The sequence below is a fragment of the Eublepharis macularius genome, chromosome 15 (assembly GCF_028583425.1).
Source record: "Eublepharis macularius isolate TG4126 chromosome 15, MPM_Emac_v1.0, whole genome shotgun sequence".
Classification (NCBI taxonomy): Eukaryota; Metazoa; Chordata; class Lepidosauria; order Squamata; family Eublepharidae; genus Eublepharis; species Eublepharis macularius.
The window spans coordinates 47776976-47837923 of record NC_072804.1 but is presented as its reverse complement, the minus strand read 5'-3'; the positions used below and the strand labels follow the sequence as shown (position 1 = coordinate 47837923).

Below are 60948 nucleotides of genomic sequence, written 5' to 3'. Positions count from 1 at the left end.
AGTTTGAGCACACAGACATTGCAGAAAGTGGATATGCCAATGTATCTCTTCAAGGATCCCCCCCTCCATGCTGCAAACAGTATACTTCCCCGTATGCTTTGCAAGGAGGGAACAGGATTCACGTTTCTGCAGCTGCCGATTTCAGCATCACTGGAATGTACACTTTTGACAGCGAGGATAAGGAGGAAAACGTGAAGCTGTGAGGACTGCCCTGTGTGGTTGTTGAGGCTGAGAGGGGTCCATTACTGGAACCAGCTCCCAAACTGGAAGTTCAATGGGAAAGTAGTGGGGAGAGGGGCCCCATGGACTTCTCTCGTTTTCTGGCTCACTCTCAGTCACACAAGCTCTGCCGATCGCCAGAACCCCCTTAGCCATATTCAGGCATCATGAACCACCTGGTGCTTGGTGGTGGGGCGAATCTTGTTACACTGGGCTCACACCCACCACTGTCCCCCTCCTTCTCCCTCCAAAAGTCAGAAATCTTCAAGGTTTGAGTTGCAGAAGCTGAAAAAGACCCTCGACCTCCTTCTAAAATGTTGCTGGGATCTTACATATGACTGGTCAGCTAAACTCTTCGGATGTTTTTGTCACTTATTGCATCTCCAATGTTAGTTTCTTCTAGCACACTGTTATGTGCAATTATTATATTGCATTGATATTCTTCTAAATTGAATTATCTATTGCAATCTCTGTATTATGAACTTTTTAATAAACTCTCGCCATGGGCCCTTCTAGGATACACAAAACTTTCCTTTGTCAGAAAACCTTTGGAATCAGATTGGGGCAGCATTTGTCGAGGTTAGCTCTCTTGGGTTGTTCTGTATTGATTTTATCATGCGACTGCAAACCGCCTTGAGGACTTCTGAGAAGGTGATAAAAATGCAAAAGTAACTCCGATGAGGTGTGACCTCACCAAGGGTAGTCCCCCCCTCTTCCCTGGGATTCTTACCCAGGATTAATCCACAGTTAAGAATGTCACTTACTGGCAAATCAACAAGCTTCAGTGAGGGAAGCTCATTCTCCATTCAGACGTCATGGATAACTGAGTTGGAAGGGACCTCCAGGGTCATCTAGTCCAACCCCCTGCACAATGCAGGAAATTTACAACTACCTTCCCCCTCCACACCCTCAGTGACCCCTGCTCCATGCCCAGAAGATGGCAAAACACCGTCAGGATCCCTAGCTGAACTGGCCTGGGGAAAATTGCTACCTGACCCCAAGGTGCCGATTGGCATTACCCTGGGTATGTAAGAAGGGCCATGAGAACTAAGCACTGATGTAACCCTTCCTGCCCTCCCTCTCATGATCTGCCTAGGTTCTCAGAATCAGCATTGCTGTCAGATGGCCATCTAGCCTCTGCTTAAAAACCTCCAAGGAAGGAAAAATAACCACCTCCTGAGGAAGCCTGTTCCACTGAGGGACAGCTCTAACTGAAGTCAGTTTGAGGATGTATGGACTCCCATCTTTGTGTGCAGTGTGTGGGAGACAGCAAGAAGGCCAATAACTGACAGTTTGTACCCGTCACGAACAAACTCTGGTTTAATTGTGACGCCCTGTAGATTGCTACACTGTGGCTCACCTTGCACCACGTCAGCAAGGGCACAGGACAATTCTATCCTTTCCAATCCCCATCTCTGGCCAAACACTGTCAAATCTCTCTCTCTCTCTCTCTCACATACACACACACACACAAAAGGTCACAGATACAATATTATTTCTGTGCAGGTTTTTTTTCTCTTTTATATATAAACAGAATTATTTCCTACTTCCAACAATCAAAACTCTTCAAGCCAACTCAATCCGCATTTTTGACAAAACCATTTTGCTTTGCTTTCCCTTGATCTGAAGTCTCTTCCTTCCTCCCCACTATTCACTGGGGTTGGAGCGGGACTGAACGATACAAATATTTTCACAATTCCAGCTGCAGGACTGGATTTTTTTTCTGGGGGGGGGTCTGATATATAGATTTATGCATATATATATAAAAAAACAAACCTAAGAAACTCGCTATTTTACAATATTTGTCTAGGAGCCATTCATTCCTTTTTTTTCCTTTAAAAAAAAACTGCTTGGAAGGGGAAGGGGAACCACCTCACCCTCAAATATAGGCAATTACTTCTTTTAAAAATTTGTCTCTGGATTTTTTTTTTAAACCTGAAGTCCTAAAACACTGCTGAAGTTTAATTAAAAAAATTATATAATATCAAAAACACAACAACGAAAAAAAGCAACCCGGTTGTCAATTCAGTCCACCACTAAAAAATTCTCTAATTTGCCTGGGTTTCAGCTATCATACAAACAAACGTACCTCTATACAAAACGTGCCCCGAAACTAAACAAAACAGAGAGAGGAGACAGAAACAGACTTTGGGTTGCTTTCCACTGTGCTAAACAAAATTACAAAGGTATGATATAACAGAGTGGTTTGCATTCAGGAAAAAGACACAATTAAGGACTCACTTAGACTGTTCAGTTTTTCTTTTGCAAATGCAGAGTCCAGGGTTGCTTTATTAAGCAGGAGGGGAAAGGGTGACATTTTAACCCTTTCTCTCCCTTCTTTCTCCCTAGAAAAGGTGCCCTTGAGCTGTATTTACCCCCACTGGGGAGAAAAACTTTCCCCCCAGATGGAGCAAGAGCAAATGTATAGGTACCTGTTTTTTTTCCCCCCACTAGCAGGGGAGAAAGTAGCTCAGCAGTTTATTCTAGTGAAAAATAAAAGGAGAGGGAAGGGTTAACCTCCCTCCCAGCCATTTTTCATTTCAATAAAGCATCTCTGGCCCCTACTTTTGCAAAAGTCAACAAACAAAAGGACGTTTAACATGGAAGAAACTCAATCCAGCGAAATCTATTTGTGAATGGAATCTTGCTGAAAAGCGACAGAACGAGACATTCACACAGGCAGGAGAATAAGGTGGAAATGAGGCAGCAGAATGGAGGGTGCCACTTTAGACAGCAGGGGAGAATTCCAGCTCTGAATCTGGCATTTGCTTAAAACATTCCCCGCAAGCAGAAAACAAGCACAGCAGGGACCCTCTTTGTTTACTGTGCTTCTTTTCTCCTTGCAGGGAGCAGTTTTCCAAAAAAGGGATCCTTCATAGGCAGTCCCAAGTCTGGCAAGCCTAGTGTACTGCAGTATTCTTTGGCTTTCGGCCTAGTTCATACATGCCCTAGTTTTCATATGCAAAAGAATGAGGTGGGCATGATACAAAAGGAATGGGCGACATCATCAAGTGGACAATCACCTGTTGCAGTCTTACCCTGTGTCAACAAGTCTCTGCAATTTGAAAGCCAGCACAACAAGCAAAGAGGAGGAAGTTTTCACACTGTGCTGTTAGCTTTCTACTTGCAGAGTTTTTATGAGAAGACTGGAATCCGCCACCTGCTGCGCTGTCTTGCTGCACTGCTGTCCAGTCGGCCATCTCAGCATTCTACTGCTTTGTTCTCCTGCTGGCATGAATAAGGTCTTGGTTCCAACTAACTGGTCTTGATAACTTGAGCAATCTGTCTGCAATTAACAGTAGCTGGATTTTGCAAAGAGGTCACACCGAAGGCTGCTTGCGTGTTAGCACACAGGACGGACAGAAAAGCGCCCCCGTGTTCTTCGTACAAGCAGTGCTCATTTTACTCATGTGCGCCTCGAACAAGGGGAGTGAGCCACAGATTGTGTCTAAGCCATTTTCTTGCAAATTCGTCCACAGGCGCGGGCCAAACAGCTGCCAAAGCCCCTGTCTGCTTGGTTCGGCAGCCGAACCTGAGAGGGCGAAATTCATGCCTTATCTGGCAACAGGCAAGACGTTCCGCCCAATTTCCCGCCTGGTGGAGAGAATCCAAAAAGTCCAGGGAGGAAGAGAAGATGCAACTGGAGAGCTTGAATGGCCGAATTTAACCACGGCACGTCATTGCCCCAGAGATCCGGCAGAGTAGGAAAGGAAGTTGGCTAACCTGTGTTAAAAATCTACTATTAAAAAATGCAGCTTTTTTTCCTGTTTAATCTTAACATATCCTAAGTGAAGGGAAGAGAGTGGGGAGAGATTAAGAAGGGGAAAAGGACAAAGATATTTGGAGGACCCTTTCAGAATAAGAGGAAGGGCTGGCTGGCCTGGCGAAGAAGTCACATGGTCAGACTTTTTCTTCCCCTCTCCCCCAATTCCCCCCTCCCCTCTAACATCCCCACAGCGAGAGGGCCGAGGCAAGGTTCACACAGAGGAGGCGGAAAAGGGTCTCTCTCTTTGCACTATACAAAAGGACAGTCGAAGTGGAGGTTGAGATCTTGCTTGGAGAGGCAGTATGTGGGCGGGCAGGGAGGGCTACTGCCCCGGGGCATCTCCCACGATCTCGATCCCATGCTGTTGCAGCTGGGCTCTCAGAAGTGCATTTTCGTTCTTCAGTTCTTCAATCTTGGGGTGGGGAGAGAAAAGACATTAGGAGAGAAGCTAGCTATCGCTGTGGACTCAAAGACCTCATTTCCCGTAAACCCCTGGCGGGGCTTTACTACCAGTTTGGTGCCGTGGTTAAGAGCGCGGGACTCTAATCTGGAGAGTTGGGTTTGATTCCCCACTCCTCTGCTTGAAGCCAGCTGGGTGACCTTGGATCAGTCACAGCTCTCTCAGAGCTCTCTCAGCCCCACCTACCTCACAGGGTGTTTGTTGTGGGGATAATAATGGCATACTTTGTAAACTGCTCTGAGTGGGCATTAAGTTGTCCTGAAGGGCGGTATATAAATCGAACGTTAATGTTACTTCGCAGGCCGCAAAAGGGGGGTGGGTGGCGGGTGGCTGCATGTCAGCAAAGCTTAGCTGGATGAGGTTAACAGTCCACCTAGTCTGGCATCTCCTTTCCCCATAATTGCCAGCCAGATACCCCCGGAAGACCTACGAGTGGGATACAGAGGCAAACGTCTTTCCTGCATTGCAGTTCTCCAGTAGCGATCATGCAGCAGCACACTGCTCCTGAACGTGGAGGTTCCACTGAGTCACCAGGGTTATGGATGGGCCTCTTTCCTCTACCCACTCGGTCCGTTCTTCCCCCAGCAAAAAGAGGCCGTGGCACAGGAACGCTCAGCCTACCTGCTGCCGTAACAAGTCGTTATCCATCTGCAGCCTTTCGGCTTCTTTGAAGGTCTCTTGCATGCGCTGGTTCGTCTGGCGCAGCTCCCGGATGTAGTCGCAGGCTTTGGAGAGGATGCCTCCTTTACTCTGTGGGACGTGCAAAGTTGTCCTAAATCCTACACTGTTCGACCGCTGAGCCAAAGCCCCCTCCCCAGGGAAGAAGCTAGAGCTGGGCTTTCCCCTTCCCCAAGAGGAGATCGAGGAGGCACAAATGTAAACACCCCCCCCCCCCCCCGGGTCCCTAGATCAAGATAGGCAGCCGTGTTAGTCTGTCTGTAGAAATAGAAAAGAGCACGAGTCCGGTAGCACCTATAAGACTAACAAAATTTGTGGTAGGGTAGGAGATATCGTAAGTCACAGCTCACTTCTACAGATAGAAGAAGTGAGCTGTGACTCACGAAAGCTCCTACCCTACCACAAATTTTGTTAGTCTTGTAAGCGCTAATGGACTCTTGCTCTTTTCTACTGTCCCAGGGTCCCTGCCAGTCTACACGTCACGCAGCTACAGGGTTGTCCCCTACTGCTCCCTGCTAAGTGGCCCACCGGACTCCCAAGGCCCTCCAATCTGGTTTTTCCTTCTGCCTCAAAATTTTTCTTTTTCGCACTACGTAGAGGTTATAACAAAGTTTGGCATCCAGGAATGCAGCCAGGGCACAGACATGGGGAAAAGCAGTGGCCAGAAACTCATTGGAGAGGTGGAAGGGGATAAGAGCCTGGCCCACCCCACAGCTGAATTTAAGAACTTCCCTACAATGAAGCCATCAAAAGGAGCAACGTAATTCTCCGCCTTCCTTTGGGTTCCAGAAGAAAAGTCCCATGGGACTGCAATCTCCAACGCTTCCTCCCGAGCAACCGGCCCGCCCCTCACAACGACCCTCACCGCCCCAGTCTTGCTGTTGTCTGTATTGCAGTCTGGAATGATTTTCGACAGCTGGACGATCCAATTGTTGATCTTGTCCCGCCTCCTCCGTTCCACTAGGGCAAAGAGATGAGAAGGCACTGATGAGGCAGAGCCCACCCCCTTGCAGTCACTCCGCCCACCCTCATGGAAGAGACCAGTGTAACATGGCAATTAGGAACATCAGGCTTGGACCCAGGTTCGAATCCCAGCTCTGCCATGCACTCCCCGGGTGACCGTGGACCGGTCGCTCGCTCTCAGCCCAATCCACCTCACAGGGATGTTGCGAGGATAAAAGGGAAGGAGCAAAGGAAAGAACCCTGTACATCTGAGCTCTATGGAGGAAGGGAGGGGCAACAAAATAATAAAGATCACCTGTAGCCATGGGTAGCGGCAAATAGCATCTGTAATCTATTATTTGGAAGGGTGCTTACATCACCTTTCAAAATTGAGAGCCAGTTTGCAGTAGTGGTTAAGAGCGGCAGGACTCTAATCTGGAGAGCCGGGTTTGATTCCCCACTCCTCCACTTGAAGCCAGCTGGGTGTCCTTGGGTCAGTCACAGCTCTTTCAGAGCTCTCTCAGCACCCCCACCTCATAGGGTGATTGCCATGAGAACAATAACACACTTTGTAAACTGCTCTGAGTGTGGCATTAAGTTGTCCTGAAGGGCATTATATAAACTGAATGTTGTTGTTGTTATCATTATTATAAAATTATCTCCATAAGCATCAGAAGCAGCAATATAAAATATATACCAGACGGCACTGAACATCGGACAGAATCCACTCTTGTTGGAGAAAACGCAGGTGAAACAAGCTCTTACCGACAACTTTGGTATTCTTGTCCCAAAACGCAAAAGTTCTGGGACAGGATCATTACAGTGCAATCCTAAGCAGAGTTATAACCCTTCCAAGTCCACTGAAGGCAATGGACTTTGAACGGTGAAACTCTGCTTAGGACAGCACTATCAGTTTTGCAGCAAACATGCAAACGGCTGAACGTCGGAATATCAGACTGACACCTGCCATTGATACTGGCTGTATGATCCGATAGTTTCACAATTGACAAAATAACTGTGCACCTTAAAGCCACACAACCTTTCGTGGATATACATAACCATATCGAAAAATAGAGTCCTGGGACTGCTTGCATACCTTCATTGTGCTGGGCTCTTCTCCTCTCGTCTCGCGGCGTCCGCGTCCCGTCCATTTTCCTAGGTTTTTGAGGAAAAGGGTCACCAAACGAACAAACAAACAAAAAATCAACCACCCCATTCACCTCCAGAAGCAGAAACTTTAGATGCTTTTAATTTTTTTGAAAAGTGAAAGACAAAATGTGAAGATCTCAATTCTATTTTACTGCCATTCTGGAATAGAGCAATAGAGACAGCATGTCTTTTTTTCTGCCATAAAATGTGAGGATGAAAAGGGGTATTAATAGTGTTGCCAGATGCTTGTGGAAGGTGAGGGAACTCCTGCCCCCACCCTCCATTGTTCACCCTTGCTCCAGGGAGCAGCTGGAGGAAAATATTTTCGTGTGAGAACAACGTCTCTGATGTTTTGACATCATTTCCCCCCACCCGGTGACATTCCAGGAACTCATCAAATCTCTATGATATTTACCATGAAGTATTCAGAATTCCTAGAGTGTGTGTCTGTGTGTGTGGTGGGGAGGGGAGCGACCTCCAAGTGAAGACCTGGAAGTGACATCAATGTGTCCATGAGGCTCCAGCCCTCCTGTTCCCTCTACTCTGGCAGCTATACGTACGGAGAATAAGGGTGAGTACGGGGGGCGATGGTACGCTGTGTTCCCGTCTGCAATACGTCTTGTGGGGTCATCATTACGTAGAACTGGCCTAACGGGAACAAGACGGAGGAAGGATTAGTCTTAAACCAGAGAACAGAAACAGCAAGGGTGTTCTATGGAACACAGAGAAATCCATGTCCATGGTAACTAGAAATTTTATCTGGAGTACTGCCAGGTTCCTTCAAGGTACAGATCTGTACACATGTCATAGGACAACAGCAAAAGCACACAACACAGGTTTATACTTCCTGAGAAACTCTCTGCTTTAGCTTTTAAGCCAAACCCCAAGCGAGTTTCTAGTCCTTAGAGCCACTGAGAACTTCTTGAGAAGCAGCTTATGAGACTCAGCAGGCAAAGAATAATATTTATTGGTGATGGGTAACAGGGCACAGACTGTCCCTTGACTGTGGCCAACAACCAGAGTAAGGCAAAGTTGCCAAATTACACAAAGTAAGATAAAAAAATATAAATACATTGTAGAATTCAGCGATCGTGACTCAAGCCCTGGGACACCTCTCCAGAGGAAATGACGGAAGATACGCTTGATGAGTCGGTTCCTACCTCCGGCTTGGGCCAGCGACTGATCCGTCGTCTGCACCGACACTGCTGTGGCATCCCCCACTGTGGAGGCTGGGAAATACGCAAAGCGAGCCTCTCCGCTGACGGCGTCTGTTGCTGGGCTTCCGCCATTGCTGAAAGGGTTCTGGATCACGGCCTATAAAACAGCACAAGCAGACTTGAGCATTCTGTGTTGAGGTTCTGTAGCCGAGGCTGGGAGAGGAATGGAAGCTGCCGTGGTGACAAACAGAGGCTGCCGGGAGACAGGAGTCTGGATTCTAATCTTGTGCCCTTTACATGGTGGCTGAACGTGGCCACCCTTCAAAATGTGCAAGCCGCCTGTTTGTGGAACACAGGGCCATTTTGCGGTGTTTCGAAATACGATGCAAATTTCATGCATTCCCTGTACTGTTTTATGGATTATGTACCGGCAATGGTGTGTGTGGCGAAAAAACATTTCTTGCTTGGGTAGGAGGCACCTGATCTCATAAGCTCGCCTCCCTTCCTTCAGTCACACCCATTTAACATCCTACCTCTAAGTAAGCTTTTAAAGCAACTGATATTTTAACACTGATGCAAACTCGGAGAGAGAAAACAGTGTGCAAATGAAACTGCTGGAGAGAGAATGCCTTGACCTAGCCTCAGTTCTAGAATCAACTAGATCTGAGCCCTGACCAGTATTAAGCCAAGTACCTCTGAGCACATGCAGAATGCCTCGATATTATCTGTAGGCAATTATTCCATGTATCCCCACCCCCTCAGGTCTAGGTCATAACAGGGCCTTTGCACAGGTGGCACCAAGGTAACAGAACTATGAAATATGAGAGGGTTTTTTTCCTCCCCAGAAGATATTTAAGTGGCTGGGGGGGGGGGTGTAGATCGGTGTTGATGGTTGTGTTAAGATTATAAACATATGAAACTACCCTCTTCTGAGTCTGATAACTAGTATTTATTCAGTTAGTACATTTTTGTCCTGCCCTTCTACCAAGGAGCTCAGCGTAGCATATGTTGCTTCTCTACTTTATCCTATCCTTTGAAGTAGGATAGACCGAGTGTGTACAACTGACCTAAGATCACCAGCAAGCTTCCAACGCAAAACGGTAAAGAGTCTAGTAGCACCTTTAAGACTAACCAACTTTACTGTAGCATAAGCTTTCGAGAACCATCTAACGAAGAGAACTGTGGTTACTACTACAGACTAACACAGCTGACTCCTCTGGATCTAAGGCAAAATGGGGATTTGAGCCTGGCTCCCCAGACTGAAAGACTAGTCTAGACTAGGTTCTAATCACTACACCAAACCAGCTCTCTAAACAGAAAACAATAACATTGTTTCTTTTGACCGGCTGCAACTTTCCAAGGACTGAGATGGAGAAGAGTCTTTGCCAAAATCTGCTGCCCAGATTGAACCGTAAATGCTGGAGACTGAACCTGGCACCTTCTGTGTGCAAAATGGCTGCTGTACTACAATCTCATACATAGTCAGTTGTGCTTTCGCTTGCTCTGTGGACACTTGTGAATATTTTGCTTGTACTGCACACTGCTTGCTTGCACGATCGATGTTATAAACTGTTTGCAACAACCATTTAGCAACTGCTCAGGACATTCGAGTGTTCAAAAAACTTCACATATAACCTCCACTGGAATCCATACAACTCTGCCAGGTAGGTTAGTATTACTATTCCTATATTTAAGAGGACGAACTGAGACAGAGCGAGCACCTTGCTCAAGGACCCCAAAGTAAGTTCATGGGGCAAAATTCAGACCGAATTTCCCAATTCGAAGTTCTCAATCTTAGCTACTCCATTATCCCTTTTAGGGCTTTTAAAAAATTAAAACAGTGGGATTAACAATTTAATTGTAAAAAGTAAAACAAAACACTGTATGATTTAAACCCTATAGAGGGGGTCCCCAAGCTTTTCTGGGCCCGTGGCCACCTTGGGAATTCTGGCATAGGGTGGTGGGTGCAAACACAAAATGGCTGCCATGGAAGGCAGAGCCAATTCCAAAATGGCTGCCAGGGGAGGTGGAGTCACACACATGCAGTTAGGAAATCCAAGTGCAGAGAAGAGGGGTATTTTTTTTTAAAGGGAGCAAGAATAAAAGCCAGCACTTTGTTAGCAGCTGCCACTGAAACAATGCTTTTTTAACAATCTGTACAATCAGAAGATTTGTTGGGCAAAAGCCCCACCTACTCCTCCGTACTTTTTAAAAACACTCAACAGGCACCAGGAAAGATGCTGGTGGGCACCATGTCGGGGACCCCTGCTCTACAAATTATGACAGCATTCCCACATTGCTGTACTATTTTAACTGATCTCCTTTTAAAAAGCCATGAACAGTGGCCGATTTACATTTTTCAGATCTACAAGGGTTCCCACATACTCCGAAACCACTGCCAATGCTGTCTGTAAATGACAAGCAGGGATGACGTATTGAAACCGGCTGATCTTTAAAACTGCATGGAATACAAACACGGTTTGAATCCCCGAGACTGGGACGAATGTTTCTGTTTTTAGCATTTTTTGGAAAATCCTGGGGCAGATACGTTAAGCCCACCACTGCAATTACCCTCTTGCTGTACTGAGTTTGAAGGGGACGCTGCAAATAACAGATTCTGGAACAGATTTTCCAAAAGTGCTGATGGGAAGAAGCTAATTCAACGGCACACTGCTCCCTTGTGGTGAAAAGTGGGAATACAAGGTGAGCACCTGCAGGAAACACAATCATTCATCTGTTATTTTCTTCCCTTCACTGATTCCCCGCTTTCTCTCTCCAATGGGGACCTGAAGCAACTTATATCCGTCTCCTCTCCTCAATTTTATCCTCACAACCCACCCTGAGTCCGCTCGCAGGGCGGGCGGGCTATAAACCGAATCAATCAATCAACAATAGCCCTGCGAGGTAGGTTAAACTGAGAGCATGTGGCTGGCCCCAGGCCACACAGAAAGCTTCCATGATAGAGCGGCGACTTGAACATGGGTATCCTAGATCCTAATCAAACTTTCTAAGGTTCCATTAATGCTGTTAACTAATTAAATAGGTGATTAATCCACAGCCGTTTAATCAACAGCTAACTGAATACATCAGCTTGTTACCAAAACCTCAGAGAGGTCTTTGGAGGTACAGAGAGAAGTGCGAAATATTTTCTCCCTCTCACCGAATAAGGATTTAAAACAATTCCAGTATTAAAAAGGGAATGACTGTTAATATATTTTGTTTTCCTGGCACAGCACAGCTGAACCAAAGAAGACTTACCAGCAAGCATGCAGGCACCCATTACAGCCTTGCTGATTAAAACTGGTTCCCCACCAATCAATTGACCGGATTGACGAGTTTTTCAGACACCCTGTTTTTGGGAACTATTTTGCACACGTCACCCCTGTGCACGTGCTGCAGAGAATTCTGGGAAGTGTACACTCAGTTCACACAGGGCGTCAGCCGTGTCTGTACGGCCTCAAGCATTGCTCAGCACCAACTGAGGAGAGAATCTACAGCACAAACTGCTCTGGTGCGTTTTGGAGGATGATTTGTTGAGATAGGAAAGGAGACACGGTCTCCTGTGTCTGCCGTTTGGAAAATTATGGGGGTAGGGCTCCCTTCCGAGGCTCAGAGTTTGCAAACTGCTGCCTCACAGCATATTGATCTAATTCCAGCTTGCAAGCCACAACATTTATGCAGTCCTTTTCTTAAAGGGCTCCTATGCTCTTCAAACGCACTATGAATCTGAACAACAACCTTGTAAGGGAGACTGGTATTACTGATGTATTCCCCATAACAGAACTTCTTGGAAAGCTCTCTCCTACCAGTCCACACTGCGCACAAAGAACTGAGCAACAGGGACCCCAAATGTGGCATGACCCATGGGACCGGAAATCAGAACCATTCAGAGTTTTCAAAAAAAAAAAAAGCAGCAAGAGAGGGAAGATGCAAGATTGCAGCCACATTGCTAGAGCAGGAATTTTTACACTCAGCCACCACTGCTGCTAAATTGCTGTTTGCCTCAAGGAGGAGATATTAGCAACCATGGGAGGCAGGGAGAAGAGGGGAAGGCATTTGCAACATGAAATTGGCCAATAACAATAACAACAACAACATTCAATTTATATACCGCCCTTCAGGACAACTTAATGCCCACTCAGAGTGGTTTACAAAGTATGTTATTATCATCCTCATGACAATCACCCTGTGAGGTGGGTGGGGCTGAGAGAGCTCTGAGAGAGCTGTGACTAGCCCAAGGTCACCCAGCTGGCTTCAAGCGGAGGAGTGGGGAATCAAACCTGGCTCTTCAGATTAGAGTCCAGCACTCTTAACCACTACACCAAACTGGCCAAGCAATCTGCCTTTTCCAAGCTGCCTCCCTCTGCCCACAGCTGCTTTTGACTTTTAAAAGATAGGAGATTCTAATCTGGCCTAATTTCCCATCTATAATGGCTGTCACAACTCCAGTTGTGTCTGCTACAGATCCCTTCAAAACAATCAACCAAACTTCTCCCTCGATGGCTACTCTTTAAGCAAGTCATCCATTGCTCCAGAAGGTTGGACCAGAACCAACAGGCTGAAATAAAATTAAAAGAGTTTTGAGCTAAACATTAGGAAGAATTTCCTGACAGTCAGAGCGGTCCCTCAGTGGAACAGGCTTCCTCGGGAGGTGGGGGGCTCTCCTTCTTTGGAGGTTTTTAAGCAGAGGCTAGATGGCCATCTGACAGCAGTGCTGATTCTGAGAACCTAAGCAGTTCATGAGAGGGAGGGCAGGAAGGATTACATCAGTGCTTAGTTCTCGTGGCCCCTTCTTATATGACCAGGGTAATGCCAAACACCACCTTGGGGTCTGGTAGCAATTTTCCCCAGGCTAGTTTGGCTAGTGATCCTGATGGTGTTTTGCCATCTTCTGAGCACAGAGCAGGGGTCACTGGGGGTGTGGGGGAAGGCAGTTGTGGATTTCCTGCATTGTGCAGGGGGTTGGACTAGATGACCCTTGAGGTCCCTTCCAAACCTATGATTCTATGATTCTTATCTTTTGCTACAAGTCTGTACATTTGTAAGGGAGACTGGTATTAGAACAAGACAGAGTGACTCTCAAACCAACAGATTGGGTGCAACCTGGAATCTGGTGCTACAGAGGTTACACTTCAGAAAATGGTTGCCAGTTGAAAAGCAGCAGCTAGTCTTCATGGCTGCAGGGAAAAGGTTTTAAAAGTATAGGCACTATAACAACAGAAGGTCCAGGAACTCTGTAACATCTGGGGATCATCTTCTATCTTCTAGTACTAGCCCAGTTCTGTCTCCTCTCAATGGCTCTCCACTGTCGCATGCAGAGAAAAGCCTAACCCAGCTCCAGCTTTACTTTAACTGGAGATTTCAGGATTTGAACTCACCACCTGCCAAATGCAAGTCACATGCTGTACCTCTAAGCTATGTTCCTTCCAGGGACATCAAAACCCCTGTGTGTTTCAGAGCATGGTTAGAGTACCCTGATGTATTTTGCAGAAGTGGGAGGAGAGAAAGAAGAGAAGGCAAGGAGTGCTTCTTGATGGGAGCATGAGCCGATAGCCGGAAATCTGACACACACAGCCACGCAAGCAGAACCCAGTAACCACATCCTAGTTGTGCTGCTCTCCGAAGGACGTTACCGATTCACAACATGGTCACTAAAAATAAAACACCCTCCAGGCAGCTGAACAGACACTGGGGGCTGTGTGTGTGTGAGTCAGGAGAAAACTCTTACTGTGCTAAACTAGCCATACCATAATCTCCATCGCAGGACAGCAAGGGAAGTGTAGTGGGAACAACTAAGGGAGGCCCAAGTTCAAACCCCTACTCTGCCACAAAATTCTCAAGGTGACCTTGGACCAGGCACCCCTCTCTATCATAGGATGTCCCTTTCCAATAATTGGAAGTTAAAAAAAAAAAAGAATGGAAACACTATTTGCATTATGAATCTGAATTAGTAAAAACACAAGGGCCAGCAATGTTAGCTAACATTTGGATCTCTCCTCTTGCTCTGTCCAGGACAGAGTTTGTGGCGGTCAGAAAGCGGCAGAGAAGATAATTAAAGGCAAGATTTCTTCCCCTCAGCTTGGGTGAGGACGGGCCAGCGAGCAGAAAATCTCCAACCGCACCTTTGTGGAGCCAGCCATGGCCGCCGCCACCGACCTAAACAGTGGGCTCATGCAGGCGAGAGAAGCTGTCCTTCCGGCCTACCCCGGTGCCTCAGATACACTTTCTCATGCTTTTGAGGCACAGCACCCTTGGGAAAAGCAGTACCATGACTACATTTCCCAGGGTGCTCCGAGGCTCAATGCTTTGGGTGCCAGTGGGAGAGAGGTATTTTCAGCCTATGCCAGGCCCCTGCGCAGCCCACTCCAGCTCCTATTCCTGAAGTTCTGCACAAGCCATTGTTCGGGGCACGCGCTACCCTGATCGAACCGTGCAGACGGTTGCTCAACGATGGGTTCCCAATCTCCCCCCCATCTCAGAGTTCTGCTGACTTAAAATTTCGGCCCACTGTCTGGATCACAGAGGAATACCCACATTCACAAGCATTGCCAAAATAATGAAAACCGCAAGATTTAAGTAGATAACTAGAAGAGAAAGCAAATCCAGAATTCAAAGCCAACCTGATCCTCCCTCCCCACGAAGAAATTCAGAAAAAAGCAGCTTCTTCCCGTCTCTAAAGGGAGAGGAGGGGCGGGGCCAGCCGAGCCTCCGTTGAAAGGGAATTCCTTAAGGGAAAGGGGCCATCACAGAAAGACCATGCTATAGGTGACGGATAGCCTGGCTTCCACCAGAGGTGGAAAAGGAAGGATGAATTGAATAACTGGGCAGATCTATATAGGAGCACATGGTCCATCAAATACTCCAGCCCCAGACCAATTAAGGGTCTCTAGGTCAAACCTGGCCATTTCTGAGCTGTGCTTGGGAACAAATGGGAAGCCAGTGTTGCACAGGATGAATCAGATTTCTCACTAACTGGGATAACAACAACAACATTCAATTTATATACTGCCCTTCAAGACAACTTAATACCCACTTAGAGTGGTTTACAAAGTATCCTCACAACAATCACTCTGTGAGGTGGGTGGGGCTGAGAGGGCACTGAGAGAGCTTGTACTGACCCAAGGTCACCCAGCAGACTTCAAGCAGAGGAGTGGGGAATCAAACCTGGCTCTCCAAATTAGAGTCCTGCCGTTCTTAACCACTACACCAAACTGGCTGACAACAACAACAACAACAACATTCGATTTATATACCGCCCTTAAGGACACACCCACTCAGAGTGGTTTACAAAGTATGTTATTATTATCCCCACAACAAACACCCAGTGAGGTGGGTGGGGCTGAGAGAGCTCCGAGACAGCTGTGACTGACCCACAGTCACTCAGCTGGCTTCAAGTGGAGGAGTGGGGAATCAAAACCTGGCTCTCCAGATTAGAGTCCTGCTGCTCTCAACCACTATACCAAACGGGCGAAGAGGACAAACTCCGCCCCAAACTCTGACCCAAATGTTGGTGAGCTTCCTCACCAACATCATCCACATAAGACCCCTCTTTAAAAGTAGATGGTGACCTCTGAACCCTTTGGGGGATGGTGGTGGAGAGGAGTACTGCACTGGCGACCCCATCACAAGCCCTACGCCCTTTGCCTCCACCTCTGCGCACGATGATGGGCATGAAGCTAGTCCTCAAGAACAGTTACGACAAGGCTGAATTTGAGTGCAGGCTCTTGCTTTGACGAGGAAAACCCACAAGGCGATTGTCTGAACTCTCGTTCTGGCAGAGGAAGATGCACCCTGCTAGTCTGCCTTGCTCAAAGGCAGACTGCCTTGCTGAGGGGTCTTTAAGTAGGATGATTAAAAGAGGAAAAAGGTTACACCCTGATATGATGCTAATATGTTTATCTCAGAGGTTAATGGTGGTATGAAATTGACTGGTTAAAATATTGTGAGTATACTACCTGTATTTGTTTTTTTATTGATTTATATGAAATGGTAACGTATAATGCTGACCTATAGTTTTTGTATTATAGATTAAATTGCCTATGAAGAAGCTATGTATGCGAAACGGGATGGACTTTTGACATGCTGGCGAAACCCGTAGGCATGGTTGTTTGGACTGAACATCTGTGCCCTGCACCTACTGCATCTTTGCAGGCTTCTATAGTTCTATGAACTGTTTGTTAACAGCTGGATATGTACAAAGCCACTATGGAATTATAAACACTGGATAGTTCTCATGTGCCAATTGTATTCTCACCATAGAATACTGTCAACGTTTATGTACATATATTCTTGAATGGGTTTAGACATATACTGGATATTTTCTATGTACTTACTGTGTTCCCACCATTGAATATTGTAAAAGTGTGTGTATATATATATGGTTGAATTATTTCAGATGGAGTTTGACTCTTGAGGCCCTTTGGGAAGTTTCCATATACATTAGATATTACTTTTGATAATTTTGGCTATTATTGTTGACTGTATGCCTCGGGGGGGCTGTTTGCCCTCTCCTGTCTGAACTCTCGGTCTGGCAGAGGAAGATGCACCCTGCTAGTCTGCCTTGCTCAAAGTGTGTGGCTCTACCAGGGGTATAAAAGCAAATCTCCCTCCCTGTAGCACATGGCCATACTCTGGCTACAAAGCTGCGTGGAACTCTAGGCCCAGGAAGCCAGTCCCTACCTGGGCAACAGCCTGCTGGCTGCTGGCAAACGCTGCCGTCGAGACCACACTGACAGCTCCCGTTGCGTCTGTCTGTCCGTCCAGCTGACTGTCTGTCACCTGGACTACTCTGTATGTCACCTGGGGACAAGAGGCAAAGAACAGTCAATCTGGGAGGGAAGTGGGATCTACTGGGGGTGGCTGGGTGCTCAGAAGCACTCTGTGAGCCGTAGATTTTCCCAGTTTAAAATATCCGGCCTGAAGAAATGTGTGGGGTAGCAACGGGACCCTTTTTTATCTTCTTGCTGCAGAGCGATTTGAGATGTGTTGTTTGTTCTTAAGCTTTGTAAGCTGCTTTGAGTCCTGCTTTGCAGGGGGGAAAAGCAGAATACAAATATTTAGAAGCGCAAAAGCAGAATGCAAATATTTAAAACACAGGAATAAATAAGAAGAGTCCTACTGAATGAGACCAATGGGCAATGTTTTGTTTCACACTGTGGTTGACCAGATGCCCTGGAAAACAAGGCCTACGTTTCTGCCAGCTATTCCCACCCCTATTCCCCTCCTTGTGGCAGGGAGTTCCAAATGTTAAGCACGCACCAAATTCCAATGCATCGTTTTCGAAGGAAAGCAAGCTGGCAAAACCCACTCAGGGTAGTACCCGCAACGAATGCTCAACTGGTCTAATGTGACCCTGCCAGGGTCCACCTCTCTATTCATCCCATAACCAGAAAGATGCTTTTGCAGTGCACATCAAAATTGCCACAGAGACCTGGTGCCTTGCACTGAACACCAAACCCCCGAGGAATCCTTTTTTAATACACCTGCAAAACTTTTAAACTTTGTTTTAAATTGTGGGTCATTCTGGATGAAGTCTCAGTTATGCGTGCAGAGCCACATGTTTGAGAGAATTGGCTGGTATCTCTCTTGTGCCCTGACCTGGATAGCCCAGGTGAGCTTGATCTCATCAGATCGCAGAAGCTAAGCAGGGTCAGCCTTGGTTAGTCATTGGATGGGCGACCTCCAACGAAGATCAGGGCTGCAGAGGAAGGCAATGGCAAACCACCTCTGTTAGTCTCTTGCCATGAACAACAAACGAACAACTGTTGGTGGTCCCTGGCCCAAGGCCCAAGTAGCCAGAGACTGTCAGTCCCAGGCCCGCTTGGCCTCGATCAGAGCCAGGGCCTTTTCGGTCCTGGCACCGACCTGGTGGAACTCTCTGTCTGAGGAAACCAGGGCCCGGCGGGATTTGTTATCTTTCCGCCGGACCTGTAAGACAGAGATGTTCCGCCAGGCATATGGTGGAGGCTAGGTTGGGCCCTCACTGGCCATACTAAAGATCCATCCACCACCCTACATATGAGCCAGGGCTTGAAAAGCAGTATTTTATCATCACCATCTGTAGAGAAACTGTATTGTATAAAGTTGTTTTAATGTTATTTGTATACTGTTTAATCTGTTTTTAACTGTTATTTATGTAAATTGAAATGTTGTACTTCGCCCTGAGCCCGCCTGGCGGGGAGGGTGGACTAAAAATCTCATCTAATAAATAAATAATGAAAACTCCACCAGGGGTCGCCATAAGTCAGCTATGACTTGAGGGCAACACACACACGCACACACATTTCTCTTATAGGAAAGTCTTCTACTACAAAATGCTGATGTGGACAGAAGGCTATGCCCAGTCTGATAAATTCTTTGATAAATGCGCTCTATTCTTCCTCTGTCTTAATGAAAACCCTGATATTATGAGACCTACCTCAAAAGAATTTTATTAGGTATTTTCTGTGGCTAACTGGAACTCTCAAGTGCTTTACGGTTTCTCGTTTTTAGATTATGGGACTTGCTTACCGTTACCTTTTGTACGATTTACTTAATAATACTTTAAATGCTCGTTTATTGGTTGAGATACACAACTCGTGTTCAGAAAATACTCTTGTCTTAAGTATTCATTTTTTATTTCTGGAAAACTCATAATAAAAACATTTTTATAAGAATGACTGAAGATCAAATGAAGGGAAAATCGGCTGCTCCTACAAACTTTACACAAAAACACATAACCCTGCAAACGAGGTCATCGCAGGCTAAGCCAAATTAGACCCCCGCACCCCCCACCGGCTAACTTTCTACAGGCAGGAAGTTTCTGACGTGCATCCGATCGTGAGACTTGCCACGGTCAACTTTTAAAATGGAACAGTCGCAGGAACTGCATCACGACGAACATACATCTAAGTCAATGTTCACTTAGACGGAAACTGACCAGAGGCCAGAGAGAGGGTCTCTGCATTTCACACCTTTATCCCTCCATTGTTCTCAACGAGGGGGGGGGGAAGCCTCCGAAACCCACCTGTCCTCCATTGTTCTCTGTGCGGAACTGGTATTGGATATTATGGTCTGTGAAGGCCGCTTGCTGGACGCTGGCAATAGCCACTGCGGTCTGCTCATCTGCGTTCGTGCCGTCTCCTGAGAAACAAATGGAAATCGATTACCAATAATGGGCATCAGGGGGGCGGGCACTCTGCTGGATCACAGAGATGCCCGAGCTAATGGGGGCAAGGGGTGAAAACAGGAGAAGCAAGGTGGGCTAGAACCGAGATCCCTTAAGCCCATCACCGTGAACCTCTGCACACAACCGATCTATCAGGGATTTAAGTGGGGGAAATTATACAATTCCGAACTTGCAAACCACCTCGTGTATAGCTGCCCTGTGCGCCATCCGTGATGCCAAGTAGCCGGAGACTGTCAGTCCCAGAGAGAATCAGGAAGGACAAACTCTAGTGCAAGGATTAATGCCTCCCTCCCAAATCCAGCCTACTTTTCCCACAATGCACTGCTGCCTCTTCCCCAGTGTAGCTGGTTCAGAACCATGCTAGTGCACACATGGGTTACTGCTCCTGGCTGGTTTGTCTGCATGAAAAGTGCAGTTTCTCTTCTATCCCCCTCAAACTGGTGTCTCAAAGGAGTGGAGGCAGAATCCTCGGATGTTCACCAGAACTGGTCCTCAGAGGTGCATGCCACCCTTAAAGAAGAGTTCCGCTCTTGGCGTGTGTTAAAACACCTCAGTGCAAGAACGGCTGAAAGCAAACTCAGGAACGGATGTTTAGCATACTCTTTCAACAACTGGCATGTGCAAAGCACGAGAACCTGTGTGGGGCAACGGTTAGAAATATAAAATCTGAACCTGGGTTTTCCTCATTCATGACTCTCGCTGGTCAACTGTAGCCGGTTGCTATTTTCCAACTAAGAACAGAACGTGATAGTAACAATAAAGAACAGTCACACAAAAATGGGGTGAGAAGATCTCTGGGGCAGGAAATTCTTAAGCGTCGTTCTACATTGACGGTGCTGTAGGAACAAAACTGTTCAAACGTATGTATTAATTTGGAGTAGGGTGCAACAATTAATTAATTTGTTAGACAAGTGGAGCTTGAAAGCTTTCAATTCGCTGAAAAGGTGAACTCAACAATTTCTTTTTAAGCAAATTCATTTCCAAGTTATTTGCCATCCAAGGGCTTATTAAGAAAAGGCGTCAAGGATCATTTCAGAAGAGGCATTCTGCCTTCTCTCACACACAGCAGGGAATTCCTCTTCCAAGCTGGGGCCTGCTATACCACACAGGCAACATATACAAAAAAACCATGAAAGGCACTTCAGATTTTTTCCCGAAAAAATGCTCCTATGCAACTCTGATAGATTAATTGACTAAAATACATGCAATCAATCTACTATGATTTCGTTTTTTGTAATATATATATATATAGAAACGAGAACCATAGAAACATGCACTGGTAATAAGGGGAAAAAATTCCACCGTGATTATCCGACTACAAGCAAATAATAAACTTGATTACACAATAATCTATTCACCAATCACAATTCAAAGACAAAAGTATACAATTATTGATATTTATCTAATAGCTCGTTACAATTTTGATTATTTATGGACTCACCTACGATGTCTTCAATGAACTAACTATCAATAGTCATACTTTATGGTGGTTTGAACGTGCTATACCAGGTCCAAGTGAATAATATCTTTTATATGTGTTTAACCTCTTATTGACTATATATTTATTCACTGAGCTCTTTCAACCAGTACTTTTATTATTGTTATTATTATTACAACAATAAATAAAATATAGAGATAAAATCACAAACATTTAACACAGCCTTCTAATAAAACAGCTGCTCACCGTATAACCATATAGCATCTGATGGAGGTGGAGGTGTGGCTTAACCACACGTGGCCGCTCATATATGGGGGGCAGATGGTCAATACCCCCCTTACAGACATAGGGGAGACCGGGAGAGAAGCTCATTTGATGGAATCCCTGCTTTAAGATGTTTATGGAGGTTAACTACTATGGTAAACATTTGAGCTATTAGATAAAATATGAATGATTGTATCCTTTTGTCTTTGAATTGTGATTTGCGAATAGCATATTGTGTAATTAAGTTTCTTATTGTTTCTAGTTAGATAATCACAGTGGAATTTTCCCCCCTTTTTACTAGCGCTCGTTTTCGGTATGACATACAATGTCTCATTGGGGACATGAACGTCATGCCAGAAAGGGTCGCGAGATTTAGGACTCTCGTTGCAGACTGGGCGAACATGGGCCCAGAAGGGTCCTGACAGGAGAAGGCTAAAAAGCTCACCTTTGCTCACATACAGACATTTCTCACGTCTTACATAACTGGGTGGTTTCTGGGCCAGCCCAAGACCCCTCCTCACCTTCCTGAAGTTCGACTCCCTCTTCTCCTTCTTGACCTTTCTCGTGGCTGTAAACAAAAGAAGGAGGGGGGAAGAGATACGGTCACCTAAAAACCTGGGAAATAACCTCCCCATTTGCTGAGCCCCGGCTCAGCTCACTCTCTTTTCAAAAAGCCGGATATCTGAGCCTGCCGCAACTGCACAATCCATGAACTAACCCCCCCCCACCAGTTTGCACGACAATTTTCTCTTTGAGGAATTGTGGAGGTCCGCATAAGTGGCGCAATCTGCACCGGTTTTCCCACGTGGACCTGCTTGACAATCGGCTTCTCACAGACAATAAAACTACTGTTGGAGTGTCTGACATCTTACCTACACACGTGGCTGTCGTCCATGCAGGACAAAACACTCTACAGTTATAGGACTCCACGGGGTCGGTACAAGATCTCCCCCCACCCCACCCAGCATTTGGGCGCTGCCACTCTGCTTCACATTCCTAGATACCACGGAACCACTGAATGTGAAAACCAAGTCAATATTCCAACCCAGTGGTTTTCAGGGCTGCAAATTCCAGGGAGAACTCTGGAGTTCACCGCAACCACGCCAAAGCTTCTGCAATGTGAACAGCCAGTGTGGTGTAGTGGCTGGACTAGGATGGGGGAAGCCTGGGTTGAAATCCCTCCACACTCCTGTGAAGTTACTCTACCCAGCGTTCCTTGGAGAAAGGAGTTCGACACTTGTTTCGCACCCTTTTCCTCTGCCTCTGGGAGAGTGCGCACACACACACATTCCACGTGCAGAGGATTTTGAGAGGGCGGTGGTGACTACAAATTATGGCTGGCTAGCAGAGTGGTAAGCTGCAGTACTGCAGTCCAAGCTCTGCTCACAACCTGAGTTCGATCCCGGCGGAAGCTGGGTTCAGGTAGCCAGCTCAAGGTTGACTCAGCCTTCCATCCTTCCGAAGTCAGTAAAATGAGGACCCAGTTTCCTGGGGGTAAAGTGTAGATGACTGGGGAAGGCAATGGCAATCCACCCCATAACAAAGTCTGCCAAGAAAATGTCGTGATGCGACATCCCCCCATGGGTCAGTAATGACCCGGTGCTTGCACAGGGGGCTACCTTTACCTTTTTAATATGCCAGAACAAAGTTTGCAGCCCCCCGTATCAAAGTGTGGCTTGGTTCAGTGTCACTCTCTCCAACAGCAGCTTGGTTCAAATGTCAGTCTCTCCAACAGCAGCTTGCAAACATTGCATGTGCAGCGAATCCATTTCACGTTGACTGGTCTGACACACGAACTGAGTGCATGCTGCTTCACACCCCCAACACTGAAGAACAGTGGTGCAAACTACCTTCCCCAGAAGCTTGTGTGTGGTCACTTATCTTCTCCTTCTCTAAGTTTCTAAGAACCGTGCGGATTTCTCCAGCCTGAAAACCACAACTCTATCATCAGCAGAGACAAGCACACCCTGAGCCACAGCAACCAGCTTCCGCACCAAGCAAAGTTGTGCTCTATGAACCGGTGTGTGTGTGTGCGTCTTCTGTATAAATCTTAAGTCTGCACATCTTGGAGGGAAGCTAGACTTTTAGTTGAAAATAAGCACAATCATTCATAGACTAATGACTCCAGTCCACAAGGATGATTTCTGGGCTTGCTCAGCGCAGCTATGGAATACTCAACAACACACCTCTGCTGTTCGTTGCCGGAATTAAGAGTTTTTCCAAAACACACCAGGCGAATTACAAGCCAGCATCTCTACTTCGTGATCCTACACCAAGGAGAGTGTTACGGCTCCTCACATTCACAACGACACTGTATGGTAGATCAGACTACGAGACAGGGGAGGGCCCTGAGTTACCTGGAAAATTTTATTCTCACAACCACCTTGTGATGTAGGTTAGGCTGAAGCACACAAAAGCACAATAGGCCCAAGGTCACTCAGGTCTACAGACAGCAAACATATCTGCTGTGCATTTAGTTCATTAGATCTACTCTGATAAGTTTCTAAGTTTCTCTAAGTTTCTGTACAGTGCCATGGCTATACGCCATGACAAGTAATATTCCGTACTGGTTTTGCTGCCCTGTTGCCCTGCTCCTATCTGTATTTTAATCTCCTTTTGTATGGAGTCTCTGTATTTAAAATTTTAAATTTTATACATGCCAATAAAGGCTAAAAAAAGAAAAGAAAAAAAGATCTACTCTGAATTTGCCCTGTGTAGCAAACCCACAAATGCACGAAACACAAACCCTGAGAAAATATGGTAATGGACACAAGTCTGGCAGAGTGTTTAGCGTCAGACGAGGACCGGAAAAACCTTGTGTTCAAATTAAGAGTTGTGCATTTGGAGATTTACAAACTGAAACAGCGTCCAAAATGCCTGATCCAAAACTAAGCAGGAAATTCGTGGCGCTGTCTTGATCTGGAAATATCTGAACGCGCAGCCCTAATTCAAAGCTTCTCTCAGCAATGCAGATCTCTGACTTTAGGACAGTCGCACTTTCTTGCAGCCGAACCTACCCCCTTAGGGATATTACAGGGGAAGTGGAAAAACATGTACACCACCTTGAAGGGCAGGATAAAAAAGCAACAGGTAAGAGGAATCTCAGATTATTTGGAAACTGAATTCTCTTTAAAAAGCCAAGTTTCTAGCCCTTGGGAATGCAAAGAGATACAGGAAAGCAAGCGGGCAACAACTTCTACTATTTCAGAAGGGAAAGGTGACTACCACGCAGTGCCCTGGCAGTGCCCTAGATGGATATACTCTAGTGCTCGCTAAGGAGAGGGTGTTAATGCCTTGCTTATTGGCTGCGAGGATTTTGCTACTCCACGGGAACGTTCCTGGAAGCAGATCTCTCCGCTGATGTCTGCACCAAGGGGTCAAATTAATATCCGTTGCTTTCACAGAGACAGGATGAAGGCGAGCACGTAGCCGCCTGCAGAAAGCGGCCTGCAGAGCAGGAAAGCATTAAACCACGTTAATCCGCTGCGCTGGCAGAGAGAGATAAGGCTCCTATCTCGACAGGATGCCGATGCAGAGCAAAACAGCAGAGGCTGCCAGACGATAGGAGGAAAAGCACCTGACATATAGAAGGGTTGAAGAGCTCCTGAGCGGCCAGTCGTTTGCACAAAGCTATCTCCCAGGTCCCTGGGACAGGATCCAGTTCCGGCAGCTCCTTCCCAAACTTCTTGATATTTGTTTTTCCTGCCTCAGTATCACGAGTCGGCTTTTGCTCCACCCCAAGAAAACAGCAATGCCCGTATTTTCTCAGTTGGCTCCCAGAACAAAAATGCAGACCCTCCTGGAAGCCCTGTTGATACCACAACCTGTCTCCCCTTTAGCAAGCCGCTCAGGGACGGGGCACTTCTGAGATCCCCCCCATGCCGCTCAAGTGTTGCTTAGGCTGCAACAGGGAATCGCAGAGTCTCCTGCCCTAAGGATAATGCCCTTAACGCGCGGCACGGGATCAATGCGCTTTCCCTGTTCCAAACGGAACAAACGAGAGGATACCACTCGCACAGATGAGCTCTTCCAAGCACATTTCAGTTCCCTCTCCCAGAGTGCTCCTGCACCCTACGACAGTCTAAGACTCTCTGTCCTAGGCTGACACAAGAATCTTACAGTAGCCCAGCAGAAGGCATTTCATTTCCCCCCCCCCGATTCTCCTGTCCTATCACAAGCTGGCACAGAGGGGCAATTCAGAAGGGTGGAGATGAGAAAGGATACTATCAGAAATTAGTGTCAGGTGGGTAGCCGTGTTGGCCTGCAGTAGAACAGCAAGATTCGAGTCCAGCAGCACCTCAAAGAGCAACTAGATTTCCAGGGTAAACGCTTGCGAGAGTCAAGCTCTCTTTGTCAGATACTTGTAGGAAACTGCGGTCTAAACCCGCTTTGTGTCTACTTTTAAGCATGGGCTCCAACGGAAAAGGACATTTAGAATCATGTTAGTAGTCCTCAAGGTTTCCAAAAAAGAGGGGGATTGGGCCACAGAGAGGCCTGAAAACTTCTAGAGGTGTTTGGTGGGGGTGCAGTTCAGCACAAAAAGGGGCTGCGGCTCTGTGATGCAGCATGTGCTTTGCATGAAGAGGTTGCGGGTTCAATTCTTGGCCTCTCCAGTAACAGGATCAGGCACTAGTTGATGGTAAAAATCCTCCACCCGAGACCCCGGAGAGCTGTTTCCAGTCACAGCAGACAAGACTGACCTTGCTAGACTAACGGTCTGAGTCATGAGAAGGCAGCTTCATAAATATATGTATGTATTTAACTGTTTAAAATGAATGGGAGAGAATGCTGGCAGAAGGAACCTTCCGCGGAAGCCAGACGACCTCGTCTGCTAGCACAACACAAGGCCAGGATTACTCAGCAGAGCAGCGCAAAAGTTTCTATCACTAGGCCGGTCGACGCTTTCTTATCATTGTCCTGCAGTAAGAACTGTGTCACCTGCTGGAGGCACCAACAACAACACAAGGCAAGTCATGCACATGCGTGTGGTTGGAAGGGCTGACTCACCTGTCCAGCCCAGCTCCCAAAAACGAGGACACAAGGCTCTTACTCTGCCAGCACCCTTGCCAGAACTTAAAAGACTACTCTTGCTTCATAATCTCGAGCTCTGTGGCTTTGGACAGGCTATTAGGGCCACAGGATTGCTGCAAAGGTGGGCAGGGCCACAGAAAGCTCCGCCTTCCCATGCCACGATGGTGTCACAGCAGCCAATTGGGCAGATCCTGGCAGCAAAACGGAATGCAAGATCCCTGCTGCATGAGACTCACCTAGTCTAGCATCCAGAGGTCCCAGACAAAAGGGAAGTGGTTGAAACCCATTTCCTGTTATCTCCAATGTATGGCATGTAAAGATACACTGCACCTGAACAAGGAAGTTCCACTTAGCTATGGCAGCAAACAGACATCGCTAGACCACTCCTCCACGACACTGTCTGACCTCACACTCAAAATGAGTGTCACGACATCGAATGCCACAAGAAAATTTGCTTGTTCGGAAAACTGCACCTTTAAAAAGGAAGGAGTTTGCTGATTAGCTCCAAACGATGTGCAAATTTCAACCCCACCGCAAATCCCGCTGCTGGTTCCCTGCTTCCAAAGCTCCATTGCTCTAACCCTAATGGAACCCTAAAACCTCGCCTGTCATGTTTCTCCACGAATATATTCCTTCCTTGGCTTTCCCATGCCAAGCATCAACTCCGTACCGCAATTCTCACAGGAAACTATTGCAAACCCACTTTGATTTTACGGCCCATCCACCGTAAGTGATGGTGAGCGTGCCTTTGTTTGTGCCGATCCCTGGATTTCTCCTCAGATAACTCTCTGTCCCACATTTTTCCCTCCAAGGAATTAAGGGAGGTGTGCCTAGCTCTTCCCTCTTTCATTTTATCCACACAATGACCTTGTGAGACAGGCTGGATGAGATTGGCCCAAGATGCCCAGCCAGCTTCATGGCTGAGTGAGGATTCGAACCCAGGTCTCCCCAGTACACCACAGCGGCTTCCAGTCTTCCTGAGCTTTCCTGCTTGCCCCACACTGTATTTCATCTCCCCGCCCCTGCATACAGCAAACACAATAGGCTGCAGGCACGCAAAAGGGGGAAAAACTGATTCTGAAAGAAGTAGAACGAATGTGCCACTAAGGGAAATCTCCCTCTACCCCCCAAACCCTTTACTTTTATTAGCACTTGAAATACAGCAAGATTCTAATTATTCCTATACCCTGTGGGGTTAAGGAAATATGAAAATTCTCTCACATAAAAAACCCACATAATTAGAATGATATTGTAGTGAAGTTTCTGGGAACATCACCGTGGCAGACAGCAAGGTTATCTAGTCCATTCCACAGCAATGCATGGTATTTGCCATTACTGTATAGTGGAACCTCCAAGTCCAGGGCAGTATATATGATTGACAATCACTGGGGGTAAAGAGGACTGTTGCCTCTCTGCATGGGCAGCTTCCATCAACTGAGGAGTTAACTGAGATTACTTAAACTGGGAAACAGCCTTACGCCCAAGGCAAAAATTTGCTTTCAAGAATTCCATTACACACAGACTTGAGACGAATTTTGTGTCACTAGCAAAATGCCTGTCGTGATGTGGGTTTGCCTGTGTGTGGTTTGTCACCTAGGGAGACAATACCCATGGGTGAACGATGCACCCAGACACGCCTCCGTGCAAGCCCTGTTAATGTGTGACATGACAGACACAAAAGTATTTGCTCTTTACTTTTTCCCTTATGGAACAGTTCCCATTTATGCATATGGGAAAAAGCAAAGAGCAAACTGAGGATCAAACTGGTTGCGATCAATATCTTGGGTTCCATGGCTTGGACACTCGAGTTTGGCAGAACGTCGGGAGAACAGAAAGAGAGATGCACACACAGGACAAATCAGACCCCTCTCCTTCAAACATCAGTGGTGTACATTTTTATCCCACCCTTTCTCTAAGTCAATGAACACAGTTCTCCCCCCATTTCATCCTCAAACCAATCCTGTGAGGTAGGCTAGGTGGAGCCTAAGTTCACTCAGTGAGTTTTAGGGCAGGGTGGGAATCTGAACCCTGGGCTCTTAGATCATAGACCACAACTGGTACACCACTGTCCCATTCTACAGGGACCTGCTCCAACTTCTGACTTGAAATCTGCCAAAATTAATAATAAGCCTTTTCTTTGCAGGGGTATAAAGATAAATGTAGTCCCCTGTGCAAGCACCGAGTCATTACTGACCCATGGGGGGGGGACGTCGCATCACGACGTTTTCTTGGCCGACTTTTTGTTACGGGGGTGGTTTGCCATTGCCTTCCCCAGTCATCTGCACTTTACACCCAGGAAACTGGGTACTCATTTTACCGACCTCAGAAAGATGGAAGGCTGAGTCAACCTTGAGCCGGTTAGTTGAACCCAGCTTCTGCCAGGATCGAACTCAGGTTGTGAGCAGGCTGCAGTACTGCAGCTTACCTCTCTGTGCCATGGGACTCCTCTTTGCAGGGGTGTATATCGTTATTCATTCCCCCTCCCCAAAATGGCTCCAGTGCAGGCCAGGAGTGTTCCCTACTTTATGGACACCTCCCCTCCCCAGATCTGCAAGTGCATCGGACCCCTCTTGAGTTCCTTTTCTCCTTATACAATCCATCACTCATACATGAAGCAATTTTACGGATGTGTTGAGCCAGCCTTTCTCGACCTCCACTATCTCATAACAGCTACCTCCCACCCATCTCCACTCCCTAAGCATGCACCCATTCCCCAACCGGCAGGCACCGGCTGCAATCCCATAAAATACCCTGCTCCGTCTTGGTTTTTTCCTATCCCTAACCTACATTCATAAATACTGGGGTTATAAATGGCTCCTTCTAAGCTAAGAATATTTTTATAGTTCCCCCACTCCAAAACACACTGTGAACTGATCCCAGAAATCAAAGGAAAGAAAGGCGGTTGCAGGCAGATCCCAGATAGATCCCAGAACTGATCCCAGAAATCAAAGGAAAGAAAGGCGGATGCAGGCAGATCCCAGAATTGATCCCAGAAATCAAAGGAAAGAAAGGCGGATGCAGGCAGGCGAGCTATTCCCTTCTCTGCTATACACACAGCCAGCGGGGTATAACAGTTAAGTGTTGTTGGACTAGGATGCAGGAGACCTGGGTTCGAATCCCCACTCGGCCACAGAAGCTTGCAGGGTGATCGAGTCACTTGCCCTACCCTACCTCACAGGGTTGTTGCCGTGAGGATAAAGTGAACAAGGGAAGAAAGTGATGTAAACTGCTTTGCGTCCCCCTTGGGGAGAAAAACAGAGCATGATTATATATTCGCACATACACACACGTCCATTCAACAAAACTAAAAAATAATCATGGCTCGGTTATATTCAGTACCTGGGATTATGCAAAATGGGGGGAAGCCACGGGATCTACAAACTTGAAGCTCCAGGTTCAAATTTCAACTCAGCTACAAAACTCAACACCTGGCCAGTATTCCTCCAGTCACAATCGTCTGTCGGCTCCATCTTGCCCTCAAAATGTGGACTAATAAGGATAATAATAGACTTATTTTGAAGTTGTCAGGATTACTGAGATAATGGACATGAAAGTCCTTTGAAGACTTGCATTATGCCATGCAAAAATATTATTATGGTGCTATGTAAAAAGAATTTATTATTGTCATCGCCCACCTTTCGAACAACGAGCCAGCTCTTATCCCCAAGAGGTTATCAGAATGAATCCCGAGTCATCTGATTTCCAGATGTCTGCAGCTGTTTGGCACCTCTGGCCCAAAGATCCTATTCTGCATGCCCTTCACTCAAACATTTTGCCCATTCCCGTACTTGCCTGCCACGGGGGCAGCTCCCTTGTTTGGGGAGGGGGGAGTCAAAAGGGCAACAATGGCTCAACGTTCCCAGAAGAAAACTCCGATTTGCAAACAAGCTCACCCATATTACCAGCCCATTAATCACACACTAGTCTATGTTTTTTTATTTAGGGTATATTGCCACCTGAATAAAAAACAACTCCTTTTTTCCAATTTACTAAACCTTCCACCTAATTTTACTCACCAACAAGCAGGGGGGCAGTGTGGTGCAATGGTTAGACTCGTAATAGAGAGTCTGGGCTCACATTCCTCCTCCCTCAACATGAAACCCATAGGGTGACTTTAGTAACCCATGTTCTCTCAGTCTGATCTACCTTACAGGGTCGTTGTGAGGATAAAAAGAGGGAAGGGAAACTATGTTCATTACTCTTGAGTCGCTTGAAGTAAGAGGCGGAATGAAAAATATCCAAGATAAGATGTTTCCTAGCCTGGAGTAAATGAATAGAGTGTTCGCACAACATTCACGATACACGTTTTCCACAACTAGCCTGTCAACTTGCCACAATGCTATACTGGAAGCAGGGCTCTCTCGCTAGCCAGGGTGCAAGGGAAAACCTGGGGTCCTTGCCCCTCTGTTGTTCCGCATGTTACATGTCTGCACAGCCAGGTTTGACACCCCTAGGGTGCAATCTGCAGAGAGCCAGGGCCAGCCCGAGTTTCCCCGACTCTTGGGGAGAACATGTATGTGTACGTTTAATTTTTGAATTCCTGTTTCTTAAAGTATGCTTCAAATATCTACACCTCCCCCCCCCCTTTTTAAAAAAGGCCCTAGTAAAGTTAGTGGGCTTCTCGCTAAGGTTGCCAGCTCCAGGGTGGTAAATTCCTGGCGATCTGGGGGGTGGAGACTGGAGATGGCAGGATTTAGGGAAGGGAGTGACCTCAGTGCAGTATAATGTCATACAGTCCACCCTCCAAAGCAGCCACTTTCTCTAGGGGAACTGATCTCTCTGGCCTGGAGATCGGTTGGCATTCCAGGACATCTCCAGCCACTGCCTGGAGGTTAGCAACCCTATGTTCCTCAAACGAGCAGCCTGCCAACTTCTCCCAGACTTTGCTTCTCACCCCCCTCCCAATATTTTCTGGCCCCCAGATTCTCTGCCTATCCATCCCAGGCCAGCACCATCACTTCCCTCCTCTGAGACTCTCTCTCTCCCCTTTCCCGATCAGCCAGCCCTTTCCTTTCCTGGCATCATTTTCCCACGACCTCCTCTCCCACTCGCCCCCCCCCCCAGGCAATCCAGGGTCATTCACACCCAACCCCAGTTGGTCCCCCCCTCCTCCTGGGGAACCAACATGCAGAAATCCATTTCACTCTTCCTTCCCCACCTCCCTATGCAAAGTTCCCCCAGCCTTGCCCTGCCCCTTCCAAAAATACACTGAAGAAGAAAGAAAGAAAGAAAGAAAGAAAGAAAGAAAGAAAGAAAGAAAGAAAGAAAGAAAGAAAGAAAGAAAGAAAGAAAGAAAGAAAGAAAGAAAGCTGTCCCTTGTTCCCCATCTTGGGCAGAACTGACCAGAGTCCAGTCTTCCTCCCTACTCTGAGCCCTCAAATCCCCAGCCCACCCTAGAATCTCTCCCCAATGTGCACCCCGAGTTCCTAAGTAAGGTTGCCAACCTCCAAGTGGGGCCTGGAGACCTCCAAAAATGGCTACTGATCCCCAGACAAAACACACCAGTTCCCTGGGAGAAAATAGATGCCATGAAGGGGGGGGCTGTATGACCTTATGCTCCGCTGAGACCCCCGGGGTGCTTAAGTGGGGTTGCCAACCTCCAGGTGGGATCTGGAGGGCCCCCCAAATTAAAACTGACCTTCAGACAACTAAGCCCACTTCCCCTGGAGAAAACAGCTGCTTTGGAGGATGGACTGTATTACATTATATCTCATGCAGAGACCCTTCCCTCCGGGGGGGGTCCCTAAGGGCGGTTGCCAACCTCCAGGCGGGACCTGGAACTCTCCTGGGATTACAACTGATCTCCAGACAACGACGATCCCCTAGAGAAAAAATAGCTGCTTTGTTGGGCTGACTCTACGGCATTCCACCCGGCCGGGATCCCCTCCCAAACCTCCAGGAGTCCCCCAAGCCCGAGCTGGCCGGCCACCCTCCCCAGAGCTGCTCTCCCTTGCCGTGCCTCGTCCTCCATTTTGTCCTCCCCCTTCTCCGAGCTGCCGCAGGAGAAGGGAGGGAGGATCATGGCTGGCTGGCTTCCTCTCCTCTCCCCTCCCCCACCCTGCCCAGGCCTGCCCAGGATCGAGCCCCTCCAAAGCCGGGCCAGGGGTCCGGGGGGGGGGGTCGGGCTCCTCTTACCTGGCGGCAGCAGAGGCGGTGGCTGTGTCCAGGCCGGGATCGAGCATGTCCATGGGGGGAGAGGGGAGGGGGGGAGAGGGAGGGAAGGGAAGGGGGGGAAGGGAGAGGGGGGGAGAGCGCCCGCGGGGCCGCCGCCGCCACCCGGGGGGGAGGAAGGGAGGGAGGGGCGGGGGGAGAGGGGCGAGAGCGCGGCAATCTCACGCCGGATGGAGGCAGAGGGGACGCGGCGGAGACACGGGAGCCCAGGCGCTGATCACGGGGACAAACACTCGGGTCATGTGAGGAGGAGAGCGCGAGCGAACGGGCGAGCCACAGATCCGCGCTCCCTCCCCGCCTTCCCCAGCTGGGAGCCCGGCACACGTGAGGGGGGCAGCGCCCGGCCGAGGGGACGCTCGGGGCGCGCGCGGCCTGCCTTGGAACGCTCGGGCGGCGGATGGAACGTTGCAACAGCCCCGGCCGGGAGGGGGAGGGGAAATGGAACGTTGCGGCGAGGCGGGGCGGGAGGGGGAGGGGAAATGGAACGCGGCGGCCCGGGCCGGGGGGGAGCGCGGCAGGCGGGGGGGGGGCAGCCCGGGAAGGTCGAGCGCGGCGACACGAGCGGGAGGGCGGCTGGGGGGGCAGCGGTCGGGGCTGGGCGAGTCTCCTTTTTTCTCTCGCTTCTCTCCTCCCCCCCCCTTTTTTCTGGTCCCCAGGGCGCATGCGCGCAGGCTCCAGGGTGCAGGCTGCTCGCTGCTGCCGGGCCGCGGTGCAAGGAGGGGGGAGCGGTGTTGACAGCTTGGGGAGAAGCGGGAGCCCCCTTCGCCCCCCCCTCCGGTTTGGCTGTTGCTGCAGAGGGGTGGCTGGGTCAGCCCAGTGCGGCCGCTATCATCATCATTATTTCCATCATCATTATCATTAATTATATTCATTATCATCACTATTGACCTATATTATATACCATGTCCTAACCTGGATAGCCCTATAGGATTTTCCCATGGAAGGCTTTCATCCCAGTTGAGTTCTTCACCATTCTCTGTGCTATTGTCAACTATTACCAGAGGACCACGAATATTGATTAGGCTTGCTTACCAGCCATTATTTTGGGTTACCATTAGCTCCCTCTCCTTAGTTCTCTACCACACGTTGGGTGCTTGGGAGAGACACTGGGCATCTTCTCTCGTTTCATTATAGCATGGGGAAAATGCCCTGACCTAGATAGCCCAGCTCTCGTCAGATCTTAGAAGCTAAGCAGGGTCGTCCATGGTTACTAAATGGATGGGAGACCTCCAGAGAAGACCAAGGTTGCAGAGGCAGGCAATGGTAAGAGACCTCTGGTGGTCTCTTGCCATGAAAACCTCGCCAGGGGTCGTCATAAGTCAGCTATGACTTGACGGCACTCTCCACCATTATATGTCATATAATATGTACTGCAATGCTGTATAATATTTATATTTATTATTTATTTAAATAATTTATTGTGTGCCTTTCTTACAGACTCAAGGCAGATTAAACAGTGTGAGTTTGTACAGTCAGTTTCAAGGACGTTTTGATAAACAGCAATAAAGTCTATAGATGCAAATAGATGTTTATATACTATATTGTTATATTCATACATTTATTGTCCTGACTTGGATACCAGAGGCAAGCTCTATCCCATCAGATCTCAAAAGCTAAGCAGGGTCATCCTTGGTTAATAACCTCTGAGGAGAACTAAGCACTGATGTAACCCTTCCTGCCCTCCCCTCATGATCTGCCCAGGTTCACAGAATCAGCATTGCTGTCAGATGGCCATCTAGCCTCTGCTTAAAAACCTGCAAAGAAGAAGAGCCCACCACCTCCCGAGGAAGCCTGTTCCACGGAGGGACCACTCTATCAGGAAGCTCTTCCTAATGTTTAGCCGAAAACTCTTTTGATATAATTTCAACCCATTGGCTCTGGTCCGACCTTCTGGGGCAGTGGAAAACAACTCCACGCCATCCTCTATTTGACAGCCCTTTAAGTACTTGAAGATGGTTATCATATCACCTCTCAGTCATCTCCTCTTCAGGCTAAGCATACCGAGCTCCTTCAACCTTTCCTCATAGGACTTGGTCTCCAGACCCCTCACCGTCTTCGTTGCCCTCCTCTGGACACATTCCAGCTTGTCTATACCTTCTGAAATTGTCCCCCCAAAACGCTGGTGTGTTTTTGCTGCCGCCAGATTCACACAGCTACTCCCTTGGAATTATTACTAGAAAGTGAATGCACTGGGCGCTGAAGTATGTGTAAGGTTGCACAGTTACTGCCAAGTAAACGCACAGAAGATCAGACTCATTCTTGAGGGCGCTTCAGAACTTGCTCGTTCAACCCAGCAAAGTCATCTTCTTCTAACAGCGCAGCCTAGGGTACTCTCGGAAGTAAATCTTGTTGTGTTCAATGGGGTTTATCCCTGATGCTTGGGATTGCAGCCTTCTCCTCTCCAAGCAGAGCCCCTTCGTAGTGATTCAGTTCCAGCATTTGGTAATTGGATGCTTATTTTCTCTGAACAAGGAACTATCAAACCTACAGAGAGAGAGAGAGAGCTGTTTTGCACACATTACACTCACCTGGATGTGAATCTTTTGGCCATCAAAGGATCCCCTCCCCCACCAAACACCTATTTTATGTGTATGTTTAAAGACAGTGATTCTGTTCATTTCCTTCCAACGGTTCATAATTTTATAGACAACCATTCTCTGCTTTGTGTTCCACACATGCTCAGTAGCATCAATAGAAGCATCTTCCCCCCCTCTTTCTTCCTTTCTTCCTTCCCTTCTTCCTTCCTTCCTTCCTTCCTTCCTTCCTTCCTTCCTTCCTTCCTTCATTCTTTCTTTCCAAAAAAGGAGCAGAGGTTGTCTAGACACTTTTTAGAATCAGAGAAGGCTTAAAGCATGTAGAGAACACAGCAGCATTTTAAAAGTGTTCAGAAAGTAGGCGCTGTAGCGCTGTCAAAAAGAGGGCATGCTCTGTAGCCACCTTTACTTTGCTCTTAGTTTCTCCGAAAGCTTACTTCCTCTAGCCAGGCAATTAAGCCGGTGATCCAATAAGAAAATGTTTGTATTTGTGTCATAGGAAGGGTTTTTTACTCTAACTCACATATGTTTACTCAGCAGTAAGACCCAATCAGCCTTACTCCCACGTCAGTGTGCATAGAGCTGTATAATAGATTTTAGCAGCTCAACTCAGTTCTCCCCTGCTCCACCCTCTGCTGGTTGACATATAACAAACATGGCATTTTTTTTTCTTCTGGAATGACAAACCTTTCTTGACTAGTGATAGGACAGAGTTGGTCATGTGGTCAGTCTTGTCCTCCTATAAAGGCTTCTAGTTCAGGCACAGGGAATTCATTTGGCTTTGGATTTGCTTGGTCTCTGACCTAGCAAAAGCTATGGCTATCTAGGAACAGGGAAGGAAACTCCATTTGTTCCAAACTTAGCTTTTGACCGACATTTGGGAAATCCCCGTCATACTGCATCCTGACATACATACTCTCACCATAGTATTTTGTATCTCACACACATCTGTGATGCTAGGGAAAATAACTTTGCCTGGTCTTTGCTGCAGATGAAACTGATATTAAAAGCTGGCTGGACAAGTTGAAAAGTTGACAACTTTATGCCAAAGAATGAGGGGGAAAAAGGGAACTCACAATATTTCTTTTCCCAGTCAGACAAAGTTGAGGCCCTGCATATTGCAAAGGCACAGAAGTGACTTAATTGTCTACAGAATCGGGGCACTGAATGTTTTGAGTTTGAAGTAGCACCAATGTAGCACGGCTCGGAGCTATGGAGGAAACAACAGAAAGAGGAAAAGGTGTTCCAAGGAGAGGATTCTGACAGGTAGCAAATGCAGTTTTCTGGACAGGCTGTATACAGGATGCTGAATTTCACTATCCCGGGATTGGAAACTAGATCAAGGTTCAGGTGTGTGATCCTAGAAGCAAGCCATTTCTGAAGACAGGATGACGGTAGTAAAGAGAACAAGTATTCTTCTCTGTTTCTCTTGCACCAGCTATTGCTCATCCCATTGAGCTATTTAAAATTGCACAAAGTTACAGAATCCTGGGTCAGACTTCCTAGAAAATCAAAAAAAGTCCAGTAGCACCTTTAAGACTAACCAATTTTATTGTAGCATAAGCTTTCGAGAATCACAGTTCTCTTGCATCTGACGAAGAGAACTGTGATTCTCGAAAGCTTATGCTACAATAAAATTGGTTAGTCTTAAAGGTGCTACTGGACTTTTTTTGATTTTGCTACTACGGACTAACACGGCTAACTCCTCTGGACCTAGAAAATCAGATCCCGTTTGCTCAGCCATCACAATTTTCAAGACTCATTGCTGGTAGAATATCTTCCAGCCTGACTTCGCACTCCCTGGCAAAAGTGAGCAGGTTTCTGGGTGTTGTAAAGGCGTGTAAGCTTAATCCTTGCCCCTCGTGTTTAATTAAACACTGTTGCAAGAAAGGTGATGGCTCCTTGGCCAGGATAATTAATGCCACTCCGATACAAGGCTGTTTACCCAAAGTATTGGAGGTGGCAGTTTTTCTAGACTCTGCACGAGAGAAATATAAAACCTTTCTTGCCTAAAGAGGATCTAGCAAATTATAGGTCAGTATCAAACCATCTTTTGGGCTAGATAATTGAGAAAGTGGTAGTAGAACAACTCCAGGTTCGTCCAAATGAGGTGTTTGCTCTTTTATTGTTTCCAATCTGGCTTTCCACTTGAGTGTGGGACAAAGACAGCGTTGGTAGCGCTGCTGGAAGATTGGCAAGAGCAACGTTCCCTTGCTAATGTTATTAGATCTTGCGGCAACTTAGGATCTACTCAAACCACGCCATCTTGTTGGACTGGCTGTAGCAAGATTGTGGTACACGTCTGTAATGATTTTTGATCTTTCCAGTCGAATAGATAGTGGAGAGTTTCCATTACAGTGTAAATAATCTGTGTAGGATGTATTTTGAGGAGTGCCATGGGAGCTGTGTAGTCCTCCCACCCCCCTTCGTGTTCTTTAGCATCTGCTGACACAAACTGAATTTTCTGGAGCTTTGGAGTTGGGCATCATCAGCCGTCTGATGACAACTCAGCTATGGTTGTCATTTTCTACACCTCCAGTGGCAGTTGTCCCAGCCTAAAGTCCATTTTTGTAAACTGTGGTTGAAAGCAAGCAAGCAAGCAGAAATTGAACCCAGCGAGGCAGGTGTTGATTAAAATAGCCAGTCTTAATTTATAAAAGCGAAGTCTTGTGGCAAACTGGGCAACTTCAAGATCGCCTGTAATTTGCCTAACAGCATATGGCCATGTGGATTCTGCTGTCTCGTGAAAGTTTAGGCTGTAATACATGTGATCATCTTAAAAGGTACCCCGCAAGTCTTTCGTGGTTTTGATGTAGCAAAAATCCCACTGAATTTTTTCTTTAAAGTCATAGTGATCTTATACACACACATACATTTTGAAACAATCTTAACTATCAAATCTGTGGATGAGATGCCATTCCAATCAAATGAAGCCTTTAAAATTACTCAAGCACCCTTCAACTAGTCAGTTGACCAAAGTTATTTTGACCAGTCGGAGGACCGACCCTAGTTTAGATCCCTCAGAAGCCATAGGAGGAGAAAACGGAGGCCCCAGACCGTTGCCGTTCTCTATCTACGGGGCTGACATTTTACAGCATGCCTCTTTCTGAAGAAGGGAGCTCTGACTCTCAAAAGCTAACACCCTGAAAATCTTGTTGGTCTCTAAGGCACCACTGGACTCAAATCCTGCTGTTAAGAGCATGTGTTCAGGATTTCCTGTTTACAGCCAAGCAATTTCTCCTAAATTGTGGATAATCTAATAATGATAACAACATTCAATTTATATACCGCCCTTCAGGACAACTTAACACCCACTCAGAGTGGTTTACAAAAGTGTTGTTATCTTCATGACAATCACCCTGTGATTGGGTGGGGCTGAGAGAGCTCTGAGAGAGCTGTGACTGACTCAAGGTCACCCAGCTGGCTTCAAGCGGAGGAGTGGGAAATCAAACCTGACTCTCCAGATTAGAGTTCTGCCGCTCTTAACCACTACACCAAACTGCCTCTCCGGGGTACTAATTATGTGCAACAGGCAAGCAGTTTTTTTAAAAAATTGCTTTGTATCAATTGCATGATACACTGTAAGAGTAAGAGAGATTCCCCCCCTCCCCTCCCAACACCAACCTTTTCCAAAGCTCTGAGCATTTTGAACAAGAGCGAGCTCTGGCAGAACTTCCAAGTATGGTCTGATAAGCTACAAACCTGCCAAAATAACATGATTACTGGAGGCTATTGGGGGGAGATAAGAGACCTGGACAGGTGAGAAGCCATCTTTAGCAGCTGAGTTAGGTAAAATCCAGAATAACCAGGGCTTTTTTTCAGATGGAACGTGGTGGAACAGAGTTCCAGCACCTCTTGAAAATGGTCACATGGCCAGTGGCCCCACCCCCTAATCTCCAGACAGAGGGGAGGGCAATCTAAACTCCCCTCTGTCTGGAGATCAGGGGGTGGGGCCACCAGCCATGTGACCATTTTCACCAAGGGCGATTTAAACTTTAAAAAACTCCCCCCCCTTTTCCAGCTGACCCAAAGTGACGTCATTGTGCGGTCCTGAGATCCACCACCTCTTTTCCCAGAAAAAAAGCCCTGACTCCCATCATTTTGTGGAATATTGTTTTCTTTTAGCTAACAGCTCTTTTTGGTTTTGTGAGCATAGGGCGATTACTTACATTGGTGATGTATCAGAATAATTTTTGTTGTATTGAGTTTCGAACACAAAAAGTTAGTTCCTTAGGATAAGGCAACAATGTCTACCATTAAAAGCTGTTGCCACCATTGAAAGAAATTGGGGCAGGGTTTGGATTTCGATTGTGGGAACATATATAGAAATAAGTTCAATAACACACAACTTTTGGTTTCCAATTTGATTTGGGAAACCCATCGGCCTTTGCCGGCTGGGTGAGGCCAGTTCTGCTTCCAGCAACTATAACAACAACAACAACAACAGGAAAACCACATTATAATATGGTTAGTTGGATCAGCCATAGTTGGTGATGCGCAACAGATGCGTGCTGTAATTCGTGATGGAGCTAGACAGCTTTTTCCTACCCCTTTCCCTTCCTGATTTCATCAATATATCACATGGCTTTTGTCCATGAAGGTCTTCTGATTCCCAGCATGATATTTTTTGGAAGTCCGAAGGGGACTCCCTACTCCCTTTTTCACCAGTGGGAAAACTGGTTGGATCCAACTCGGTACCATTCATTGATGCTACTACGCCTATTCTCTTTTGATTGTGTGTGGTTAAGTGTTAATGATAGTTTTCCTGTCTCTCCAAACTGACGGATCCATGGAATAAAATATATCTTTCAGGATTTTGCCACAGTTGTGTCGGAACAGCCTCTTACAGGACAACGGTCCCCGTTACCTTTTTGGATTGCTCCAGAAAGGGTGCAGCATAGCTGGAGGGAAAAGCTGTCTAAGACAGTTGGGCACACTTCTTCAAATCTCTGCTGTGGCAGTAGTAACAGCCAAGGAACAGTGACTTTACTATCGGTGACTTCTTGGGGCCCTTTTTCATCATCAGAGGGTTGTTACATCTGCCTATTCCTTGCAGGATTGCTGTGACTCATTTGCTGTGCATGTTGTAGATCAAATTCCTCACATCTGCTCCAACTTGGATTCCACCATTGGTGCACACGTAGCTGGAATATTTGAAGCAAATCTTTATCTAGGATAAATGTCAAAAAGCTGCTACCTAAAGGACATATATGAGATTTTTAGAGCATTGAGGCTAGTTTCTTATTTCTGTGATCCCTACCTGTTGTGGCTTGTGAAACCGGCTTGGTCTTGGGTTGAGCACGCTTGCAACAGCTGCGGCGAACAGAGCTTTAGAAGGTTCCTCACACTTTAAAGGAAGCTTTGATCTTTCCACTCTTACTGGTTTTGTCCCTCTGACCTAACTAGCTCATGGGTGTGTTTCGAATGTGCATTTCACAGGCTAACACACTTGAGCAGGCTGTGGCTGAAACATATCCAGGGATTCTTGGATTTTCTGGACGCGTAAGAGTCACAGCATGAGACTCAAACAGCTTTGGTCATCCTGATTCTACTTTTACCCAAACAGGTTGGTGCTTGCAGAATGCTTTGTGGCACGGGAGTTAGCCCATCAGATACCTTTCCTCGATGTTTTTAAAAATCTCAGCCTGTTCTCTCCCTGGACAACCAGAAGAGGCACAGGGTCCGGTCTGATTGGAGCAAGTTGTAGGGAGCCGCCCAGGAATAGCATAAGCTAAGTTAGAGAACTGTTGAATCAGTGAGGACAAAGTGTTAACTGAAGGCTTATATAGAGTCTCTCTAAATGAGAAAAAGTTCATGCAGAGACTCAAGTGAAGAGAGGCGCAGTGCTAGCCTGGAAACGTAGGAGTTTAAAAGATGGAGCCAAAGTCTTTGTCAATTTCCCTATCTACAGAACGGGCAAAGAAGATGGTTGCTCATGGGGGTTGTTTATTTCCTCTCCACTTCCCGGAAGGCTCTGTCTGTTTCACCTCCCCTTCTGGGAGCCTGGGAGGAAATAACTCCCCCCCCCGCCCCGAGCAGCTATCTTCTTTGCAGACTATGTAGAGAAGGAAATTGCCAAAGTCTTCCAATCTGTCTTTTTAGAACTCAGCTGCTTGGCTAGCATTGCACCTCTCTTCACTTGAGTCTCCCCGTGTACTTCGTCTCGTTTAGAGAGCCTCATAGACTGCCCATAACCCCACTCCCAGAGTTGGATCCTTGATCCTGCAGATATCTAGAGAATCATGTTCTCCTCCGGCATGAGACTGGAGTGCAGGATACTGCAAACTTCCTGGTGTTTGCTCTTTCCGCTGGTCTAGTCTTCTGTCTCTCTCCTGTCCTGGGGGTGCTAGAGGTAAACAGGCCCATTCCGAGGGCTCTTCATCTCCTTGTTGTTCTCCTTTGGAACAGAAGCCTGCTGTGTTTAGAGAAGTTGGGTGGGTTTTTCCTGGGAGGTTCAGAGAGCCCCAGTATATTGGAGACCATGGAGGAGCCTTCCTCCCAATTCAAAGTAGAGCCATGGCAGATTCTGGCACATCTGTGAACAACTGCTGGGAATGATTTGGAGTTCTGTCCCGTTGTTATGCTGATTTTCTCCCCCCCCCCCCTCAAAACCACTGTTCCATCTGAACGAATGCCCGAACCATGATGGTGGAGGGATTACTAATTGCAGTTTGATTGTGTTGTGGCAAAGGTGATGATGGGGGAGCCAACATAGAGCTGGTGGACTGCCAGTTTTATCCAATGCCGGGTGCCGAGTGGTGGTGTTGACCCAGGAAAGCTTTGAAGACCAATTGGCTGTCATTGGTTTTCCCAGGCAACTGGAGATCCATGTCTTTGTAACTGAGTTCTGCAGCATGCTTTTCGTGGGGCCCCGTTTGAGGACGGCATGAAAGATTTCAGGCTGTGTGGAATGCTGAACTCTCAGGATCGCTCTTCTAACTTGCTAGCTTCTTGTGATTTACCCACTATATTTTTATACCCCTTTTCATCATTGTTCAAAGCAGTTTGTGGTAAAACGAGCAGATCAAAGGCCACCAGAAACCAGGCGTATTAAAACATTAACACAGCTAAACATGAAAACCAAGTCAGGAGGGGGAAAAAACCTCAGCAATATAGCCTTACAATGCCTCCTTAATTGGCTCAGAACTTTTACTGCAACCCATTCTGTAAGCATGTGGCCACCATAGAAAACATTCTTGCACTGATGGTCAGAAACCTCACCTCCTTTAAGGGAGAGGGGGAAGAGAAGAGCTTTCGTTGTGAGGATCTTATGGTCTGTCCAGCCTTATTTTAGCTTTTGGTCCCAGTCAAAGAGCTAGTGATGATGTTAAACCCCGGTCCTGGTACATGGTCTAGGATCAGCATTCTCCTACCTGTACCTCTTCGGATCTGCGAGGTGGGTTCTGTGCTGATGATATAGTGATGTTAATTCATAAGGAAACTAGAATTGCAAGGGCATTGAGTGAGATCATTTGTTTGCATGGGAACAATGTGTGCTGCAACAATAGCAAATCTCTACATGAATCTACATGGAGCCTGCTGTCTTCCTGTACCAGGTTGTGACCCACCAAACTGAAATGCTGTCAAAGCGTTGTAAGGAAGTATCAAGGTGTGGCCTGTTTATGTGCTACTCTGGCCAGCTTTGACTGCTCTGCATACAGCTGGATAAAGATGGTTAAAGATACTGCATACTATTTGCATTTCTTTATTTATACCCCACTTTTCTGCCCAGCTGAGATTCAAAGCAGCTTAGAACATCGTCCTCCCCTCCTCCAGTCTGTCACAACAACAACCCTGCGAGGTAGGCCAGGCTAAGCATTTGCCCCAAGGTCACCCAGTGAGCTTCCATGGTAGAAGCAGGGATTCAAACTCAGGTATCCCAGGATTCTATTCCAACACTGTATCCACTGGGCCATCCTGGGTTGCCGCCCTCCAGTTCCCTGAATCTGCCTTATTGTCTGCGCCATCATTTTGTGTCTACTTTTGGAAAGCACACCTGAAAATTGGAGATGCATCAGAAAAAACTTAATTTTTTTTGACTATTCAGTCATGCTAGGATTTAATTGTGTTTTCTTCTCAGCAAAACTGGTTGGGCAGAGATGTACCACATTTGTCAGTTATAGTCAGGGGTCATTTTTTAGAAAAAGAGCTGGAGGAACTCATTAGCATAACTCATTAGCATATGCCATGCCTCTTGCCATCACCGGAAGTGTGTCATTAGTATGACTGATTTGCATATGCCACACCCCCTGACATCACTTATTCTGGCTGTTTTGGACCCAATACTGGCCCTTCAGGGCCAAAATTGGACCCAAAATGGCAAAAAGGGGATGAAAAGGGGCCCCAAATGGTCAAGATCGGGCCACTGATAAGCAGGAGATTGATCCACCACCCGTCAGAGGCCCCAATCTAGGCCGAAACTGGCCCCAAATGGCCAAGAGTCAGGTGAGCGGGGCCACCTGACATGTGACCTCTTTGGGGAACTGCTGGAACTGCGTTCCTGTGCGTTCCCCCTCGAAATGAGCCCAGGTTATAGTTATGTCTTCCATAGAAGAATGGAAGGTGAGTGCCAGTTTGTTTCTTGTTAAAACAATTATGCAGAATTGTATCTTTGGATCTACAACGGTTAGAGACTAAACTTTTAAAAAGAAAGTTGGGCCAGCCAGTATGCAGACAAAATCTAGAAAACTGGCTGCGCCGTATGGCTACCTTGCCCTTCTGGCAATGTGCAGGCAGGGGGACACGAGAAGAAATAACCATGCTGTTATCCTGGCGAGACATTTTTGAATACAAAGAAGGGAAAATGGCTATTCTCTTTCCACTGAACTTGTTCACCCAGCCAAGATCTATGCAGCCACTTCTCCGAATGACTTTGGAACTCAGCCCTAAGAGAGAAGAGGATCCACTGCCCTGTACCTCTGGAACATTTATTTATTTTATTCAAAACAGTTGCTTGTATTTTTTCTACAAAACTTGCATGGGAACACACAGAAGTGTAAAATCACAGTCAATGTATATAGAAGGCCGTTTACATAATTAAAGGAAACATGATCAACAATAAACCAATTGTTAAAAAGCCAAAACAAATACAAGTTGAAACTAAACTTCACCTGCTGGTGACATACAAGCAGCAAAGCGCCCAGGCAATTGTCTCTAGGAAGAATCTTACATAATGCGGGTGCCACAACGCGTAAGTTCCCGCTGCATACATTGATGGAAGGTTCTGCTCTAAAGAAGGGCACATGGACTGGAGTCATTACTGGACGTGAGCATGGTGTGGAAGGAATTTCCACTTCTAATATGTAAGCCCCAAAGGTTTAGAATTTACAGGTAGAAACTACGTCTTCAGCCTTTGACCCAGTGGTTCTCCAACCGGGTCAGAACTCCCAAGTAGGTTGCAAACTCTTGAGTCACAAGACCAGAAAGGACGGGGAGGAAAAGGATAAATGGGATGAACGGAGATATCTCAGGGCGGGGGGGGGGCTCAATGGTAACAAATTGGGTTTGTCTCATTAAAATGTCTGAAGTGGCTGAGAAATACAGCCAATTGCTATAAATACAAAACATGAAAAATTAAATACCAACTTGCCCCGTGCTAGCTGATGAGAGATTCCTGATTTTTATGCTGGGGAGGGGAAGAAGTTATTTTGACAAGGAGTCCCTAAAAGCATAGTAAGTTTAGAAGTGGTTTCCAGTTCAAAAAGTTTGAGAACCTCTGCTTTAATCAATCTGTTGGATTAGTTGGTATTTAAAAAAAAACCTGTTTTAGTTCAATTTAAAAACTTTCCCAGTTAATCAGGCAATATATGTGGTATGCTGTATAGAAGAGGCATTCTTCTTTTGTTCTTGTATGAGAGGGAATGCTTCTTCTGTGATGCTGTTAAGATTCAGCGGGTTTTGAGTGCAGTGGCATCTCAGAGACCCACAAGATTTTCAGGGTGTAAGCTTTCAAGAGTCAGCAATCCCATCCTGGGAGAATCTTGTTTGTCTCTCTCTCTTTTTTTTTAATAAAATTTTTATTGGATTAGAATCATTTAATTTCACATTACAGTCAATTCCCCCATTTCCCAATTTCTAACCCCCTCCCTTTCCCCCCCTTTTTGTAGACTTCCAACAGTTTTCCAACCCTTTGTCCCTTTTCCCTTACTCATTTTAAATTCATCTATCTAACAAACCTATACTTTCCCTTTATTCTAAGCAATAATTCTTTAACTATTTTTAATACTCTGTACCCTATCTTTAAGTCCCTTCTTCCAAATTAGACAAACAATTTGTCCAATTTTTCATAATTTCAAATATTTCTATAAACCACGAGAATCTTGTTCGTCTCTTAAGGCGCCACTGGACTCGAATCCTGTTGTTCTACTGCAGACCAACACGGCTACTCGCATAAAACTATGCTAAGACACAGGCATTCTCCATCTAGAAACAAATCTATGCTGATTTAATTTATTAATTGTTTAATCAATTAAAGCATCTTTAAGTGATATTGTTTCTCTGGGTCTGGAAACTCGCTGGCTGCCTGAGCAGCTGTCTCAAGACCAGAGTCTGTTGTCTTCTGTGGCCCTTCCTGGTCAACAACCAGGCTGCAGAATTCCCTACCAGCTGCAGGTTCCAAGCCACCCATTGCCAGAAAAAGAGTATTTGCAGTAGTCCCATCTGCAAGTTTTTTGCTGATAAATAAAATTAAAGTGACAACCAAACATCTTCCTCTTAATTATGTTGACCGCAAAACTCCAAGGGATAGACTTAATTTTTATTCATCTCGTTCCTGCCTTTGGGTCCCAGACTCGAACTGTGAGATGGACCTCTGTAACTGGATGAGCAGTTTAGTGGGGCAATCTGTGGCCTTAAATGCTTCCAAGCATCAGGCAGTGTTTGAAAGAACTGGAGTGAAGATGAAGACATTGGCAGCTTAATGGAAAAGCTGTACAGGGCATCGTTCATGTCATAAAAATATATCCCACTCGGGGAGAGTTAGTGATATCGGGAATGTTCAAGAGAGCTAAAATGGGCCATGGTGGGCGGGGCTCGTAAACTGAAGGCTGATTGGCTGCATTGGTGCTGAGTTTGCAATTGCCATAGGGGCAGGTTGGATATTCCGGTGGCTTTTGCCATCCTGCAAGAGAAAAGATGGCTCCCCGGGAACGGTGGTGGTAGTTACACATGGCATGCTGGTGATGACCATTATATCTGGTCTCAAGGAAGGGCTGGTTTCTTGCGAGGGTAGCCCTGGGGTACCGACGAGGGTTGCTTTGCTGGCATAACTGAGAGCCAGTTGCTCCAAGCGCCTCTTCTTGAAGAAAGCCTGGGTGGTGGCATGCAGCGGTTGGAGAAGACGAGGGACGGGTTGCCCTGGGTGCAGGAAGAAATCAAAGCCGGAGCAGTCGGCAGGATCGAAGGCCGGTAGCTTGGACTCTTCACCTTCACTGGGCCAGGCAAAAGGGAATGGGAGCGTGAAGTCCTCAGTGAGGACCCGGATAGCAAAGTCGTCTTCCTTGCCAAATTCTTTGTAGGCCCTCTGGATGCTGTGGAAATGCTCCTCCCACTTTTTCATGTCCCCATCATAGATGTCTGGAAAAGAGCCCGGGAGGGTCTGGACCAGCCTTGGGGGAGAAGAGGTAGCAGTGGAACCCAACAGGCTGTAGACAACCCCCGTCGGGGTGTTTGGTGGAGCTGCTTGGTTGAAGAGGGGAGGCGGCAGCAGAGGCAGCGGCGGCGGAAGCAGGAAGTCGTGTGAGTTGGTTCCTACCCCTTCCCCAGACTTGGAGCCGCTTCCTGTAACAGGGAAGGGCTTACCTGGTTGCAATGGAGATGGGAGAGCAGGAGTCCCTCCATCACCTGTAACAACACAACCCAAAGAAAGCGGGTAGAATTAGCATCCAAAAATTCACTTGCCAAAGAGAATTGTCCTTGGTGGATAGGATACCCCAACGCAAATGGAGTCCCTCCCTCCATTTGTACCAAGCAGTAAGAGAGACTTCTTTTTTTTGCTTTTCCCATGGTGGTAAAAAGTGCCATCAAGTCATAGTTGACTTATGGCTATTCCTTCTGGGGTTTTCAAAGCAAGAGACTAGCAGAGGTGGTTTGTCATTGCCTGCCTCTGCAACCCTGGTCTTCATTGGAGGTCTCCTGTTCAACCACTGACCAAGGCTGACCCTGCTTAGCTTTTGAGATCTGGTTAGATTGGGCTTGCCTGGGCTATCTAAGTCAGGGCATTTCCCCCATCCTATAATGCAAATGAGAGAAGACCCCCCCCCCATCTCTCCCAAGCACCCAACATGTGCTAGAGGACTAAGGAGAGGAAGCTAATGGTAACCCAAAATAATGGCTGGTAAATAAGCCTAACCAATATTCATGGTCCTCTGATAAGGGTTGACAATAGCAACAGAAGATGGTGAAGAAATCAACTGGCCTGGCCTACCTCACAGGGTTGTTGTTGTGACAGAATGGAGGGGCGGACAATGTTTTAAGCTGCTTTGAGTCCCAGCTGGGCAGAAAAGTGGGGTATAAATAAAGAAATTCCGGAACTGTGTTCCACTGCGTTCCAGCTGAAAAAAAAGCCCTGGGTGGTGGAGAGTGTCCTCAAGTCGTAGAAGAGTTATGGTGACCCCTGGTGGGGGTTCCATGGCAGAAGACTAACAGAGGTGGTTTGCCATTGCATGCTCCTCCAACCCTGGTCTTCACTGGAGGTCTCCCATCCAATTACTAACCAAGGCCAACCAATCTTAGTTTCTGAGATCTGATGAGATCAGGCTCACCTGGGCTATCCAGGTCAGGGCGCCAACTTCATACAGGACCTCCAAAAACCACAAGAAAAAAAGTGTGACAGGGAGGAAGATGGCAGAGGGATGGGGTGGATTGGATAGAGTTGTGAAATTGATAAAAGAATGTTCCAAGGGCTTAATGGGAGGAGATTAAGTTGGTGGGATGGAGCAGGTAGGTGGAGAAGTAGGACAGAATATGGCATGAGTCCACCTTACTCAAAAATGGCATCGATTTGGTGCCTCTAAATAAGAGCTGTATACTTCTGGTCAGTAACTCATTTGTCATATCAACCACTTTGAGGAAGGGCTGTTCCCAAAGTGAACTGACCAACCACGAGTTCACACTGGCATACTCACCCCCTTCTTCATACCTCTCTTGCCTCTAGGTGGGCACCAAGCACCCCCTCAGTGGGTTGGATTTAGCCCTGGGGCTTTCAGAGTCTGGTCTCTCTTCAATGCCCCCCACCTTTTGTCCCACCTGGGACTAGAGAGGCCCCCTTTCCCCACACCTTGCACTTTCCTACCCATTCCTTTCACCTGGAGGTTGTGGTAAGTTATCCAAAGTCTCTGAAGATAAGGAGGCCATTGTTTGAGGTTGCCATGGCAGAGAAGGAAGGTAATTGTTGACTACTGTTACCTGGGAAACTGTAATGGATCACTGATGACATCACAACAGATAACTGGTGAGAAAAGTGCTCAGCGATAACATTCTTGAACGTGGAATATGACTTCATTTCCCCTACAATCATCTCCACCGTTGAGTAAAACCATCCAAGGTAGGTTCTATCAAAAGCTGTCTTAGATAATCAGTCTGCATAGCCCAGTTTTGTGTAATGGTTAAGAGCGGCAGGACTCTAATCTGTAGAGCCAGGTTTGATTCCCCACTCCTCCGTGTGAAGCCAGCTGGGTGCCCTTGGGTCAGTCACAGCTCTCTTGGAGCTCTCTCAGCTCTGTCCACTTCACAGGGTGATTGTCATGAGAATAATAATAACACACTTTGTAAACTGCTCTGAGTGGACATTAAGTTGTCCTGAAGGGCAATGTATGAATCTGTCATTGTTGTTGTTGTTGTTATTACAGACTGTAACATCTTTTAACTGAGAGACACCCAGAATTGAGCTGAAGGCCTTCTGTATGCCAAGTGGGACTCTACTACTAAGCAGTGTGGTTTTTCTCATTACCCTTTGGAGCTTTTGTACATCTTCCTTGCCAGGTTACCTAAAGATTGGGGTTGGATCCAATCAGCTTTTTCACTCAGTCTTGGCCAATTCCCCTTCTTTAGTATACCCCTTCTGTCATGGGGCCCAGTGAGGCTGAGGTCTCCTCAGAGGAAGAAGAGCCTTGGGTAACTAGCCAAGCTAGGTCTGGTGCAGCAGCCGCCGGTAATCAAGAGGAACAGCTGTCGACAGATCAGGGTTTACAGCCGGCAGCTGAGCCAGAAGCCCTGACTCCCTCCAGCAACAGCACCACGGGTGAAGCCTAGCTGGCAGCTGAGCCAGAGACACCATTGCACTCCAGCACCAGCACCACGGGTGAAGCACAGCCCAGGATGCCCCAAACCCCCGCTTCCCCCAGGGAGAAGCGCAGACAGAAGCAACGCATGGAGCTGCAGGAGAGGTGGCAAAGTGCATTCCTGGTCAGATGCCAGCTACTTTTGGAGAGAGACCAGGGCTGCTTCCACACACGTTGGATAATCCACATTCAGTACACCTTAGTGAACATTTATAACTGATTTTCCATGTGTGGAACAAAAAATCCACTTCTAAAGGATAACTAAAGTGCATTGAAAGAGTTTTATTAAACGTGTGTGGAAACGGCCCAGGAGTGAGCGCAGGATAGCTCCCAAGCAGCTGGCTGCAAGCCCAGCCTCTCTATAAAACCCAGCCACAGAAGACCGGGAGGCGTGGAAGCAACATGTCGGAATCCTGTTCCTGCTGCGACCGTGCTGCTGAACCTTGCCCTGCCCTTGCCTTGCCGTGGGACCACTGGACCGTGCCTTGACCCTGCTTCTGGATCGCCCTTGCTCTGACTGGTAACTGACCTACAGACCTCTTGATTTGGCTTTTGGATTCTGGACTTTGGACTTGGAACTCTCACCTGGCTTGACGCCCGTGCACTGACCTTGGACCGGACTCAGACTATCCTACATGTGCTGACCTGGCCCGCGACACCTTCCCCCATCCCACATGGCATTTCTTTATGCAGGTCCCATGATACCCCCTTTCAAAGGGGACCCCCTCCTCCTCCATTTTTCACTGGTGGAAAACCTGTGGCTGGATCTGACCCATTGTCCTCTCTACTTGAGACCAGGTGAATACCTTGTGTATCGGCCTCGATGTGCAAGAATAATCTACTTTGGTTGGCCTCTTTCCTCAAACTCTTATTTCCTCTGTTTATCCTTTTTTCATATTGTCAACTGGAGGATATGAGATTTTGTCTCTTCATTTCATCTACATCTGGTGATTCCATATGCTTAATAAATAATAATAATTCTGCATTTTGAGTCTTAGCCAGATTGCCATATGAAATCCTCCATTAATGTAAACTGCCAAGCGATTTTCTCACCCAAAAGAACTGAAATCATATTAACACTTTGCTTGGTTCAAGGATTAACTTTGCAAGCCATTGAAAGTCCTGTGGAATGGCAACAAGAAAAAATTTTTCCTGTTAAATTGAGAAGAAGGTTTCTGATATTGTGAAGAGTGTTTCTTTGTAACCGTTGAACTGTTCCACCCAGTCCCAGATAAGCTTTGAAAGCAAGGGCACAATTATCCAAAAGGTTTGGGGGACAGACCAACTCTTCTTGCATCACTAAATGTGTATTAATAGAACTACACTGCTGTTTTAATGATGTTTTAATGTAGTTGAATTTTTATTTTATTTTAATATGTTGTTATCCGCCCTGAGCCCGCCTGCAGGGAGGGAGGAATAGAAATTTGAAATAAATAAATAAATAAGCTAAAGCCCTGCAGTCTTCCGGTCATGATGAGAGGCCTCATGAAATGTGAAGACGGACATATTCTAAGGCAAGGGGAGTTTTGACACAGTTGTGGACACAACTTTGAAATTCTGACACAGTTTGGTGGACACAATTTCAAAATGGCTACTGCAGGAGGCGGAGCCAACCACAAAATGTCAGGAAGTGAGGTCATGTCTAATTCTAATAGTTTTCAACATTTCAGGCAACAGCAGGGGTTGAGTCCAGTGGCACCATAGAGACCAACAAGATTATCTCGTCAGTCTCCAAGGCTTTGAAATCAGGGCACAGCTATCTTGGTCTCTACGATGCCACTGGAGTCAAATCTTGCTGCTTTTCTGAAGACCAACATGGCTGCTTACCTGAAATGTTTCAGGCTGAAGCTCTGCTTAGCAGGATACCTTTTAAAATGTGCACGGCCAGTAGCACAGTGAAAAGCCTAGCGCTGTGGTAGCCGCTGTAGCTGAAGCAACTTTTGCAAAATTGGCACACTGAGAGTGATTCCGCACACGTTGGATAATGCACTTCCAATCCTCTTTATAGATCCTTTGGAATGGGTTTTTTCATATGCGGAACAAAAAATCCGCCTCAAACGATGGATAAAATGCATTGAAAGTGCATTTTCCAATGTGTGCGGAATCAGACTGAGTCAGATTTCTAATGGCAAGTCAGAAGCCCCATTGGACAAAAGACCTACATGACCTTTCCCGCTTTCCAGAAACACTTGGTGGGTGCCAGGGTGTGATGGTGCCCATGGGCACCACACTGGAGACCAGGGGTTTTTTTCTGGGAAAAGAGGTGGTGGAACTCTCAAGAGGGAAATGAGGAAGAAACACACGGGATTCTTTGAAATATTATTTTCATGCACTATTGCTGAGTATTTTCAAGAGGTGCTGGAACTCCGTTCCACCACATTCCCACTTAAAAAAAGCCCTGCTGGAGACACCTAAGTCTAACCCTGTTCTAAGGTACGATAGAAGCAGTTAGAACACGTTGACTATATTTTGATGCATTCACTTTCAGGGCAAAGAAGACTACTGCTACCCTTCAAAGGTCTCTCTGTCTTCAGCCAACCTGAACAGTTCTCAGGAGTGGAGGAATTTGGTTGCCGTTTTTCTTACATAACGAAGTGCAAAAGAGCACAATGCTAGTTTTGTGTCTGGGTGATATTCAGTCAGCTGCATGACTTGACTTCCTCTTCCAGGACCTATCCAGATCAAAGAAGCCATTCACCTGGTATTTAGAAAGGGATAGTCTCTAAGGCCCTTATTCTCTTTGATTGACGGGACAGAAACCCCTGGCAGAGATCAGCATTGGGAGTGGAGAACTGGGCATCTGATTATCAAAAAGTTTTGCAGATCAGTTGGCACAGGGCATAGGATGAAACAGCAATGCAATCTGTTCTGTGATTTCTCCTCCAGCAGCCCCAATACCTTAGTCGAATCCTGCATCCAACCTAAGAGGATACCATTGGGTGGAAGCTGTTTACGCTGCAGCCCTTGCCAGTGTGGCCTGAAAAATTAAAATTGTTTTGATAAAGGGACAAAAGCTGTAGCTTTGATAAAGAGCTGTAGCCCTTTGATAAAGGGCTGTAGTTTTGATAAAGGGACAAGGGCTGTTTATGCATCTCTTATTTCTACTGCATTGCCGTCTTATTTCTGTGATTCGGTTTTGGCATTACTTCCGTCCTTTTCTATACTATTGCTGTTGAATTTTGCTTAGAGTCTCAGTTAGCAAGGCAGACTATAAATAAGGCAACTAAATTTTCTCTTGCTCCTTAACTGCTTGTAAGTTTGCAACTTCAAAGAAACTGTATTTTGAGCATGCGTAGCTATTTCTGGCACTGGTACAGTCCGGAGTGTTACCATTTGCAGCAGTTCACTGGTTGCTGGTGGTGGTGCATGCTCAAGAGTTATGGACTAAGTATGCAGACTTATGACATGCACAGAGTGTTGCAAGGATGTTTTTAAAGGACATGCAATGCCTTCTCTGCATGTGAACCACTTAATTAGAACACATCATAAAAGTATTTTTTAAGGAATTTATGGGTACTGTTTGCAATCTACAGTCAAGTGGTGCTTTGATATTTGTACCCTGCTTCCTTCCCCAACAGGGGCCTGAAGTGGCCTACATCATCATTCTGTCTTCCTTCATTGTAAGTACAAAACAACAGCCCTGTGAGGTAGACTAGGACGAGGGGCAGTGACTGTCCAACATCATCCTCTGAACTTTCATGAAAAAAGGGAATTTGAACCTGGATCTCTGAAATCCTAGCCCAACACTCTACTCACTATATCATCTATGAGTCTCTCTACATGAGACATCTGATACGTGAAGCATATGTGTTGGGAGAAGCAATGGTAGCTGGGAAGGGTAGTTTAAAAAGACAGAGCTGGTGGCAGGGCAAAGGCTTTGATATACGCTGGAGCTGTGTGAAGGGGCTGTGAAATACCAGAAGGGAAATTTCAGCCCATTATAACCTCTCCAGGTCCAAGCCCAGCTCTGGAAGGCAGCTCCAGCCCATTTCCATTCCTTGCTGCCCTCTGGTTGCCATCCCACACAGCTTTAGACTGGAAAGGTGAAATTGACAGAGTCTTTGGGGACACAAAGAAGAAATTGACAGACCCTCTGAGGAGTGATCTCCACCACCTGTTTTTTTAAACTATGCTTCCTGGCTAACGTTGCATCTCCCTGTACTTGATGAACACGTGCCAAGGTGTCTCGTATAGAGAGTCTCTATAAGGAGGGACTATTGGTTTCAGTAGTAATTTAACCACCTACAATCTCCATTGAGTTTGAGCCTAATAGTATCAAATCTGCATACGGATCCTCCAGACTCAATAGGTTCTCCTGGATTCGCCATGTGACGCTCTTTTCCTGAAGTGCGCCAACATTTAAGTCTTTTTATTGAATGTCCAGGGAGGTTGAAAAGCCCCCCGCCCCCCGTCATTTCTGAATGTTTCCATTTTTTTAATGTCTGATTTGCATCCACCTATTCTCTTGCCAACTCTGTCCTTTTTTTTTTAAGATTTTTTTTTATTAACTACATTGACTAACAATACAAAGGGAAAGAAGGGGGGCAGGGGAAGGAAAGAAAAAAAAACAGCAACATATAACAACACTACACTGCACATAATGCTTTCCCTTCATACTGCCATTATTAAAGAATTAAAACTTTGTATGATATTGATGGAGTGGTTGACCTTGCAAAATACAAATTACAATTCAAATTAAGTCTTCCTCCCCTCCCTGGGCCTCGGACGCAATTCTGCCAACTCTGTCCTCATCTCTTTTTAGGTGTTGCTATCACAGGATCCAAAAGTATCAGTCACACCTACAAAAGTTTGTAGCAAGGTGTATGCTATCTTGTGAGCTGATTCCCTCAGCCAGTCAGGTTAACTGAACCAGATTGTCTCTTGTAATTATTTGTTTTATTTTTTGTACATTTCTCTTCCACTTCTTCAGGTATCTGCTGAAGGCAGTTAAGAGTAGGAAACAAAGAAACAACTGTAAATACATTTAAAACAAATCAATAAAACGATTTTAAAAATTCATTAAACATTATCTCCCGGCAGTAAAACAATGTATGTGCTTAAAACTCACAGACTCCATAAAATAGTCTGGGATATAAAAGCAGTTTGCCTCTCAAGAAATCTCACTGACTGACAGAAGGACCAGTAAATCATCATTTGATGAGCTGGTCTTCCCCTAAAATCCAGTCCTCAAAAGAAATCTGGTGCCTGGCAGGGATGGATTTCCCATAGCAGGTTTAAAGCAAAAAAAGATCATTTTGCAATTTCTCAGAATGGTCACTAGGTGGCAGTCACTGGCCTATCTTTTCTAGGAAGGATAGTTCGAAGAAAACTCATAGGTCCGTTTATTGCTACCTTTATATACCCTTCTGCTAGTTACCTATCACATATACTGTTAGGAGTTAAAACAAGTTCTTGTCTGCTAAAAAGCTTGCTGTTTCAGGAATTGCCATAAAAAAACGATTTAGCAGGGAGTTTATCGGAAACCAGGCCACAGTCAAAACATTCCATCTTGGGCTTGGTATAATGAATGGTATAAGTTGGAGATAAAACAGTCTATGTTCCAGGAACACGTCTACAGCAGCCACTCTCTCCAACCAGAAGTCCTGCTAGTTACCAGGTGCTGACTGGCTTCCTTCCTTCCTCTCTCCTGAGAGCTTCACAGATTTTTAGGATCTGGGATTTTATGAAAACTAAATAGTGGAGTGTTGAAATGACACTGGAATTGAAACGCCAATGTTTGAAAGTCACAATTGCACCTCAAAGTGTACACTACACATGCCACATTTTTTAAAAGAAAAATCAACTTCATTCCTGTGTGAAGATCTGGAAACCTTTCATGGACTTTCTGTATGCAAAAGAGAAGTCAGAGCTAATGATCTGTGGATTTGAAAATTAGAGTTATAAGGCTGGCAACAAATGATAGGCTGAAGTACGGGGGATAAAAATGCAGATATCTTCTCAGTAAAGTCGAAGTTATTTGTTTAGTTAAGATATGGGTAATATGGAAGAGTTATTGATTAAGTAACGAGCTTAAAGAAATTCTGTAAAATGTCTAAATGGTATGTCTCCCTCTATGTTTTTGTGTATTAGTTTGTTTTTTGTTTCTATGTTTTTTGTTTTTCTATGTGAACTTTTGTTTGTCATGTGTTGCAATAAAATTAAAGAAAAGAAAAGAAATGACAGCATCGTCTTTTGATAGAGGAAGCCCTTCTCAGTGAAAGGTAGCTATCTTATGAAGGGAAGAAGAACAGCATCTTGTGTGGAAAATGGCTGACTCAGACAGGGGATACGATGTTCTGTGTCCACTCTTAGGACCAGGGACTCTAGCGGTAGGCTTAGGGCTAAGCTACACGTGATGCCAGACGCGTGTTTTTTAACCTGTCAGGGATGCAATTTTACCTGGGAAGTGTAGTTGAAAACAGTGTTATGTCCCTATCATGAGGAAGCAGGGCAGGGAAAGGGCTTTTTAAAGACAGAGCCGTGTGGGATTGCTGGGGGAGAGGAACATTGCAATTGTTTTCTTGCAATCTCAACAGAGAGATGAACTATCAGCTCTTCCCCTCCCCTGCATCCCCATGTGTTGGCGGGTGTGAATTAAAAAGAGATAAGTAAGGTTGCAGAGTTTGATATTAGCGCATTGGAAATAAGTAGATAGACTTCTGTGGTTTTGTGTGTGTGTTATGTGCCGTCAAGTCGTTTCCGACCTATGGCGACCCTATGAATGAAAGACCTCCAAAACGTTCTCTCTCTAACAGACCTACTCAGATCCTGCAAACTGGAGGATCTGGCTTCTTTTATTGAGTCGAGCCACCTCGTTTTAGGTCTTCCTCTTTTCCTGCTGCCTTCCACTTTTCCTAGCGTTATTGACTTTTCCAGAGAATCTTGTCTTCTCATGATGTGACCAAAGTACGATAGCTTGAGTGTTGTCATTTTAGCTTCTAGGTAGAATTCAAGCTTGATTTGATCCAGTACCCATTTACTTGTCTTTTTGGCTGTCCATGGTATCTGCAAAACTCTCCTCCAGCACCACATTTCAAATGAATCAATTTTTTTCCTGTCAGCTTTCTTTACCGTCCAACTTTAGCTCTATAAAAATACCTTACTACGTAACAGGGAAAAGGGGTACATTCGGTAAGAAAATAAAGAATAGCTAACTAACTACATCTTAATGGCAAGACCAGGAGCTTAGAGATAGAAACTTAGATACTAAACACTGAACACACAAACAGCAAGCACAGAGAGTGGATAAAGAGCAATAAAACCTTCGTATATGTTGCTAGCTAATTGCCCCCCAATAAACTGGCTCATCCAATAGACAATCCTCGATTCCTTCATTTAGACTAAAGACTCCTCTTTCTATGGCTGGAACTTTTACTCGAAGCCTAGGTGGTCCTATGCTAACTAGCTTTCTGACTAAACAGACAGAATAACAATTTAACTCTTTCATGACTGAACGCAGGACACTTGTAAAAATCCTAACACCACGCTAGGGACAGGGTCCTGTATTCCTCTTTCAGTTGAGATTGCAAGAAAACAATTTTAAAGTTCCTCTCCCACAGTGATCCAACAGGGCTCTCTTCAAAAACTGTCTTTGAAAAGCTCTTCCCTTCCCCTGCCTTCCCATGCTAGGGACATAATGCTGTTTTCGGCTAAAGTTCCCGAATTTGGGGGGCAAGATGGTGTCCTGAGTAGACACACCAGCGCATCACTCCTGCTTTTATTCAGCTTTAAGATAAGTGTCTGTGCTGAACTTTGTATTTTGATAAAAGCTAAAGTTCCCAGGCAAAATTGCATCCCTGACATGTTAAAAATCACACGTCTGGCGTTATTTATAGCTTAGCCCTTAGACAGTGAGGAAACTGTTCTTCTAGAGGCCTAGAATAGAACAACCTTGGAGTGGGGCACAAAACAATAGAGTTACACAGTTGTATTGCCATGTGTAGATTAGCTATCTAACGCATATCAATATATACAATGTACCAAGGTCCAGGAACGGAGTATCAGAGAATGGCAGGGATGTCTGACTTCATAGAGCCTGGCAACATTATTCAAGAATAGATGTATTGGTAGAGGGCCAAAAGATATTCAGATGTAGTTTGGTGTAGTGGTTAAGAGCACGGGACTCTAATCTGGAGAGCCGGGTTTGATTCTTCACTCCTCCACTTGAAGCCAGCTGGGTGACCTTGAGCTAGTCACAGGGCCCTCAGCCTCACCTACCTCACAGGGTGTTTCGTTGTGGGGATAATAATAGCATACTTTGTAAACAGCTCTGAGTGGGCATTAAGTTGTCCTGAAGGGCGATATATAAATCGAATGTTATTATGTTATTATGTATGAGAAACTTATAATTGGTAAATTTATATAGACTTACAGTGAAATCCTAAGAAGAATTACTGCAGTCTAAGCCAATTGATTTCAATGGGCTTAGGCTAGAATAACTCTGTTTAGGATTCCACTGTTTATTAAAATAAGAAGTAGCAAAAATGAACTATTGTTATACGTTTTAAGAAGATGATTCAAATATGGATAATCTTGTTTGGTGTGTGAAGTCATAAGATAATAAGTTAGCCAAGAGTTCGAGTCTTTGAAGCGAGACAGACAGCTTTTGTTAAGAGAAGATTTTGAAACCCTAAAAATCAATTTAGGACAAGTTAAATTGACCGAGAGCTTTTTCTTACAAGGGGCTCCCTGCCTGTGCTTGGGTAAGATACTTTTTTGGGTTCATGTAATTGCTCTCCTTTAATGATCCACGTAGTTAAACTGGATGGCATGATTGAGTTGATATTAAGAATAATGAATGATATTAAGAATAACTAACCTTGCATGCAAATCACCACTAGGTGGCAGCAATGACATGCATAAACCAGGAGACAGAAAACTATGGGAAAACAAAAGCCACAGTAGAACAGAAACTTATAGACTTTAGTGAATTAGCTATCCCAGTTTTACTTTTGGGGGCAGAATGCAGACAGAAGTGGCTCTAGAACCCTTTTGTCTTAGGCCATTGTCACCTGGAAAAGTTGGTTGATCTCTAAGGTGCTACGGGACTCAGATTTTGTTCATAGATCCAGAGGAGTTAGCCGTGTTAGTCTGTAGTAAAGATAAAGGTAGTCCCCTGTGCAAGAACTGAGTCATTACTTATGGGGGGACGTCGCATCACAATGTTAACTTGGCAGACTTTTTATGGGGTGGTTTGCCATTGCCTTCCCCAGTCATCTACACTTTACCCCCAGGAAACTGGGTACTCATTTAACCGACCTCGGAAGGATGGAAGCCTGAGTCAACCTCAGAAGGATGGAAGGCTGAGTCAACCTTGAGCTGGCTACCTGAACCCGTCTTCTGCTAGGATCGAACTCAGGTCGTGAAGTAGCAAAATAGTAAAGAGTCCAGTAGCACCTTTAAGACTAAACAAATTTATTGTAGCATAAGCTTTCGAGAGCCACAGTTTCATGACTTCTTGTAACTTATTAACATTTACATGACCCTTCCTCCCTGCACCCTCTCCCCCATCCCCTCACCACCGATATATCTCTGGCCAGTTTCTTCATACCCTCTATGCATCTGATGAAGAGAGCTGTGGCTCTCAAAAGCTTATGCTACAATAAAGTTGGTTAGATTTTGTTCAGTTTTCTTTCTTTAAACAGTCCCAGAAATCTATGCAAATTGCCATTCGGTGTTATTTTTTTTAAAAAAAATCTTACCCATTTAACATAATGAGATAGGAAAAATACATTTTATGCATCCCACAGCTTTGAAACACTGCTAGAAACTAGAGAATGACCCTCTGCTATGTAAGAGAGCAGCAGTCCCTAATCTCTTCTGAGCTGCCTAAACTGGGCCAGATGACATGAGGCATTTGTTAATGAGATGGGTTTTAGTTCCCCTGACCCAACATGCTTTCACCTCAGCTGCACAGCATCTGGGGGGAATGCCACTTTTAAAGCCTGCAGGAGCCAATTTGATTCAGGAGAGTCACGTGGGGGGGGGGTATGAGGGGACTCCTGCCTCCTCCACTCCTTTTTATCTGAGCCCAAATGACATCAGTGGGGTGTGATATGCTTAACTTTTGAGCTGTATGTGGAATATTCTCAGCATGTACAGCTCCAAAGTTATGCAAATCACTCCCTACTGGGGCATTTCATCTCAGGGAAAAGGTATGTGTGTGGGAAGGGAGGGTTGATAGCCCTTGGCTAGGAACCACTGGGAGACTTTGCGGGTTGGGGAGTCATGGAATGGCATCCTGTGATGTCATGATGACATTTCATAACATCATAACTGGAAGTAACATCACCATGTTGTCAGATGCTCTAGGATTCAATCAAAGCTCAATGCAAAAACCATAGAGTTTCAGATTAATGCTAGAATGTCCAGTGACACCTTGACATAACTTCTGGTTATGTGGCTGGAAAATGACATTCTGTGATGTCATGATGTCATTACATAACATCATAACCATGAGTGGCATCGCCAGATGCTTCAATCAAAACTCTATAGTAAAGCCATAGAGTTTCAGGTGAATGCTAGAGTGTCCAGTGACACATTAACATAACTTCTGGGTTTGGAGTTGGAAATTATGTCATGACATCATGGGATGCTGTTCTGGCCCTCATTTCTCCCCCTGCTGCTCATAGGTAACTGGGGGTGGAGGCAGGAGTACCCCAGCCTCCACTTTGGAAATAGCAACCCTAGTCATGGGGAAGAAGGAGCTCCCTCCTCCCCTCGCACTGCTATCCCAATTCAAATCGGCTCCTGCCGGCTTTAAAAAAAGACATTCTCCGCAGCTGCTGTGGGACTAAGATGAAATCAAATTTGATCAGGATACCCCACCCAACGAGTTAAAGAAAGCATCTGGTAGTTTGGACCACAGTGTAGGGTCCACAGTGCAAAAAGCGTCACCTGGCCCACCTGGCCTAGACAACACGCGGATGCATATCCCTATCCTTGCCGCAACGGTGATCGTGCCCAGCTTCATCTCCCCTTTGAAAGCATCAATGAACAGCCAGGGCAGCTTCACAGCCTGAGAAGTCACCAGGCTTCTTTCAGCTCAGCTTTAGACTTTTGGATTCTGTTAACATCCAAGAAACCACTGGCTTATGCGTACTCATGAGCTGCACGTGTACGGATGGTCTACGCATAAGTTTCCCCCATGGGGGGAAAAATAGTGCTGTGCCAAGTTTGGGAAATGGCATTGGAGTGGGGAGAGCTTCAAGTCCGTCTCCCTGTGTGCCATATTGCCAATCTATATTGGACCCCCCCACACTTGCGAATTAGGCTTCGAGCTCCCAGCAAAGGCCTGGCTGACATGCAGCGGACAATGGAGCGGACAAAGGATAAACCAACAAACAATTTGTTTAGGCACCCTGTCTCCTACTTGCACTGCTCATCCGTTCATTTGTTTGTATACAGTCAACAACTATTGCTGTATTGCTTGTTGTGTGTGTCCTTTTAAATATTTAAGATGTTTTATTGGTTTTAAATGTATTTGTATTTTATATTATTGTATTAATTGGAATTGGTGATGCGGGGAGGGTGGAATACAAATTGAATAAAATTAATAAATATTAAGAACCTTTAACATATATTTACAACAGTCCCAAATAAAACGCGCATCACGTAAAATTCCAGCATATAAAATGTGAGGTATAGTACATACATCCTACAGTTTAAAATACATGTTAACAGGGCTTTTTTTC

The 60948-nt window shown here is 46.1% G+C and overlaps 1 protein-coding gene across 1 annotated transcript; it reads right to left on the bottom strand.

Moving 5' to 3' along the window:
- Positions 1-1711: 1711 nt before the first annotated feature.
- Positions 1712-32877, bottom strand: USF2 (upstream transcription factor 2, c-fos interacting). The gene is made up of 10 exons (XM_054999185.1): positions 32407-32877; positions 21762-21808; positions 19377-19492; positions 17051-17170; positions 8375-8528; positions 7775-7862; positions 7162-7220; positions 5989-6083; positions 5067-5195; positions 1712-4397 (listed from the first exon to the last, which is right to left on the bottom strand). The coding sequence occupies exons 1-10, from the start codon at positions 32457-32459 to the stop codon at positions 4308-4310; spliced, it is 951 nt and encodes a 316-aa protein (XP_054855160.1). The 5' UTR covers positions 32460-32877; the 3' UTR covers positions 1712-4307.
- Positions 32878-60948: the final 28071 nt, after the last annotated feature.

Excerpts from the sequence above, each read along its gene's own strand:
- USF2 (XM_054999185.1), bottom strand. The coding sequence starts at position 32,459 with ATGGACATGCTCGATCCCGGCCTGGACACAGCCACCGCCTCTGCTGCC. Across the intron at positions 8,529-17,050 it reads GCCAGCAGGCTGTTGCCCAG|GCCGTGATCCAGAACCCTTT; the intron begins GTAGGGACTGGC and ends GCTGTTTTATAG. Across the intron at positions 5,196-5,988 it reads ACAACAGCAAGACTGGGGCG|AGTAAAGGAGGCATCCTCTC; the intron begins GTGAGGGTCGTT and ends CACGTCCCACAG.